This window comes from Triticum aestivum, chromosome 2A, assembly GCF_018294505.1.
Source record: "Triticum aestivum cultivar Chinese Spring chromosome 2A, IWGSC CS RefSeq v2.1, whole genome shotgun sequence".
In the NCBI taxonomy this organism is placed as follows: domain Eukaryota; kingdom Viridiplantae; phylum Streptophyta; class Magnoliopsida; order Poales; family Poaceae; genus Triticum; species Triticum aestivum.
In genome coordinates this window covers 188,599,194-188,671,282 of record NC_057797.1, presented here as the reverse complement: position 1 = coordinate 188,671,282, position 72,089 = coordinate 188,599,194, and positions in this window count along the sequence as shown.

Sequence of the window (72,089 nt, the reverse complement as noted above, 5' to 3'; positions counted from 1 at the left end):
TCAGATCTGAACCTATTATGTTTTCATCAATATATGAGAGTTCTTGATCCTATCTTGCAAGTCTATAGTCACCTACTATGTGTTATGATCCGGTAACCCCGAAGTGACAATAATCGGGACCACTCCCGGTGATGACCGTAGTTTGAGGAGTTCATGTATTCACTATGTGTTAATGCTTTGGTCCGGTACTCTATTAAAAGGAGGCCTTAATATCACTTAGTTTCCATTAGGACCCCGTTGCCATGGGAGGATAGGACAAAAGATGGCATGCAAGTTCTTTTCCATAAGCACATATGACTATATTCGGAATATATGCCTACATTACATTGATGAATTGGAGCTAGTTCTGTGTCACCCTATGTTATGACTGTTACATGATGAACCGCATCCGGCATAATTCTCTATGACCGATCCATTGCCTACAAGCTTCCCATATATTGTTCTTTGCTTATTTACTTTTCCGTTGCTATTGTTACAATCACTACAAAATACCAAAAACATTACTTTTGTTATCATTACCTTTTGCTACCATTACCACTACTATCATATTACTTTTCTACTAAATACTTTGCTGTAGATATTAAGTTTCCAGGTGTGGTTGAATTGACAACTCAGCTGCTAATACTTGAGAATATTATTTGGCTCCCCTTGTGTCGAATCAATAAATTTGGGTTGAATACTCTACCCTCGAAAACTGTTGCGATCCCCTATACTTGTGGGTTATCACTCCTCATGATAATTAATGGAAACATCACATGGAGAATATTGACAACATCCAAAACAAAGCATATTTGGTTATATGTGATCATGGCATGAATTGCGCAAATCATGTAAAGGAAGCATGGAAATATCAGCAAATAAAAAACAAAAGCCAATGACCACCATCTCGTCATCTATGCCATAAGTGTAAATGGGATTTATGTTAGTGGGGCATGCATAGCTACTATGTTGAGATTGAAATGATGCAATATGGGAGATCTCACTCATAGCATATGACAAGTTCAATGGATTGTCAAGCATGATGTGACCAATAAAATTTTCACATGATATGCTATGGAGCATAGCATCACAACTAGGCAACTCGACATGCTCGTCATAATATTCATCATAAATAGGTAAGTCATGACATGAAGAATTCGCACTAGCATGAAGCATGGGAATAGGTGGATCAACATCATGCAAGCAATCATTGGTGAGATAGTCCACTAGTGGGACAAGAGAAGCTCCATCACCTATGTTACCTTTGGAGCATCGCTCATGTGTTGTAGGTGAGGTGTCGAAGACCAATTCATGGTCATGTTCATCTTGATGGAACCATGTGGGGTGCATCTTCTTCCAGCATGGCCATCGTCGTCTCCATGGAGGTGTGGACTCATCGAGGATAGGCATGTCGTCATGTAGGAGACCTAGCACCAAAGAAGAAAACACACTCGGAGTAAAATTTAGGTTGTTAGAAATCATAGTGGCCTCACATGCCGGGTCAACTACCTCACTCACTAAGTGTTGTGGCTCACTCACTCCCGGTATGATGCCCTCACTCATATGGTTGGTGGAATCACTCAAATGGCTCTCAACCTCACATAGGATGTGTGGCATGCTCTCATGTATGGGGCTAGTGGTGGTCACACTCATCCTCTAATAGGAAATGCACTCAATGTCATATATGGTGGTCGGAGAGATGTAGGTGCAAATATCTCCATGCTCAATCATGTCGTGGTCATAGCCGTGGATGAAGGCCGGAGATGGCACATCATCACTCTCCTCCAAGACCAAAGATAAAGTCTCATGTGCGGTCGCGTAGCTTGACTCAGAGTATGAGTCCAATATGGGCACCGTCTTCATGAAGTTGAAGAGGTTCATGCTCGTCGCCGTGGTCGAAGGGGATGGCCCTTGCTCGACCTTCTTGTCACCGTCTTGTTGTTGGAGGCCCATATGATGTGGCACCTCGTAGCTCGTCTCCATGACCGAAGGGAATTTCCCGTGCTCGGCCATCTTCCTTGAGGGGCTTCCGAAGATGGAAGTGTCGCCCTCGCTCGTAGGTGGTCGCCTTGTACTTGATGATGTCAATGTAGGCAAACTCATGGGAAGTAGGCGAAGATGCCTTAGGTCCGAAGGCGAAGATGCCTTGAGAACACTTGGCAAAGATGCCGAAGTGGTTAGTTTAGCCGTAGCTCCGTCTTGGTGGTGCTCGTCTCGCGGTATTCTCTTGTTCTCATGAATTTTGGACTTGGCATGAAGTAGTGCTTGTTGGGACTTGTAGGTAGGCGCATCTCGAGCATCTTCATGTTGATGGTGTCTTTGTCGTACTTGAGCTCAATGGCGTTTGTCGTCGCGCACATGTTGCTTGGAGGTGACTTTCCCTTCATGATGAGGTGGATCACGAACGTGATGGTGGTCGCCATGGAGATGTGGACGTGGACGACTTGCGCTTGCATCATTTTTGCGCTCCGAAGACTTGTGACTTGAACGTCGCCACCTTGAGGATGATGAAGGGGAAGAACGGTTGATCAACAAGGTCCGAATCTCCTCCATCCTTGCATCTTGCCCCTCCTTTTGTGCGGAAAGCTTGTTGTCGATGTAGTCCATTTTCCTTGCTTCGGAGTGACGAATGTCGATGGAGAGGTTCTCGAGGCGCTCTCTCAATCTTGATTGTGCGCCTTGTATTTGTGGTTGTAGATCAAAGATTGACGCTTTGGTGATGTAGTTGTTCACGTTGTCGTTGTTGTGGAAGACTGGAGATGAAATGCCTTGCCTATCCATCACTCCAAGAGAAAAATGTGTGTGGTAGAAAGAGAAGAACGAATACCAAATGTACCTTGACCGTAGTTGAAAGTGGATCAATGATCATTCCAATGTGGACAAGGAAATAGCACAATTGGTACCAATTCTTGTCGGTTTCTCACACCTACACAAATAAGGCTTATGGTGGAGCTCGGTGAGGATAGTGGCACAAAAATTTAATGCAAAATGTTAGCAAGAGTCAATAATGTTGAAAGATATTCACAAATTTGCAAGTGAAACAAGTAGATCAATAGCAATGAATGGCACACGGAAACGCACACATGGATAGATAAATGGGGTCATGCAACCAAGGATGAGCACAAAATGTGGAGTCCACGGAAAATGCTCATGTTGCACAACTCAAGAGAGACGCTAGCACGATTGCTCTATAGGCGGATACGACACTTGTGCACAACCTATAAGATGCAAAATGGATAAACTTTCTATCCCAAGTATGCTATATATGTATGATGTTCCGGTGCTATGATCCAAGATGATCGGATATGACAATCTTATATGCAATGTGGTATGATGCTATGGCACTTGCTTACAAGCTTCTTTGCTCTTTCTCTTTTGCTTAAAAGCTTATTCTTTTTTGTGTATGGCCACTTTTGCACAATGCACAAACCAAGATAGCAATTGTATATATACGAGACCAAACTTGAGGCACAAGAGATGATATGATGATACCAATATGATATGGTATGTATGCAATGGGAGGTGTAGATCACTAATGTGCACAAGTAACGTTGTCGGCAATACTCAAATGGCTAGTCCCGATAGGCAAGTGACGCAAAATAGGCTAGGGGTTAACAATGAAATGGCAAGGGGAATATACAATAGAGGGATACCACGATACCGAGATGATATGGAGGTTACCGTCCGTGTCGATGATGAGTGGCGGTGATCTTGATGGAGATACCAAGATGATGGAGACTCGTCCCTAAGTAGCCGAAACACCTTAGGAAACGGAAAAACCGCGAACTCAAAATCTCAAATGTCAAATGGTGGTAGCAGGAGCTCAATGGGATTGCGGAAATGGAGGGTAAGATGGTGGACTATACACCATGTCGGAGTTGGAAGCGCGATCCCTAAGTAGCCTAAACACCTTAGGAGACACAACTCACAACACAAACAAGGTCGAACAAAATTTGGTTATGTTGGGTGATGGAAGTGTATGGTAGGCAAGGTTATGCGGAAGTGGTGGTGGTGGTTGATGTAGAAGCAACCGTCCCTAAGTAGCCTAGACACCTTAGGAGACTCAAATCACTCCTCAAGCAACCACTAATGCGATGTGGAACAAAATTGGTTAGGTTGCGGAAGTCGGTGGTGGTGTACCGGATGATGTGGTGGAAGTCCTAGGCAAAAAGGCCAAAATTCACAAAATTTTATGGAGTCAAAAGATGTTGGTGGTATTTTCGTGGGAAGGGGGATGTCAAGAGCTTCAAAACGAGCTAAAGAACGTCAAAATCGGAGTTCGGATGAATTAGTTATGGCCGAAACAAAATTTGAGCAAAGTCAGGTTTTTACACGTAGCGGACATTCGGAAATGGACGGATGTCCGGTCGTCGGACGTCTGGCCGGGTCAGAAATCCGCTAATTTCAGCTCGGGTTAGGGGTTCCGGTCGTCCGCTAAGGTCGGACATCTGGTGGTTCTTGGGTGTCCGGACATCCGTTAAAATGACGGTCGTCCGGTGGGTCTGGGTCAACGCGAGATGCGAGTTTCGGGACGGGATTTTGGGCGGAATTTGGGGATTTTGGGGTCAAAATAGAGTGGATTTCATGGATGAAAGATGGGAAAACATGGGGAGATGCTAGATCCACTTGAAACCAAGCAAATCCACGGATCAAATCCAACAAAACTTTGTCAAACCAACAAATCACAAAAAAATTGGGGCTATTTTTGGTACGGATTTTCAAAATTGGGGAAACAAAATTAGGCTAGAAAACAACAAGGGGAGGCTCCGAAATCGTGATCAACGTGGCTCTGATACCAAGATGATGTAGGGTAGGAAACACGAGGAGGTAAACAAGGGGAGAATCACAAGGGGAACACAAGAGAACACTCAAACCAACAAGAATGATCACACATGGGCTAGATCCATGAACACAAAGGGAGATACAAGATACCAAGTCAACAACGGACGATACAAGAGGTAACCGGTCTTCTCCGTGAAGAGTTCTTGAAGTTCTTCTCCGCAAGAAGGTATTGAATCCAAAGGGATCTTCTCCAAAGAGGGGCCGCGGTCTCTCTCGTGGAGTAGATCCGATGTGGATGAGCAATGCTCTATCTCTAAAATGAGCTAAACCAATGCTAACCCTCAAATGGAGGAGGTGGACGAGTATATATAGTCTAGAGCCACGAAGAGGTAAGTGAGAGAGGGATACAAGGCCAAAGGCCAAACCGCGCACAGGCAGGTACCGGCCGTCCGGTGGCTCAGGAGGGACCGGTCGTCCGCTAGTCGCCGGACGTCCGCTCGTTGGGAGGTGTTGTAGCTGGCGTTGACTGTGCTTCAGGCGCCGGTCGTCCGGTGGAGGCCGGACGTCTGCTCGTTTGGCTCGGGTGCGGGATCACCAGTTGTCCGGTCCGGGCCGGTCGTCCGATGGGTCTTCAGGCGTCGGACGTCCCGTCCTAACCGGTCGTCCGGTGGCTGGAGCTTCTTCCGTATCTCTTCTTCTTGTTCCTCGCGCTATGGTGTCCTCGCCTTCTTGTCCATGGGCTTCCTCTTGGTTCCTGGTCATGCATAGCACACATGATTGAGGTAGTAGCCATGTCTCACATGTGGAAAGTGACGACTCAGAGAGGAGCGAGTTCATCTTGTGTCCAAAGGCATATAGTTGAGATCTCGTCTTATGTTCACTTAGGGCTTGGAGAGTAGTCAAAGTGTATATGGGGATGAACGTGGGTTGCTCCGCATCAAAAATGTTAAAACAAAGGTTGGGCCTTGCTGGAGGAGTTTTATTCAAAGCAAACTGTCAAGGGGGTCCCATAACCCCAACCGCGTAAGGAACGCAAAATCAAGGAACATAACACCGGTATGACGGAAACTAGGGCGGCAAGAGTGGAACAAAACACCAGGCAAAAGGCCGAGCCTTCCACCCTTTACCAAGTATATAGATGCATTAATTAAAATAAGAGATATTGTGATATCCCAACATATGCATGTTCCAAACATGGAACTTCAACTTCACCTGCAACTAACAACGCTATAAGAGGGGTTGAGCAAAAGCGGTAACATAGCCAAACAATGGTTTGCTAGGAAGGTGTGTTAGAGGCTTGCCATGGCAATATGGGAGGCATGATATAACAAGTGGTAGGTAGGGCGACATAGTGATAGAACGAACAACTAGCAAAGCAAAGATATAAGTGATATCGAGGGTATGGTCATCTTGCCTGCAATGTTCTCTGAGTTGTCGAAAGCTTGCTCCTCGTTAGCGTACTCAACAGGTTCCTCATTCACGTACTCGTCTCACGGCTCTACCCAAAGCAAGAACACAAGAAACGGAACAACAATCAATCATGGTGCAATGCACAAGCAACATGATGTTATACATGGCATGGAATGCAAGATATGATGTGCAATGCATATGGGTGCTCCAGAAGGGAAATAATGATCAAGGCATCAACTTGTCAAGACAAGTATGCCGATGGAAATATGGGGTGATTTCGGTCGAAATCGATATAAGGATCACTGGAAACGGATGCACGGTTTGCAAATGACTAGCAACACAAGAATGGTGCAAATCTGTGATTAACAGCATGATAGCACTTAGAATGCAACAAGAAACTAAGCTACTGCACTCCAACAAAGCAACAAAGCATATGGCATTGATGCACAAGAGATTCTTGACAAAACATGAACATTGAGCCATGGATAAATCACCTAAGAACAGGTTCAAACAAGCATGGCAAAAGTGCAAAAGATATCAGCTTCACAGACTTAGTGAAAATACTAACATGTCAAAAATAACATCAGGAAGCAATGTTTGGAGGAGCAAACGACATGCTACAAGAACATATCATGGAAAACAAAGGCATGGAATGCTTCTACTAACAACACTTGACAAAACGCCCTTAGTGAACATGAGCCAAAAAGGCAAAGAAAATATGATGGCACCCATGCAAACATAGCAAGTTTTATAAACAGATTTAGACTTGGTGAAATTCAGGACATGGCAGAAACAGATTCGTGATAGAAACTTTGCAAGCTCATGCCACTCACCACAAAGCATTACATGACAACACAAGCATACCAACAGTAATAAGACATGTTCAAGATGCTAGGCATGGCAAGAACAAGTTCATAGGGGACATCCATCACTAGAAACAACCATGGCAATATTGATTATCGTGTTAACAATCTGCGAGGAACATTATTTTGCAAACGTAGAGCATGGTAATGACAATCTAGAGCACTCCATAATTCCAACCAGAGGAATGAATGAATAGAGAATAATAATATGTTCAAAACATCCTTAATGAACTACCTCAAAATGTGCATGGATCTCATGGTAGCAACAAGTTTACATGGCATCAAAATAACAACAGGAAAAGGACTTAGCAAAATCACTAAGTGCCTGAAAACAACAACATTATGAAGCCTACTTTGCATGCTTGTGCTAGTCACCACATAGATCACAAAAATACAATACTTGCACCTCCTAAATATGGCAAGATGGAGCTCAAAACACATGTAGACCTCATTCTCATAGGATGCACACACAAAATGCAACAAAAAATGACAAAACTCCATGTTCTATTAAGAACCAGCAGTTAACACTTTATAGTACTTTTGCAACGATGCTAATGGCATAAATATGGGCAGTAACATGTATGAGAATGCCACTAACGTGAAAAGCTTAACAAGGCGAACATTTTGACATATCATATGTATGAATCGGAGTCACAGTCACCGAGATATAGCATGTCGAAGAGGTGCACAAAATATCAGGGATTCAGGACTTAGTGGAATTCTCACCCTCCCAGATCTAGGGTTTGACCCGGCACACGGATCGAGGTTCATCGGGGAGACGATCGGAGTGGTGAGGGACGGCGGATGGAGTTTCTTGGGGGGGGGGGGCGCCGACGACGGGGGAAGGCCGGATCCGGGGCGGCGCTCGCAATGCCGGCGACGAGGGGGCGGAGGAGGCGGCAACGTGATGCGGATCCGGGGCGGCGCTTGAGGGAGTCCAGGACTAAGGGGTCCTCGGGCATCTGGCCTGTTATCCATGGGTCGGACTGACGGGCTGTGAAGACATGAAGGCCGAAGACTGCACCGTGTCCAGATTGGACTCTACTTGGCGTGGAAGGCAAGATTGGCGACCGAAGATTCCTTCTTATGTAACCGACTCCATGTAAACCCTAGGTCCCCTCGGTGTCTATATAAACCGAAGGGGGTAGTCCGGAAAGGACAACACATATACTCATTACCATACCCACATAGGCTAGACTTCTAGGGTTTAGCCATTACGATCTCATGGTAGATCAACTCTTGTAACACTCATATTCATCAATATCAATCAAGCAGGACGTAGGGTATTACCTCCATAGAAAGGGCCCGAACCTGGGTAAACATCGTGTCCCCGTCTCCTGTTACCATCGATCCTAGACGCACAGTTCGGGACCCCATACCCGAGATCCGCCGGTTTTGACACCGACATTGGTGCTTTCATTGAGAGTTCCACGGTGCCGTCGACAGAAGGCTCGATGCCCCTTCGATCATCAGTAATGATGTTGTCCAGGGAGAAACCTTCCTCCCCGGACAGATCTTCGTATTCGGCGGCTTGGTACTGCGGGCCAACTCGCTTGCCATCTGGAGCAGATCGACAGCTATGCCCCTGGCTATCAGGTCAGATTTGGGAGCTTGAATTACATTGCAGACATCCGTGGAGACTTGATCTTCGACGGATTCGAGACCACGGCAACTGCTCCCTATCGCCCGGATGAACATGGCTTAAACCTGTCATCCGTCCGCATCCAGGAGATAGCTCCCGTAGCAGCTCCGGCCTCAAACCCGGAGCAGTTCAAGTCGTCCGACGACGGGAAGCTCAACCCCATCGCGGGTACTACTGATTCCACGGCGCTGGAGCCACACGCACATTCCACTTCGTATGGTATCTGCATCAACGGAACCCCGGACTCGCCTCCGATGTCGAGCTCCGAACTCTGCGAGCCCGCGTACACCGAACTCGATCGATTATCGATCTTGAAGTTCAGCACCGCAGATGTCTTCCAACACTCGCCCATGGGCGACATACTGAACTCGCTAAAAAACCTATCCCTAGCGGACGACCCGTCTCCGTACTATGTTCGGTTCGATCTTACGACGGACAACAGAGAATTTCATTTCCCACCCGCCGCCCACTTCATAGCCACTATTAAAGATGTAACCAACATACCCGATCCCCGCTCCGAAGACATCGACGGTGTGGACGACGATGAGGAGCAAGGCTAGAGCTTACTACCCGCTAGACATGGGATAAGCACTTCCTGGTATGACGTGTGTATGTTAGATACACCTTACGGCGCTCTCGACGATGAGAAGGAGGATCCAGTCGAGGATAAACCGCCTGGTACACAGCCCGGACACCGACGCTCTAGGCCTCATCGCCCAAGAGAGGACACTACCAGCACCAGAGAAGACGATAATCCAGACAACGAAGACCCTGTTGAGGTAGAATCCGAGCAGGAGGAACAAGAAGGCGGGCAAGACTGCCCTGACGAACAGGCCACATGCGGGGACTCGGAGGACAGCAACTATCCCCCCCCCCTCTCTGAGGAGGAGGAGATCCTTGGCAACGAGGATTTTACCGTGCCAAAGGAACCTCTCGAGCAGGAGCGCTTTAAACGCCGGCTTATAGCCACTACAAGGGGCTTAAGAAAGAAGTAGCTGCAGCTTCAAGCAAGCCAAGACTTACTCAATGATAGATGGACCGAGGTCTTGGCCACCGAAAAATACAGCCTTAGCAGCCCAGACAAAAGCCACCCCAAGAGTAGGTGGCTCCCTCAATACGAGGGCAGGGCGATGGAGCCGATACCACCATCGAACAATGCGGAGGGCCGACCATAGTTCGGCCCAGACAAAGCAGCAGCCCAAGCAAAGCACCATACCAACCCATTCGGCCGTCAAAACAAAACAGCTCGGAGGAACACTCGCGATATCAAACAAGACACGGAGGGTAAAGCAGGGCACACAAGATCGATGTGCAGATCATGAAGATATACCCCGACCGACGATGATGGTCGCCTATTCGGACACTACAGAGATGAACACGCCTGATCTGAGCACCTTAAATGGAGCCCGCCGGAGGTGCTTCATAGTGTGGCCCAACATAGAGGATCCGCACACCCCCTCTGCTTCATGGACGAAGTAATGGAACATGAATTTCCAAACGGGTTTAAAGCCATTAACATCGAATCATACGATGGGACAACAGACCCCGCGGTATGGATCGAGGATTACCTCCTCCATATTCACATGGGGCGCGGAGACGACCTCCACGCCATTAAATACCTACCTCTCAAGCTTAAAGGGTCAGCTCGTTACTGGCTAAATAGTTTGCCAGAAAATTCTATTGGCAACTGGGAAGATTTGGAAGACGCCTTTCGAGACAACTTCCAGGGAACATATGTCCAGCCATTATGCGCCGATGACTTAAGTCACATTGTCCAGGAGCCCGGTGAGTCAGCTAGGGAGCTCTGGACCAGGTTCTTAGTCAAAGAGAACCAAATTGTCGACTGTCTGGACGCAGAATCCCTCGCGGCCTTCAAACATAGCGTCCGGGGTGAATGGCTCGTGCGTCACCTCGGCCAGGAAGGACCCAAATCCATGACATCCCTCACCGCTCTAATGAACCGCTTCTACACGGGAGAAGACAACTGGCTTGCTCGCAAAAGCAATGACGCCAACGGCCCGGGCACTTCCGGAATCCGAGATGGCAACGGCAAGCCACGACGAACCGAACACAACAGTCATAGTAACATATGCGACATAGCGGTGAACGCTGGATTTCACAATCCAAAGCCTGGTCAATGGAACAAGCCACTAAAGGCAAACCAGGATGGACCATCCACCCTTGACAGTATATTGGACCGACCTTGTCAGATTTACGGTCACCCTGATAGGCCAGCTAATCATACCAACCGTAACTGCTGGGTCCTCAAGCAGGCAGGCAAGCTTAACGCTGATCACAAGGGGAGGAGGCCACCGGGTGACAAAGACGACGGATCGGCTCGCCAGCAGAACACCAGGGGCCAGAAAAAGTTCCCCTCCGACGTTCGACCACTCCCGGAACGCAAATAGTAGTTCGGCTTCCGCCACCCACCTACTGTACTGGCGAAATTTGCACCACACGCACATCACTATGCACTCAAGATACCATGGGCATCGGCGGAAGCACAATACGGACAACCCTACAAGCATTCCCGTAACGTTTTTATATGTTTTTTTCATTTTTTCTGTATCATCTTTAAAGAACAGGTGACCAACTGGACAACATCTACAGCGGACTCTATCGGAGTTCGGATCCATACACTCACCTAAGGGGTTACTTCCGTGAAGGACCCCCCTCCTCGAGGATGGGCTACGTAGACGTGCGACAGGAGGTCCAAAATTACTTTTTGTAGACCGCACTCTCAATTCCGAGCCTGTACTATGCCCTCTTTCCTCTGATCCCGACCCCGAGCACGTCAAATAGCTGGGTACGCGGTTTCTTCTTATATATCAATGGCACATCGCTCCGTTCTCAGTAAGTCTCATCCGAGCCGATTTTTCGTACTCTTTCAAACAATAAGTACGGCCTTAACGGGTGCTCTGGAGATACACCTCGGCATACCTTGCCAGGGGCTCGGCATGGGAATGAATGAGCTGCCAGTAAAAGTCCGAACAACTCTATAGCATACTTCAGCGTCGCAAGTATGTTCTTATATGCATCAGCTCCGAATCATTGTCTTGGGTCAATAGTTGGTTGCCTGGCTCCTGTGTTTGCTACCCTACGTTCTGCTCTATCGGCTAGGGTAGTAAAGAGAGAACTACTGCGATTGTGCCATGGCCTAGACCGGATGAGCACCTTAGTAGAGAAAGCCGAAAACTGACTGTCATAATGCGACGAGAGTTGGTCAACCACTTGATGACTTATTGGAATCTTTAGCGATTCTCTGTGTAATACGAGGGATCTTTTTCACATCAGATATGTACTGCACTACACCGCATACACACCAGGGGCTATGTCATAGCCCCACCATAAAACTCCTATGTTTAAGTGAAAGTGTTAATGCCTTATAGTCTGATTGCCTGGTTCGACGCATTATCACCTCCTTCATGGACCAAGACGTTGGATAAAGAGTGACTAAATGCTATTCCGAACACCCCCTTACTTCCTACGAGGGGGCTGAAGCCGACGGCTGGAAAACTTTCAGATTATATTAAAACGACCGCACAGGAGGAATTCAAGCTTTTTGAGCAAAACATAAATAGATTAACTATGAAGTTGTCTTTTACAATCATCATACACCTCACTCGAACATTATGTTCTTCGAGCATTGGCCCTCAATCAAGCGGGCGGCCTCCAGGACGTCTTCAAAATAATACTCTGGTTTCGGACGGTCCTCGCCTTTGGGCGGACCCTTCGTCGCGATATCGATGGCCTTCACCTTCCCCCAGAATGTCTTGACTCGGGCAAGGGCCATTCGTGCACCTTCAATGCACGCCGATCGCTTCACAGCATCAATTCGCGACACTGGATCGACAAGCTTCTGCACCAAACCGAAATAGCTATTCAGCGCAGGCTCGATCGGCCATAGCCGGACTATGACATCCTTCATGGAAGCGCCAGATACCCTATGAAGTTCAGCCCATTGGGACATCTGTTCATTGAGCAGCAGCGGGCGCTTTGACACACCAAACTGTGACCAAAAAAGCTTCTCCGTTGCATATCCAGCTCGTGCTTGGTAATACCGCGCTGCATCGGAAGAACTCTTTGGCAAGTCCAAATACTCATCCGGAGAACTCCACACTTGGTTCAGCTGAGCATAGTCCGGGTCACCGAACTTAGTCTGCAGCAGAAAAGGCTTTCCAGCCAATATTTCTTTCGTCTGCCGAACCTCCTCACGGAGTGCTCTGGACTCTGATCGCGCTTCTCTTGCCTCCTGTCGGGCCTTGTCCAGTTCAGCCGTTAAGGCTTTATTCTCCTTCTCAAGAAATTCGCAGTGGCCAGTAGCATTCTCCAAAGCGAGTGTCATCGTGGATATCTTCTCCTCGCCCAGGCATCGCGCAACTTGTTTGGCCTTCAGTTCAACCGATGCTCCTTTAGCAGCAGCATCACTAAACCGGGCCTGCTCCTTGGCCCGGATTAGCTCTGCCCGAAGAGCCTCCATAGCGGCAGCACCATCTGCATTTCATGCACATTTCATATAAAGCTCTTTCCGCGTCAAGCACACTGATGTAAAGAATGCTCGAAATACATACCTTGCGAGTCGTCAAGACGCCTGTTGATCAACGCAACGTCATCCTCCGCAATATCTAGCTTTCGCTGCAGTTCGGCCACTTCCATATTCTGGGCAGCCACAGGAGGGGAAGCAACCTGTATTTCAAATTATACTAAGGTTAATACCTGAGCATATCTCTTTGAGCCTCCGATCGCTTCCTTCGGAAGACAATCCGAGTCTCAGGGGCTACTGCGTATACAGCAGGTACATTCTGTCAATAAAATTCAATTGACAAAGCCACCTCACAAACCTCAAAACCTCTTAGAAGGCTTGTGAAGGCCTCGTTCAATCCACTCTTCGTGGATAGAACCCTTTCGACCACCGTAACCATCAAGGAATGGTGCTCTTCTAAAATGGATGCTTGTCGTAGCATGTCCATCAGCATTTCCGGCGCTCCTGGGTCTTCGAGCACCACTGCCGGAGTACGACATTCCTGTGAAGGAACCCGCTTGCTTGCCTCCAGAACCGTCTCCGGCTGTAAACCGAACGGTTCGGGGACACCAGTCTCGATCCCGGAACCCCGAGTGATGGAGGCACCGCCTTCGGGTGCCCTTCGAGACGATACCTCGGTATCATCTCCCCTGTTGGGCGATGAGGCCGGAGGAGGCGTGTCACTCTCCATCATCTCCGGAAGAAGATCTCCCGAGGAGGAGGACGGTTGAGAAACACCAGGCGTTAACCTACATGGATGAAACTACGATCACTTCACTAGTGGGAAAAGAACGAGGTACGTTTAAAGTGCCCCAGCTTCACTTACAGCTTGCCTCGAGGTTCGTCCTCGTCATCAAGCTCTACGGCAGCCTCACTCGCCGGGCCCAAGACGCTTGGCGATGGCGTTTTTCCTCTCTTGGAAGGCTTCCCCTCCTGATCTTTGGAAGCAGCCCTCTTCTTGCCATGGAGGACTCCCTCTGCACCCTTGCCCTTGGGCAAAAGGATTTCGGTTTCCCCGAATGCAGCTACTTGGTACGGTGCTGGAATCAGCATTCTCGTCAGCAGGGTGGTCGCAGGATCTTCAGGAAGAGGCGCCGGACACCAGATTAGCACCGCTTTCTTTGTCCAGTCCTGAATAGGGACAGGTTGTTCAATATCTCGTTAAAAGATGCTCGAATGGAAGGTGCTCAAGTACTTACCGAAGTAGCTGGACGATTGCAGTCAAGGCCAACGTCTTCGGTAGTGTCCGGCCATTGCCCTCGTTCCCCAAAATACAATTTCCACATTCCTTTGTGCGTAGCACTGAAGAAGTGCTGTAGGGTCCACCGCCCTTCTGGTTTAAACTCCCACATACGAAGAGGCCGCCGCTGACATGGCAGGATCCGGCGGACCAGCATTACTTGAACGACGTTCACAAGATCGATGCCCTTCTTGGTAAGGCTTCGGATGTGACTTTGCAGAGTCTTCACTTCATCGACGAATCCCCAGTCCAATCCCTTATTGACCCATGACGCGAGCTGAGTTGGAGGGCCAGGTCGGAATGCAGGTGTGGCCGCCCACTTGGGGCCCCGCAGCTCGTTGATATAGAACCACCCCTGCTGCCATAGGTCGAAAGATTTGGCAAAAGATCCTTCGGGCCAAACCGCGCCGGCCAGCTTGCCTATTATGACGCTGCCGCACTCTGCCTGCTCCTCCTCTGCCACCTACGGCCTCACATCAAAGGTCTTGAGCCACAAACTGAAGTGCGGAAGAGTCCATAGTAAGGCCTCACATGTGACGATAAATGTCGAGATGAGGAGAATAGAGTCCGGGGCTAGATCGTGAAAATCTATCCCATAGTAGAACATGAGCCCCCGGATGAAGGGGTTAAGCACGAACCCTAGCCCGTGAAGGAAGTGGGATACAAATAATACCCTCTCGCCAGATCTGGGGTTCGGTATGACTTGCCCTTGTGCCGGAAGCCGATGAAAGATTTCCGGGGTCAGATACCTCGCTATGTGGAGCTTCGCAATATCCTCCTCTGTGACATAAGAAGCCACCCACCGGCCCTGACGGTTGGATCCGGACATGACTGAGGCTGGTGGCGATTGGAACCCGAGGGTTGGAACTTGGGGTGGCCGGGGTTGATGAAGGAGCAAGCGCAAGGGAAGAAGAGGAGATTGGATCTCTATATAAAGGTCCCGAATACTAGGTGTTTCCCCCTGGGTCTCTAAACTTACCTATCGCCAAGGAGTTGTGCCCAGGGGACGGTTGGGTTACCTATGCCTGCATTAATGAAAATCCCATAAATAAAGGGACACGATCTCTGCCTTGACGAGATGTACCAGTAAAACCGCACCCCGAGTCATGGGGCGGCTCGCTAGCCGACGGTTGGAAATAGCAACCGGGAAGGCATGATATGATGTCATGAACAGTTATCAACAAGTTGGGCTCGTGGGGTATTATATTCTCTGCCATTACATACACAGGTCTGATATACTTACTTCGTCCGAAGACTATTCTGGAGTTTGGAAGGAGGGAACCCGCCTTGCAATGCCGAAGACAAATCTAAGCGTCGGACTCCTCGTCATTGAAGCCAGGTTCAAAGGTTACTGAGGGAGTCTAGGACTAAGGGGTCCTTGGGCGTCTGGCCTATTATCCATGGACCGGACTGATGGGCTGTGAAGACATGAAGGCCGAAGACTGCACCGTGTCCGGATTGGACTCTACTTGGTGTGGAAGGCAAGCTTGGCGACCGAAGATTCCTTCTTATGTAACCGACTCCATGTAAACCCTAGATCCCCTCGGTGTCTATATAAACCGAAGGGGGTAGTCCGGAAAGGACAACACATATACTCATTACCATACCCACATAGGCTAGACTTCTAGGGTTTAGCCATTACGATCTCGTGGTAGATCAACTCTTGTAACACTCATATTCATCAATATCAATCAAGCAGGACGTAGGGTATTACCTCCATAGAGAGGGCCCGAACATGGGTAAACATCGTGTCCCCCGTCTCCTGTTACCATCGATCCTAGACGCATAGTTCGGGACCCCTACCCGAGATCCGCCGGTTTTGACACCGACAGCGCTCTCCGGCGACTTGCCGGCGAGGGGCGACGACGGGAGGCGCGGCTTCGTCAGCGGGAGGTGATGTCTACTACACAACCTTCTTCTTGTAGACGTTGTTGGGCCTCCAAGTGCAGAGGTTTGTAGGACAGTAGCAAATTTCCCTCAAGTGGATGACCTAAGGTTTATCAATCCGTAGGAGGCGTAGGATGAAGATGGTCTCTCTCAAGCAACCCTGCAACCAAATAACAAAGAGTCTCTTGTGTCCCCAACACACCCAATACAATGGTAAATTGTATAGGTGCACTAGTTCGGCGAAGAGATGGTGATACAAGTGGTATATGGATAGTAGATAATAGTTTTTGTAATCTGAAAATATAAAAACAGCAAGGTAACGAATGATAAAAGTGAGCGTAAACGGTATTGCAATGCGTTGAAACAAGGACTAGGGTTCATATTTTCGCTAGTGCAAGTTCCCTCAACAATAATAGCATAATTGGATCACATAAATATCCCTCAACATGCAACAAAGAGTCACTCCAAAGTCACTAATAGCGGAGAACAAACGAAGAGATTATGGTAGGGTACGAAACCACCTCAAAGTTATTCTTTCCAATCAATCCGTTGGGCTATTCCTATAAGTGTCACAAACAGCCCTAGAGTTTGTACTAGAATAATACCTTAAGACACAAATAAACCAAAACCCTAATGTCACCTAGATACTCCAATGTCACCTCAAGTATCCATGGGTATGATTATACGATATGCATCACACAATCTCAGATTCATCTATTCAACCAACACACAGAACCTCAAAGAGTGCGCCAAAGTTTCTACCGGAGAATCATGACGAAAACGTGTGCCAACCCCTATGCATAGGTTCATGGGTGGAACCCGCAAGTTGGTCACCAAAACATACATCAAGTGAATCACGTGATATCCCATTGTCACCACAGATACGCACGGCAAGACATACATCAAGTGTTCTCAAATCTTTAAAGACTCAATCCGATAAGATAACTTCAAAGGGGAAACTCAATCCATTACAAGAGAGTAGAGGGGGGAAGAAACATCATAGGATCCAAATATAATAGCAAAGCTCGCGATACATCAAGATCATATCACCTCAAGAACACGAGAGAGAGAGAGAGATCAAACACATAGCTACTGGTACATACCCTCAGCCCCGAGGGAGAACTACTCCCTCCTCGTCATGGAGAGCACCAGGATGATGAAGATGGCCACCGGAGAAGGATTCCCCCTCCGGCAGGGTGCCGGAACGGGTCTAGATTGGTTTTTGGTTGCTACGGAGGCTTCTGGCGGCGAAACTCCCGATCTAACCTCTGTTCTGGAAGTTTTAGGGTACGTGAGTATATATGGGTGCAGGAAGTACATCGGTGGAGCTTCGGGGGCCCCACGAGGCAGGGGCACACCCTGTTGGGGGGCGCCCCCCACCCTCGTGAGCACCTCCCTTGGCTCCTGACGTGGGGTCCAAGTCCATCCGGTAGCTTTCCTTCCAAAAATAACTTCTCCAGTTGATTTCGTTCCGTTTCGACTCTGTTTGATATTCCTTTTCTTCGAAACACTGAAATAGGCAAAAAACAACAATTCTAGGCTGGGCCTCCGGTTAATAGGTTAGTCCCAAAAATATTATAAAAGTGGATAATAAAGCCCAATATTGCCCAAAACAGTAGATAACATAGCATGGAGCAATCAAAAATTATAGATACGTTGGAAACGTATCAAGCATCCCCAAGCTTAACTCCTGCTCGTCCTCGAGTAGGTAAATGATAAAAACAGAATTTTTGATGCGGAGTGCTACTTGGCATAATTTCAATGTAATTCTTCTTAATTGTGGTATGAATATTCAGATCCGAATGATTCAAGACTAAAGTTCATATTGACATAAAAATGATAATACTTCAAGCATACTAACTAAGCAATTATGTCTTCTCAAAATAACATGGCCAAAGAAATTTCATCCCTACAAAATCATATAGTTTATTCATGCTCCATTTTCGTCACACAAGAATGCTCTCATCATGCATAACCCCGATGACAAGCCAAGCAATTGTTTCATACTTTAGTAATCTCAAACCTATAAACTTTCACGCAATACATGAGCACGAGCCATGGACATAGCACTATGGGTGGAATAGAATATGATGATGGGGGTTATGTGGAGAAGACAAAAAAGGAGGAAGTCTCACATCAACGAGGCTAATCAATGGGCTATGGAGATGCCCACCGATTGATGTTAATGCTAGGAGTAGGGATTGCCATGCAACGGATGCACTAGAGCTATAAATGTATGAAAGCTCAACAAAAGAAACTAAGTGGATGTGCATCCAACTTGCTTGCTCACGAAGACCTAGGGCACTTGAGGAGGACCATTGTTGGAATATACAAGCCAAGTTCTATAATGAAAAATTCCCACTAGTATATGAAAGTGAAAAAGAAGAGACTCTCTATCATGAAGATTATGGTGCTACTTTGAAGCACAAGTGTGGCAAAGGATAGTAGCATTGTCCCTTCTCTCTTTCTCTCTCATTTTTTGGGCCTTCTCTTTTTTATGGCCTTTCTCTTTTTTTATTCCTCACTTGGGACAATGCTCTAGAAAATGATGATCCTCACACTTCTATTTATTTACAACTCAATGATTACAACTCGATACTAGAACAAAGTATGACTCTATATGAATGCCTCCGGCGGTGTACCGGGATATGCAATGGACCAAGAGCGACATGTATGAAAGAATTATGAATGGTGGCTTTGCCACAAATACGATGTCAACTACATGATCATGCTAAGTAATATGACAATGATGAATGTGTCATGATAAACGGAATGGTGGAAAGTTGCATGGCAATATATCTCGGTATGGCTATGGAAATGCCATAATAGGTAGGTATGGTGGCTGTTTTGAGGAAGATATAAGGAGGTTTATGTGTGAAAGAGCGTATCATATCACGGGGTTTGGATGCACCGGCGAAGTTTGCGCCAACTCTCAATGTGAGAAAGGGCAATGCACGGTACCGAAGACGCTAGCAAGGATGGAAGGGTGAAAGTGTGTATAATCCATGGACTCAACATTAGTCATAAAGAACTCACATACTTATTGCAAAAATCTACAATTCATCAAATACCTCAGTACTACGCGCATGCTCCTAGGGGGGTAGACTGGTAGGAAAAGACCATCGCTCGTCCCCGACCGCCACTCATAAGGAAGACAATCAAATAATACCTCATGTTTCAAATTTGTTACATAACGTTTACCATACGTGCATGCTACGGGACTTGCAAACTTCAACACAAGTATTTCTCAAATTCACAACTACTCAACTAGCACAACTTTGATATTATTACCTCCATATCTGAAAACAATCATCAAGCATCAAACTTCTCTTAGTATTCAATACTCTATATGAAAGTTTGTACTATTCTTGGATGCCTAGCATATTGGGATTATTTAAGAAAATTACCATGCTATTTAAAGACTCTCAAAATAATATAAGTGAAGCATGAGAGTTCATCTATTTCTATAAAATAAAACCACCACCGTGCTCTAAAAGGATATATGTGAAGCACTAGAGCAATTGACAAACTACTCCGCAAGATATACGTGAAGATCAATGAGTAGTCGAATAATTATGCAACTATGTGAAGACTCTCCCATTTAACAATTTCAGACCTTGACACTTTATTCAAACAGAAAGCAAAACAAAATGAAATAAAATGACGCTCCAAGCAAAACACATATCATGTGGCGAATAAAAATATTTAGTGCCAAACATTTTATAGATTTCTTCTTCTAGCACTTGAGCACAATTATCCTTTCCATCATACTCACGAAAGATATTCAAAAGGTGAAGCATATGAGACAAACTCAATTCCATTTTTTATAGTTTTCTTTTATAAACTAAACTAGTGATAAAGCAAGAAACTCAAAGACTCGATTGCAAGATCTAAAGATATACCTTCAAGCGCAAACCTCCCCGGCAACGGCGCCAGAAAAGAGCTTGATGTCTACTACACAACCTTCTTCTTGTAGATGTTGTTGGGCCTCCAAGTGCAGAGGTTTGTAGGACTGTAGCAAATTTCCCTCAAGTGGATGACCTAAGGTTTATCAATCCATAGGAGGCGTAGGATGGAGATGGTCTCTCTCAAGCAACCCTGCAACCAAATAACAAAGAGTCTCTTGTGTCCCCAACACACCCAATACAATGGTAAATTATATAGGTGCACTAGTTCGGCGAAGAGATGGTGATACAAGTGGTATATGGATAGTAGATAATAGTTTTTGTAATCTGAAAATATAAAAACAGCAAGGTAACGAATGATAAAAGTGAGCGTAAACGGTATTGCAATGCGTTGAAACAAGGCCTAGGGTTCATACTTTCGCTAGTGCAAGTTCCCTCAACAATAATAGCATAATTGGATCACATAACTATCCCTCAACATGCAACAAAGAGTCACTCCAAAGTCACTAATAGCGGAGAACAAATGAAGAGATTATGGTAGGGTACGAAACCACCTCAAAGTTATTCTTTCCAATCAATCCGTTGGGCTATTCCTGTAAGTGTCACAAACAGCCCTAGAGTTCGTACTAGAATAACACCTTAAGACACAAATCAACCAAAACCCTAATGTCACCTAGATACTCCAATGTCACCTCAAGTATCCGTGGGTATGATTATACGATATGCATCACACAATCTCAGATTCAGCTATTCAACCAACACATAGAACCTCAAAGAGTGCCCCAAAGTTTCTACCGGAGAATCACGACGAAAACGCGTGCCAACCCCTATGCTCAGGTTCATGGGCGGAACCCGCAAGTTGGTCACCAAAACATACATCAAGTGAATCACGTGATATCCCATTGTCACCACAGATACGCACGACAAGACATACATCAAGTGTTCTCAAATCTTTAAAGACTCAGTCCGATAAGATAACTTCAAAGGGGAAACTCAATCCATTACAAGAGAGTAGAGGGGGGAAGAAAAATCATAGGATCCAAATATAATAGCAAAGCTCGCGATACATCAAGATCGTATCACCTCAAGAACACGAGAGAGAGAGAGAGAGAGATCAAACACATAGCTACTGGTACATACCCTCAGCCCCGAGGGAGAATTACTCCCTCCTCGTCATGGAGAGCACTGGGATGATGAAGATGGCCACCAGAGAAGGATTCCCCCTCCAAGAGGGTGCCGGAATGGGTCTAGATTGGTTTTTGGTGGCTACGGAGGCTTCTGGCGGCGGAACTCCCGATCTAATCTCTGTTCTGGAAGTTTTAGGTTACGTGAGTATATATGGGTGCAGGAAGTACGTCGGTGGAGCTTCGGGGGCCCCACGAGGCAGGGGGCGCGTCCTAGGGGGGGCACCCTCGTGAGCACCTCCCTTGGCTCCTGACGTGGGGTCCAAGTCCATCCGGTAGCTTTCCTTCCAAAAATAACTTCTCCAGTTGATTTTGTTCCGTTTCGACTCCGTTTGATATTCCTTTTCTTCGAAAAACTGAAATAGGCAAAAAAAACAGTAATTCTGGGCTGGGCCTCCGGTTAATAGGTTAGTCCCAAAAATAATATAGAAGTGGATAATAAATCCCAATATTGCCCGAAACAGTAGATAACATAGCATGGAGCAATCAAAAATTATAGATACGTTGGAGACATATCACGAGGCGCGGAGGAGGCCGGGCGGCGACGGTGAGCGGGCGCTGCGGCGCGGGGCGGCGCTGGGCATGCGTGGGCTCAGCGGGCCTGTCGCGGGCTCGACGGGTCGCGGCGGCTTGCGGGGCGGTGACTTCGACCGGTGGGATCCGGACGTGTCCGGCGGCGGAGAGGGGAAAAACTAGGGTTTCGCCTGCGTTTTGGAAGGGGGATGCCTTTATATAGGTTGGGGGAGCTAGGAGTGTCCAAATGAGGTGCGGTTTTCGCCCACATGATCATGATCCAATGATGGACAACATGGAGGGGGTTTAGATGGGTTATTGGGCTATTTTGGAGGGATGTTGGGCTGCAACACAAAAGAGGCTTTGCGGTTACCCGGTTAACCGTTGGGGTATCAAACGACCCCCAAATGGAACGAAATTTGACAGGCGGTCTGCCGGTGATGTACCAAAGCCACTTGACAAATCTCGACCCATTCCGAGAACATTTTTCTCCCACTCACGAAAAGGGACAAGTGGGGTGCGCCGGGTGCATGTGGGAGTGTCGGATTGCGAAACGGACAACGGGGAAAAAGCTCGGATGCGTGAGACGAACATGAAGGCAAATGCGATGCACATGATGACATGATATGAAATGCATGACATGAACAAAATGCAAATCGAAAACAAAACCCAACCACGAAGGGAATATCATATCATGTAGCTAAAAATGGCAAGAGTCGGACTTACAAATATGGAAAGTTACATCCGGGGTGTTACAACCGTTAAGCTATCGAGTCCGGTTTTGGATCCGATAACCCGCTAATAGCCCGGGCCAATGAGGTTTTTCCACGTGTAAAATTCTCATTGGCTGGAGGGAACCCTTTTTCACTCACCATTGGGACAAATGTCATCCATTCATTGGACAGGAGGCGCCTATGATACGTCAACACATGGCACGACCCAACAGAGGCCCATTCCGGTGAAAAGGCCGGCCCGTTTGACTTGGTCAAAAGGTAATGGGCTGGCCCAAGGAAAGCATGTTCCTATATAGCCCATTTACGACCCACTAACTCACGACCCGTTACGACCTATCGGATTAAGCCTAGTAGCTTCATCTGGGTCGTCCAATATGATTCCAGCCCGTTGTAACTTTTGGCCCATGTATGGCCCATGATGTCTTTCGGCCCATACGAGGCCATTTGTAACTCTTGGCCCATTAACGTCCCGTGGTGAATCTGGCCCGCAATGAACAATGTACCCCTTTATACCCATTAACGGCCCATTATTCCATTGGGTCGTTTCCAACCCGTGTTATCTTTCGGCCTTCTCAGGGCCCATTTATTCTTGGGCTCATTTCCAACATTTGGTTACTTACGGCCCGTTATTGGCCTTATCTGCTTGTGGGCCAAATTTAGCCCGTGGTTTCATTTGGCCCGTTTGCAGCCCGTTAATCAGTTGGGCCATTTTCATAGTGTCATCCAATACGGCCGATTAACGACGGCCCGTTATTGTCGAACCATGGACGGATGATTCCAAATCTAGCCTGTTTGCATCCCATGTTTGGCCTATCGATCATACGGCACGTAGAAGGCCCATTGATGCTATGGCCCGTAGAAGGCCCATTGTTTCTACGGCCCTTAGAAGGCCCGTTGTTTCTATGGCCCGTAGGAGGCCCATGGTAACTACAGCAAATATGTAGCCCATGGTTATTGTGGCGTAGTTTTAGAAAATAGGTTATTGCGGCCACTAGCAAACCGCGGAAAAAGAACTGCACTAACTAAAAGAAAACAAATAAACAAGACAACAAGGAACTAAATAAGCAAGCAACTTACTCTAAGCTAGCACGGCTATTAGACATATTACATCCACTGGGCGTCGAAGTTCGCTACCAGTGCAAATATAGGGAACAAAGCAGCATATCACATACACTGGCCGTCAAAGTTGGCGACCAGTGCAAATAAACGCCGCAGCAAAACAAGTCCAGAACTGAAACCACTTCAGAAGAGCTCAAGAAACAATATCATGGGTACCCATAATGCTGGCAAGATGCTTAGCAAGCTTATTAACTTTCTCTTGTTTGGCACTTAAATCCTCCAGCGCTTGCTGTTGCACAAGAAAGTATGCATTTGAATTCTGCAGGGACTTCCTCAGTCCTTCGGCTTCTTGCCGCAACACAGCTGACTGATGACTTTCAGCTTGTAGCTGAGACTGAAGAAGCTGAAGTGATTCAGACAGCGAGGTCAAAGAGCTTGTGCCAGCGGTACTGGCTAGTAACTTGAACACTAAATCAACGCAGGACTATGGGGTTTTCTCACTGTCTACAAGATCATTTTTATCACCTTTCTTGGTGACCAACAGGGTTGTCTCACTATCTTGAACCTTATCTGCATTACTTTCTCTACCATTGCATAGTGTGGTGCTCTTCTCCAATATTCTATTCGCATACTACAAGAGAAACAAGCAGACACGTCACATGTTTAGCATGTAGTATACCAAACTCATTTTGGTAAAGCGGTTCAGTAGTAAGGTGGACAGGATAAAAACATGAAACAATACTATATCTATGTACTATGGTCACTGTGTTATCCATATCATTCTAGTTTATGTTGCCAAATCAAGATAGAGACACAGTTCCACTCATATATTTTGAAGACACATCAGCATAGACAGAATATAAGTGTGAGAAACTACACAACATTGGCAACACTTGTAATGTGCATCACATGATAATATAACTGTTTATACAACTGAAACTGAAATCAACATAGATCAAGAAGTTAGAACAACAATCAAGTTAAAGAAATAGGTTTAAAACATACCTGTTGCGCCATTGGAGTTTCAATTGGATCCTTCATATTCGAAAGTAGTTGGTATGAGTAAATACAGTGATGCAACAGCAAAGGAGTATGGACCATAGCTACGGAATCTGACCTGAGAACAGTTGCTCTTCTGCTTTAAACATGGAGTTTGGGTTCGCTGTGGTGGTCTTCATGCTTTGGGCACTGCAGTTGCTTTACAAACTGCTCGTGTGGGGGTACTCTATGGTGGACATGGTGCTTTGTGAACTAGAAGTGGGTTATTATCCGCTGGGGTTGGGGTTAGATGCGTTGTAGCTGGTTCTCTGCCCAATGGTGTAAGTGTGCAATCTGGAAGAGTCTCGATTATGTGTGATGTGGCAAGTTTGTGGGCTAGTACAACCATGGTTCTATCTGCATCGATGGGTAGCACTGTCTTTTTTGAAGAACGGGTTTTTGCTCCCTTAGATACTGCCATCACCCCCTCCAATTCAAATGGCTGGTAAACAAGAAAAGAAATTGAACGTACAGACATTGTATGATAGACAGATGTGGTAATTCACATATATGTTGTCTAAGCAAACATGGCAGCATGACACGATTTCACATATATGATGCCTAACTAAACAGGATAGCATGACATAGTTTCAGATATATGATGGATAACTTAACAGGATATAATGGCATAATTCAACATATGATGAGTATCTAAACAGGATGACATGACAAAACTATATGATGTCTTTCTAAAATAGGTTGAGATGAAATAATTCACATGAATGTTGTCTAAGTATACAGGATGGCATGATATAATTGACATAATTGGTTCATATACTAAGCAGCTGGCACTCGCATGTATGATCTCTAAATTAAGCAGATGGAATTCAATATTGTGCATATGATGTCTAAACTAAGCAATGCAAGACACCATATGCATGATATGAGAAATATAAACATTGCAACTTAGAGCATACACCTCAGATGGGATATAGGACTGGTCATCTGTCTCTGAATCCTCCTCTGAGGAGCTCCCTGTAACCATCGAGATATGTGCTTCAACAGGTACCATTGCCTACTCTGAAGACCTTGTTTTCACTCCTGATTTTTCCATAACCGGCTCAAATGGCTGATACACATGAAGAGAAGCTCAATTTACACAGACTGTCAACAAATGGAATACGTAATGAAAAAAGATGGCATGAGATAATTCACATATATGATGTCTGGCTACATAGGGGTGCATAATTCACATATATGATAACTGGTTGAAAAACATGGCATTGCATAATTCACATATCTGATAAAGAAAGCAAACCGGAGGCATTCACACAAAGCATGTATAATCTAAGCAGATGGCATGGAAATGCAAGACACCATATGCATAATAGGAGCAATATAACCTTGCCAAGTTAGAGCATGCCCCTCTGGGGGGATACGACTGATCATCTGTGTAACGCCCCGTGACCGATGTGCCAGGTGTCCTCCAGTTATTCGTTGTTGTTGTGTTGTCATTGCTTGCGTGTCATGCATTCCATATCATGTCATCATGTGCATTTCATTTGCATACATGTTCGTCTCGTGTACCCGAGCATTTTCCCCGTTGTCTGTTTTGTAATCCGGCGCTCCTATGTCACCCGGTGTCCCTTTCTACCTCTTTTTCATGTGCGAGTGTTAAATGTTTTCGGATTGGACCGAGACTTGTCAGGAGGCCTTGGTTTACCCCCGGTAGACCGCCTGTCAAGTTTCGTGTCATTTGGACTTCGTTTGATACTCCAACGGTTAACCGAGGGACCGAAAAGGCCTCATGAGTGTTGCTGCCCAACACCCCTCCAAAGTGGCCCAAAACCCACCAAAACCCTCTCCATCATCTAGAGCGTTCGATCACGATCGCGTGGCCGAAAACCGCATCTCATTTGGACTCTCCTAGCTCCCTCTACCTATATATATGTGACCATCCCCGAAATTTTCGTGGATGAAACCCTAGCGTCTTCCTCCTCGCGCCGCCGGACACGTCCAACCGCGTCGGACATGTCCATGCCGCCACCTCACTCCGGCGAATCGCATCGCGCCACGTCGCCCCGCTGCTGCTCTCCTCCAACCCCCGCGCGCCACGTCGCCGCCCATGGGATCTCCTCTCTCCTCCACCACCGCGGGCCCGCGCGGCCCAGATCCGGCCCGCGGGGCCTGAATCGCCGCCCGCCGCCACCAAGTGCGCCCGTGCCTCCTCCTTCGTCGCGCCTCCTCGCCAGGCGTCCCGTGCGGCCGCTCGTCCTTTGCCGGCGCGCCACGCCGCGCCGCCACGTCGCTGCCTCGCCGGCGCGTTCCGCCGCCCTGCCGCGTTGCGAGGTCCCCGCGTGGTCTCCGCCCTCACTGGCGCACCGCACCTCGCCCAGGTGCTCCGGCGAGTGGCCCGACCTCGCCGGTGTCAACCTCCCTCCACCGGCGCCTCCCCGCAGCTCCGGACTCCTCCTTCTCCGACTCCGGCGCGTCTCGGGCGAGAAGCTCCGATCGGCCTCGAACTACATGCAGATCTGAAAACTTCCCCTCGGTTGACTTTCTACCCTCCTAACCCTAATTATTTTGCCATGTTCATCATGTCGTATCTTCGCATCCGTAGCTCCATTTCGTGCATATAGCTTATCGAAATGTTTGTCTCAGAGAGTACATCATTTCATCTCATTGCATCATTTTCATTTGAGCTCATCTTCATGCCCGAAATGCTGTTGGAAGAGTGCTATTTGAGTTAATTGTCAAATCTGCTGCACCAAATAGCTATTTGTCCTTTTTGCCATGATTATTGTGTGCATGATATGCTCCTGAGCTCTACATGTGTTTTGTTATATGCCATGCCATCTTTCCAGATGTGCTATCCATGTATTTTTGTGATATGCGTGGTGACTAGTACAAGCTTGCAAAGTGGTGCATTCGTTAATGCTGATTTAAGGGACTTAGGATTTCTCTAAGTCCTTGATCTGTTTTTATCAATATGCCATATGTTCATGTTGTTTCCTAGTGACCCTGCCTCTTTTGAGGATGATCAGTAAGGATGATTTGTTAGTATTGTGGTGCTCTATCCATCCATGTCTTTGTTTGCAATTATGGAGCACCCTATCTTGAGTCAATCGAGCTCTATTTTTGCTATTTCGTGAATCCTGGCAGATTGTCTACGTGTTAGCGATTTTGCCGAGTATGTTGTGGTTGATCCGTGCATGCTATGTTGTTGTTCTTGCCATGTCTAGCTTATACAATGTGTATTCTTGATGGGTGTATGCTTAGATTGTCATGCCTTGCTCTGTAGTGAGTGCATCGAGCTCGTAAACATGCCTACTTGATATCTGATTTGCATGCTCCAGTTTTTCACTAAGTCAGTGATCTGATTATGTTTTTGCCATGTTCACATGCTTGCAATTGTATTTTCTGATCCCTTTTGGCTCAAGGTCACTAAGGGACTTTTGTTAAGCTCCTTGAGTAGCTCCATGCCATGTTTTACTTTGCTATGTTAAGTTCCTGTAGCATATAGTTTTCATGCTCTAAAGTGTGCTACATGATCTGAAATTCCAGGCTTGTGTAAATTTCACTGAGTCTGAGATCTGTTTATCAATTGCACTTTTGCCATGCTTGTTTGAACCTGTTAATGGATGAATTGGCCGTAGCTCAGTGTTCATCTTTTGTCAAGCATTATGAGTGGATCCCTGCCATGTATTTTGTTGCCATGATTGAGTGTTGTAGCATATTTAACTTGTTGCATTTAGATGGCTACTTGCTGTTTATCGCAGACCGGTGCCATATTTGTTTTGCTTGCCATTTCCGAACCGTGCATCCGATTCCGACGATCTTTATATCGATTTCAACCGAAATCTCCTCACCATTCCAGTGGCACTCTTGGATTTCCAAGTTGAGGCCAAGTTCATTCATTCCTTTGCAAATCATGCATATGCATCGCATCCCGCATCCCGCATATCATACCATGTTCATGTGTTGGTTGTTTACTATGTTGTGTGCTTCTTTCCAGTGTTTGCTTCTTCGGGTTGGTTCTGATAACGTCGCTTTTGTGAGGACCCGTTCGTCTACATCTGTTTGTCTTCTTCATGGACTCGTTCTTCTTCCATGCGGGATTTCAGGCAAGACGACCATACCCTCGAAATCACTTCTATCTTTGCTTGCTAGTTGCTCGCTCTTTTGCTATGCCTATGCTGCGATACCTACCACTTGCTTATCATGCCTCCCATATTGTTGAACAAGCCTCTAACCCACCTTGTCCTAGCAAACCGTTGTTTGGCTATGTTATCGCTTTGCTCAGCCCCTCTTATAGCGTTGTTAGTTGCAGGTGAAGACTGAAGTTTGTTCCTTGTTGGAACATGGAGATGTTGTTCCTTGTTGGAACATGTTTACTTGTTGGGATATCACAATATCTCTTATTTAATTAATGCATCTATATACTTGGTAAAGGGTGGAAGGCTCGGCCTTATGCCTGGTGTTTTGTTCCACTCTTGCCGCCCTAGTTTTCCGTCATATCGGTGTTATGTTCCCGGATTTTGCATTCCTTACGCGGTTGGGTAATAATGGGAACCCCTTGACCGCCTATAATGTGTGTAGCATGGAAGATATCGCCATCTCTTGGTTGTTATGTTGACAATGAAAGTATACTGCTCAAAATATTATTCACCTCTATTTCAAAACCGAGCTCTGGCACCTCTACAAATCCCTGTTTCCCTCTGCGAAGGGCCTATCTATTTACTTTTATGTTGAGTCATCATCCTCTTTTTAAAAAGCACCAGTTGGAGAGCACAACTGTCATTTGCATTCATTACTATTAGTTTACATTGAGTATGACTTGACTGGATCTCTTTTACCATGAATTACAATGTCTAGTCAGTCCTTGATCTTTAAAGGTGTTCTGCATTTATGTTTTGTGGTCTCACAAAGGGCTAGCGAGATACCATCTTGTTATATCATATTATGATTGTTTTGAGAAAGTGTTGTCATCCGAGATTCATTATTACTGCTCGCTAGTTGATTATGCCATTGATATGAGTAAACAAGAGACCTAAGCGTTATTGTGAATATGGTTAGTTTATAATCTTTGCTGAAAACTTGAATGTTGGCTTTACATATTTACAACAACAAAAGCAAACAGAGTTTGTAAAAGTTTCTCTTTATCACTTTCAGTTTGTCAACTGAATTGCTTGAGGACAAGCAAAGGTTTAAGCTTGGGGGAGTTGATACGTCTCCGTCATATCTACTTTTCCAAACACTTTTGCCCTTGTTTTGGACTCTAACTTGCATGATTTGAATGAAACTAACCCGCGCTGACTCTGTTTTCAGCAGAATTGCCATGGTGTTATTTATGTGCAGACACGAAAGTTCTCGGAATGACCTGAAACTTCATGGAACGTCTATTTGGAAATAATAAAAAATCCTTGCAAAAGATGAAGACCAGGGGGCCCACACCCTAGCCACGAGGGTGGGGGCGCGCCCCTACCTCATGGGCCCCCTGGAGCTCATTCGACCTCAACTCCAACTCTATATATTTGTTTTCGGGGAGAAAAAATCAGAGAGAAGGATTCATCGTGTTTTACGATACGGAGCCGCCGCCAAGCCCTAAAACCTCTCGGGAGGGCTGATCTGGAGTCCATTCGGGGCTCCGGAGAGGGGGATTCATCGCCGTCGTCATCATCAACCATCCTCCATCACCAATTTCATGATGATCACCGCCGTGCGTGAGTAATTCCATCGTAGGCTTGCTAGACGGTGATGGGTTGGATGAGATTTATCATGTAATCGAGTTAGTTTTGTTAGGGTTTGATCCCTAGTATCCATTATGATCTGAGATTGATGTTGCAATGACTTTGCTATGCCTAATGCTTGTCACTAGGGCCCGAGTGCCATCATTTCAGATCTGAACCTATTATGTTTTCATCAATATATGAGAGTTCTTGATCCTATCTTGCAAGTCTATAGTCACCTACTATGTGTTATGATCCGGTAACCCCGAAGTGACAATAATCGGGACCACTCCCGGTGATGACCGTAGTTTGAGGAGTTCATGTATTCACTATGTGTTAATGCTTTGGTCCGGTACTCTATTAAAAGGAGGCCTTAATATCACTTAGTTTCCATTAGGACCCCGTTGCCATGGGAGGGTAGGACAAAAGATGGCATGCAAGTTCTTTTCCATAAGCACATATGACTATATTCGGAATATATGCCTACATTACATTGATGAATTGGAGCTAGTTCTGTGTCACCCTATGTTATGACTGTTACATGATGAACCGCATCCGGCATAATTCTCTATGACCGATCCATTGCCTACAAGCTTCCCATATATTGTTCTTTGCTTATTTACTTTTCCGTTGCTATTGTTACAATCACTACAAAATACCAAAAACATTACTTTTGTTATCATTACCTTTTGCTACCATTACCACTACTATCATATTACTTTTCTACTAAATACTTTGCTGCAGATATTAAGTTTCCAGGTGTGGTTGAATTGACAACTCAGCTGCTAATACTTGAGAATATTATTTGGCTCCCCTTGTGTCGAATCAATAAATTTGGGTTGAATACTCTACCCTCGAAAACTGTTGCGATCCCCTATACTTGTGGGTTATCACTCCTCATGATAATTAATGGAAACATCACATGGAGAATATTGACAACATCCAAAACAAAGCATATTTGGTTATATGTGATCATGGCATGAATTGCGCAAATCATGTAAAGGAAGCATGGAAATATCAGCAAATAAAAAACAAAAGCCAATGACCATCATCTCGTCATCTATGCCATAAGTGTAAATGGGATTTATGTTAGTGGGGGCATGCATAGCTACTATGTTGAGATTGAAATGATGCAATATGGGAGATCTCACTCATAGCATATGACAAGTTCAATGGATTGTCAAGCATGATGTGACCAATAGAATTTTCACATGATATGCTATGGAGCATAGCATCACAACTAGGCAACTCGACATGCTCGTCATAATATTCATCATAAATAGGTAAGTCATGACATGAAGAATTCGCACTAGCATGAAGCATGGGAATAGGTGGATCAACATCATGCAAGCAATCATTGGTGAGATAGTCCACTAGTGGGACAAGAGAAGCTCCATCACCTATGTTACCTTTGGAGCATCGCTCATGTGTTGTAGGTGAGGTGTCGAAGACCAAGTCATGGTCATCTTCATCTTGATGGAACCATGTGGGGTGCATCTTCTTCCATCATGGCCATCATCGTCTCCATTGGAGGTGTGGACTCATCGAGGATAGGCATGTCGTCATGTAGGAGACCTAGCACCAAAGAAGAAAACACACTCAAAGTAAAAGTTAGGTTGTTAGAAATCATAGTGGCCTCACATGCCGGGTCAACTACCTCACTCACTAAGTGTTGTGGCTCACTCACTCCCGGTATGATGCTCTCACTCATATGGTTGGTGGAATCACTCAAATGGCTCTCAACCTCACATAGGATGTGTGGCATGCTCTCATGTATGGGGCTAGTGGTGGTCACACTCATCCTCTAATAGGAAATGCACTCAATGTCATATATGGTGGTCGGAGAGATGTAGGTGCAAATATCTCCATGCTCAATCATGTCGTGGTCATAGCCATGGATGAAGGCCGGAGATGGCACATCATCACTCTCCTCCAAGACCAAAGATAAGGTCTCATGTGCGGTCGCGTAGCTTGACTCGGAGTATGAGTCCAATATGGGCACCGTCTTCATGAAGTTGAAGAGGTTCATGCTCGTCGCCGTGGTCGAAGGGGATGGCCCTTGCTCGACCTTCTTGTCACCGTCTTGTTGTTGAAGGCCCATATGATGTGGCACCTCGTAGCTCGTCTCCATGACCGAAGGGAATTTCCCGTGCTCGGCCATCTTCCTTGAGGGGCTTCCGAAGATGGAAGTGTCGCCCTCGCTCGTAGGTGGTCGCCTTGTACTTGATGATGTCAATGTAGGCAAACTCGTGGGAAGTAGGCGAAGATGCCTTAGGTCCGAAGGCGAAGATGCCTTGAGAACACTTGGCAAAGATGCCGAAGTGGTTAGTTTAGCCGTAGCTCCGTCTTGGTGGTGCTCGTCTCGCGGTATTCTCTTGTGCTCATGAATTTTGGACTTGGCATGAAGTAGTGCTTGTTGGGACTTGTAGGTAGGCGCATCTCGAGCATCTTCATGTTGATGGTGTCTTTGTCGTACTTGAGCTCGATGGCGTTTGTCGTCGCGCACATGTTGCTTGGAGGTGACTTTCCCTTCATGATGAGGTGGATCACGAACGTGATGGTGGTCGCCATGGAGATGTGGACGTGGACGACTTGCGCTTGCATCATTTTTGCGCTCCGAAGACTTGTGACTTGAACGTCGCCACCTTGAGGATGATGAAGGGGAAGAACGGTTGATCAACAAGGTCCGAATCTCCTCCATCCTTGCATCTTGCCCCTCCTTTTGTGCAGAAAGCTTGTTGTCGATGTAGTCCATTTTCCTTGCTTCGGAGTGACGAATGTCGATGTAGAGGTTCTCGAGGCGCTCTCTCAATCTTGATTGTGCGCCTTGTATTTGTGGTTGTAGATCGAAGATTGACGCTTTGGTGATGTAGTTGTTCACGTTGTCGTTGTTGTGGAAGACTGGAGATGAAATGCCTTGCCTATCCATCACTCCAAGAGAAAAATGTGTGTGGTAGAAAGAGAAGAACGAATACCAAATGTACCTTGACCGTAGTTGAAAGTGGATCAATGATCATTCCAATGTGGACAAGGAAATAGCACAATTGGTACCAATTCTTGTCGGTTTCTCACACCTACACAAATAAGGCTTATGGTGGAGCTCGGTGAGGATAGTGGCACAAAAATTTAATGCAAAATGTTAGCAAGAGTCAATAATGTTGAAAGATATTCACAAATTTGCAAGTGAAACAAGTAGATCAATAGCAATGAATGGCACACGGAAACGCACACATGGATAGATAAATGGGGTCATGCAACCAAGGATGAGCACAAAATGTGGAGTCCACGGAAAATGCTCATGTTGCACAACTCAAGAGAGACGCTAGCACGATTGCTCTATAGGCGGATATGACACTTGTGCACAACCTATAAGATGCAAAATGGATAAACTTTCTATCCCAAGTATGCTATATATGTATGATGTTCCGGTGCTATGATCCAAGATGATCGGATATGACAATCTTATATGCAATGTGGTATGATGCTATGGCACTTGCTTACAAGCTTCTTTGCTCTTTCTCTTTTTCTTAAAAGCTTATTCTTTTTTGTGTATGGCCACTTTTGCACAATGCACAAACCAAGATAGCAATTGTATATATACGAGAACAAACTTGAGGCACAAGAGATGATATGATGATACCAATATGATATGGTATGTATGCAATGGGAGGTGTAGATCACTAATGTGCACAAGTAACGTTGCCGGCAATACTCAAATGGCTAGTCCCGATAGGCAAGTGACGCAAAATAGGCTAGGTGTTAACAATGAAATGGCAAGGGGAATATACAATAGAGGGATACCACGATACCGAGATGATATGGAGGTTACCGTCCGTGTCGATGATGAGTGGCGGTGATCTTGATGGAGATACCAAGATGATGGAGACTCGTCCCTAAGTAGCCGAAACACCTTAGGAAACGGAAAAACCGCGAACTCAAAATCTCAAATGTCAAATGGTGGTAGCAGGAGCTCAATGGGATTGCGGAAATGGAGGGTAAGATGGTGGACTATACACCATGTCGGAGTTGGAAGCGCGATCCCTAAGTAGCCTAAACACCTTAGGAGACACAACTCACAACACAAACAAGGTCGAACAAAATTTGGTTATGTTGGGTGATGGAAGTGTATGGTAGGCAAGGTTATACGGAAGTGGTGGTGGTGGTTGATGTAGAAGCAACCGTCCCTAAGTAGCCTAGACACCTTAGGAGACTCAAATCACTCCTCAAGCAACCACTAATGCGATGGGGAACAAAATTGGTTAGGTTGCGGAAGTCGGTGGTGGTGTACCGGATGATGTGGTGGAAGTCCTAGGCAAAAAGGCCAAAATTCACAAAATTTTATGGAGTCAAAAGATGTTGGTGGTATTTTCGTGGGAAGGGGGATGTCAAGAGCTTCAAAACAAGCTAAAGAACGTCAAAATCGGAGTTCGGATGAACTAGTTATGGCCGAAACAAAATTTGAGCAAAGTCAGGTTTTTACACGTAGCGGACATTCGGAAATGGACGGATGTCCGGTCGTCGGACGTCTGGCCGGGTCAGAAATCCTCTAATTTCAGCTCGGGTTAGGGGTTCCGGTCGTCCGCTAAGGTCGGACATCTGGTGCTTCTTGGGTGTCTGGACATCCGTTAAAATGACGGTCGTCCGGTGGGTCTGGGTCAACGCGAGATGCGAGTTTCGGGACGGGATTTTGGGCGGAATTTGGGGATTTTGGGGTCAAAATAGAGTGGATTTCATGGATGAAAGATGGGAAAACTTGGGGAGATGCTAGATCCACTTGAAACCAAGCAAATCCACGGATCAAATCCAACAAAACTTTGTCAAACCAACAAATCACAAAAAAATTGGGGCTATTTTTGGTACGGATTTTCAAAATTGGGGAAACAAAATTAGGCTAGAAAACAACAAGGGGAGGCTCCGAAATCGTGATCAACGTGGCTCTGATACCAAGATGATGTAGGGTAGGAAACATGAGGAGGTAAACGAGGGGAGAATCACAAGGGGAACACAAGAGAACACTCAAACCAACAAGAATGATCACACATGGGCTAGATCCATGAACACAAAGGGAGATACAAGATACCAAGTCAACAACGGACGATACAAGAGGTAACCGGTCTTCTCCGTGAGGAGTTCTTGAAGTTCTTCTCCGCAAGAAGGTATTGAATCCAAAGGGATCTTCTCCAAAGAGGGGCCGCGGTCTCTCTCGTGGAGTAGATCCGATGTGGATGAGCAATGCTCTATCTCTAAAATGAGCTAAACCAATGCTAACCCTCAAATGGAGGAGGTGGACGAGTATATATAGTCTAGAGCCACGAAGAGGTAAGTGGGAGAGGGATACAAGGCCAAAGGCCAGACCGCGCACAGGCAGGTACCGGCCGTCCGGTGGCTCAGGAGGGACCGGACGTCCGCTAGTCGCCGGACGTCCGCTCGTTGGGAGGTGTTGTAGCTGGCGTTGACTGTGCTTCAGGCGTCGGTCGTCCGGTGGAGGCCGGACGTCTGCTTGTTTGGCTCGGGTGCGGGATCACCAGTCGTCCGGTCCGGGCCGGTCGTCCGATGGGTCTTCAGGCGTCGGACGTCCCGTCCTAACCGGTCGTCCGGTGGCTGGAGCTTCTTCAGTAGCTCTTCTTCTTGTTCCTCGCGCTATGGTGTCCTCGCCTTCTTGTCCATGGGCTTCCTCTTGGTTCCTGGTCATGCATAGCACACATGATTGAGGTAGTAGCCATGTCTCACATGTGGAAAGTGACGACTCAGAGAGGAGCGAGTTCATCTTGTGTCCAAAGGCGTATAGTTGAGATCTCGTCTTATGTTCACTTAGGGCTTGGAGAGTAGTCAAAGTGTACATGGGGATGAACGTGGGTTGCTCCGCATCAAAAATGTTAAAACAAAGGTTGGGCCTTGCTGGAGGAGTTTTATTCAAAGCAAACTGTCAAGGGGGTCCCATAACCCCAACCGCATAAGGAACGCAAAATCAAGGAACATAACACCGGTATGACGGAAACTAGGGCGACAAGAGTGGAACAAAACACCAGGCAAAAGGCCGAGCCTTCCACCCTTTACCAAGTATATAGATGCATTAATTAAAATAAGAGATATTGTGATATCCCAACATATGCATGTTCCAAACATGGAACTTCAACTTCACCTGCAACTAACAACGCTATAAGAGGGGTTGAGCAAAAGCGGTAACATAGCCAAATAATGGTTTGCTAGGAAGGTGTGTTAGAGGCTTGACATGGCAATATGGGAGGCATGATATAACAAGTGGTAGGTAGGGCGACATAGTGATAGAACGAACAACTAGCAAAGCAAAGATATAAGTGATATCGAGGGTATGGTCATCTTGCCTGCAATGTTCTCTGAGTTGTCGAAAGCTTGCTCCTCGTTAGCGTACTCAACAGGTTCCTCATTCACGTACTCGTCTCACGGCTCTACCCAAAGCAAGAACACAAGAAACGGAACAACAATCAATCATGGTGCAATGCACAAGCAACATGATGTTATACATGGCATGGAATGCAAGATATGATGTGCAATGCATATGGGTGCTCCAGAAGGGAAATAATGATCAAGGCATCAACTTGTCAAGACAAGTATGCCGATGGAAATATGGGGTGATTTCGGTCGAAATCGATATAAGGATCACTGGAAACGGATGCACGGTTTGCAAATGACTAGCAACACAAGAATGGTGCAAATCTGTGATTAACAGCATGATAGCACTTAGAATGCAACAAGAAACTAAGCTACTGCACTCCAACATAGCAACAAAGCATATGGCATTGATGCACAAGAGATGCTTGACAAAACATGAACACTGAGCCATGGATAAATCACCTAAGAACAGGTTCAAACAAGCATGGCAAAAGTGCAAAAGATATCAGCTTCACAGACTTAGTGAAAATACTAACATGTCAAAAATAACATCAGGAAGCAATGTTTGGAGGAGCAAACGACATGCTACAAGAACATATCATGGAAAACAAAGGCATGGAATGCTTCTACTAACAACACTTGACAAAACGCCCTTAGTGAACATGAGCCAAAAAGGCAAAGAAAATATGATGGCACCCAATGCAAACATAGCAAGTTTTATAAACAGATTTAGACTTGGTGAAATTCAGGACATGGCAGAAACAGATTCCTGATAGAAACTTTGCAAGCTCATGCCACTCACCACAAAGCATTACATGACAACACAAGCATACCAACAGTAATAAGACATGTTCAAGATGCTAGGCATGGCAAGAACAAGTTCATAGGGGACATCCATCACTAGAAACAACCATGGCAATATTGATTATCGTGTTAACAATCTGCGAGGAACATTATTTTGCAAACGTAGAGCATGGTAATGACAATCTAGAGCACTCCATAATTCCAACCAGAGGAATGAATGAATAGAGAATAATAATATGTTCAAAACATCCTTAATGAACTACCTCAAAATGTGCATGGATCTCATGGTAGCAACAAGTTTACATGGCATCAAAATAACAACAGGAAAAGGACTTAGCAAAATCACTAAGTGCCTGAAAACAACAACATTATGAAGCCTACTTTGCATGCTTGTGCTAGTCACCACATAGATCACAAAAATACAATACTTGCACCTCCTAAATATGGCAAGATGGAGCTCAAAACACATGTAGACCTCATTCTCATAGGATGCACACACAAAATGCAACAAAAAATGACAAAACTCCATGTTCTATTAAGAACCAGCAGTTAACACTTTATAGTACTTTTGCAACGATGCTAATGGCATAAATATGGGCAGTAACATGTATGAGAATGCCACTAACGTGAAAAGCTTAACAAGGCGAACATTTTGACATATCATATGTATGAATCGGAGTCACAGTCACCGAGATATAGCATGTCGAAGAGGTGCACAAAATATCAGGGATTCAGGACTTAGTGGAATTCTCACCCTCCCAGATCTAGGGTTTGACCCGCCACTTCCATATTCTGGGCAGCCACAGGAGGGGAAGCAACCTGTATTTCAAATTAAACTAAGGTTAATACCTGAGCATATCTCTTTGAGCCTCCGATCGCTTCCTTCGGAAGACAATCCGAGTCTCAGGGGCTACTGCGTATACAGCAGGTACATTCTGTCAATAAAATTCAATTGACAAAGCCACCTCACAAACCTCAAAACCTCTTAGAAGGCTCGTGAAGGCCTCGTTCAATCCACTCTTCGCGGATAGAACCCTTTCGACCACCGTAACCATCAAGGAATGGTGCTCTTCTAAAATGGATGCTTGTCGTAGCATGTCCATCAGCATTTCCGGCGCTCCTGGGTCTTCGAGCACCACTGCCGGAGTACGACATTCCTGTGAAGGAACCCGCTTGATTGCCTCCAGAACCGTCTCCCGCTGTAAACCGAACGGTTCGGGGACACCGGTCTCGATCCCGGAACCCCGAGTGATGGAGGCACCGCCTTCGGGTGCCCTTCGAGACGATACCTCGGTATCATCTCCCCTGTTGGGCGATGAGGCCGGAGGAGGCGTGTCACTCTCCATCATCTCCGGAAGAAGATCTCCCGAGGAGGAGGACGGTTGAGAAACACCAGGCGTTAACCTACATGGATGGAACTACGATCACTTCACTAGTGGGAAAAGAACGAGGTACGTTTAAAGTGCCCCAGCTTCACTTACAGCTTGCCTCGAGGTTCGTCCTCGTCATCAAGCTCTACGGCAGCCTCACTCGCCGGGCCCAAGCCGCTTGACGATGGCGTTTTTCCTCTCTTGGAAGGCTTCCCCTCCTGATCTTTGGAAGCAGCCCTCTTCTTGCCATGGAGGACTCCCTCTGCACCCTTGCCCTTGGGCAAAAGGATTTCAGTTTCCCCGAATGCAGCTACTTGGTACGGTGCTGGAATCAGCATTCTCGTCAGCAGGGCGGTCGCAGGGTCTTCAGGAAGAGGCGCCGAACACCAGATTAGCACCGCTTTCTTTGTCCAGTCCTGAATAGGGACAGGTTGTTCAATATCTCGTTAAAAGATGCTCGAATGGAAGGTGCTTGAGTACTTACCGAAGTAGCTGGACGATTGCAGTCAAGGCCAACGTCTTCGGTAGTGTCCGGCCATTGCCCTCGTTCCCCAAAATACAATTTCCACATTCCTTTGTGCGTAGCACTGAAGAAGTGCTGTAGGGTCCACCGCCCTTCTGGGTTAAACTCCCACATACGAAGAGGCCGCCGCTGACATGGCAGGATCCGGCGGACCAGCATTACTTGAACGACGTTCACAAGATCGATGCCCTTCTTGGTAAGGCTTCGGATGTGACTTTGCAAAGTCTTCACTTTCATCGACGGATCCCCAGTCCAATCCCTTATTGACCCATGACGCGAGCTGAGTTAGAGGGCCAGGTCGGAACGCAGGTGTGGCCGCCCACTTGGGGCCCCGCAGCTCGTTGATATAAAACCACCCCTGCTGCCATAGGTCGAAAGATTTGGCAAAAGATCCTTCGGGCCAAACCGCGCCGGCCAGCTTGCCTATTATGACGCTGCCGCACTCTGCCTGCTCCTCCTCTGCCACCTACGGCCTCACATCAAAGGTCTTGAGCCACAGACTGAAGTGCGGAAGAGTCCATAGTAAGGCCTCACATGTGACGATAAATGTCGAGATGAGGAGAATAGAGTCCGGGGCTAGATCGTGAAAATCTATCCCATAGTAGAACATGAGCCCCCGGATGAAGGGGTTAAGCACGAACCCTAGCCCGTGAAGGAAGTGGGATACAAATAATACCCTCTCGCCAGATCTGGGGGTCGGTATGACTTGCCCTTGTGCCGGAAGCCGATGAAAGATTTCCGGGGTCAGATACCTCGCTATGTGGAGCTTCGCAATATCCTCCTCTGTGACATAAGAAGCCACCCACCGGCCCTGACGGTTGGATCCGGACATGACTGAGGCTGGTGGCGATTGGAACCCGAGGGTTGGAACTTGGGGTGGCCGGGGTTGATGAAGGAGCAAGCGCAAGGGAAGAAGAGGAGACTGGATCTCTATATAAAGGTCCCGAATACTAGGTGTTTCCCCCTGGGTCTCTAAACTTACCTATCGCCAAGGAGTTGTGCCCAGGGGACGGTTGGGTTACCTATGCCTGCATTAATGAAAATCCCATAAATAAAGGTACACGATCTCTGCCTTGACGAGATGTACCAGTAAAACCGCACCCCGAGTCATGGGGCGGCTCGCTAGCCGACGGTTGGAAATAGCAACCGGGCAGGCATGATATGATGTCATGAACAGTTATCAACAAGTTAGGCTCATGGGGTATTATATTCTCTGCCATTACATACACAGGTCTGATATACTTACTTCGTCCGAAGACTATTCTGGAGTTTGGAAGGAGGGAACCCGCCTTGCAATGCCGAAGACAAATCTAAGCGTCGGACTCCTCGTCATTGAAGCCAGGTTCAAGGGCTACTGAGGGAGTCTAGGACTAAGGGGTCCTTGGGCGTCCGGCCTGTTATCCATGGACCGGACTGATGGGCTGTGAAGACATGAAGGCCGAAGACTGCACCGTGTCCGGATTGGACTCTACTTGGCGTGGAAGGCAAGCTTGGCGACCGAAGATTCCTTCTTATGTAACCGACTCCATGTAAACCCTAGATCCCCTCGGTGTCTATATAAACCGAAGGGGGTAGTCCGGAAAGGACAACACATATACTCATTACCATACCCACATAGGCTAGACTTCTAGGGTTTAGCCATTACGATCTCGTGGTAGATCAACTCTTGTAACACTCATATTCATCAATATCAATCAAGCAGGACGTAGGGTATTACCTCCATAGAGAGGGCCCGAACATGGGTAAACATCGTGTCCCCCGTCTCCTGTTACCATCGATCCTAGACGCATAGTTCGGGACCCCTACCCGAGATCCGCCGGTTTTGACACCGACAGCGCTCTCCGGCGACTTGCCGGCGAGGGGCGGCGACGGGAGGCGCGGCTTCGTCGGTGGGAGGTGATGTCTACTACACAACCTTCTTCTTGTAGACGTTGTTGGGCCTCCAAGTGCAGAGGTTTGTAGGACAGTAGCAAATTTCCCACAAGTGGATGACCTAAGGTTTATCAATCCGTAGGAGGCGTAGGATGAAGATGGTCTCTCTCAAGCAACCCTGCAACCAAATAACAAAGAGTCTCTTGTGTCCCCAACACACCCAATACAATGGTAAATTGTATAGGTGCACTAGTTCGGCGAAGAGATGGTGATACAAGTGGTATATGGATAGTAGATAATAGTTTTTGTAATCTGAAAATATAAAAACAGCAAGGTAACGAATGATAAAAGTGAGCGTAAACGGTATTGCAATGCGTTGAAACAAGGACTAGGGTTCATATTTTCGCTAGTGCAAGTTCCCTCAACAATAATAGCATAATTGGATCACATAACTATCCCTCAACATGCAACAAAGAGTCACTCCAAAGTCACTAATAGCGGAGAACAAACGAAGAGATTATGGTAGGGTACGAAACCACCTCAAAGTTATTCTTTCCAATCAATCCGTTGGGCTATTCCTATAAGTGTCACAAACAGCCCTAGAGTTTGTACTAGAATAATACCTTAAGACACAAATAAACCAAAACCCTAATGTCACCTAGATACTCCAATGTCACCTCAAGTATCCATGGGTATGATTATACGATATGCATCACACAATCTCAGATTCATCTATTCAACCAACACACAGAACCTCAAAGAGTGCGCCAAAGTTTCTACCGGAGAATCACGACGAAAACGTGTGCCAACCCCTATGCATAGGTTCATGGGTGGAACCCGCAAGTTGGTCACCAAAACATACATCAAGTGAATCACGTGATATCCCATTGTCACCACAGATACGCACGGCAAGACATACATCAAGTGTTCTCAAATCTTTTAAGACTCAATCCGATAAGATAACTTCAAAGGGGAAACTCAATCCATTACAAGAGAGTTGAGGGGGGAAGAAACATCATAGGATCCAAATATAATAGCAAAGCTCGCGATACATAATGATCATATCACCTCAAGAACACGAGAGAGAGAGAGAGATCAAACACATAGCTACTGGTACATACCCTCAGCCCCGAGGGAGAACTACTCCCTCCTCGTCATGGAGAGCACCGGGATGATGAAGATGGCCACCGGAGAAGGATTCCCCCTCCGGCAGGGTGCCGGAACGGGTCTAGATTGGTTTTTGGTTGCTACGGAGGCTTCTGGCGGCGAAACTCCCGATCTAACCTCTGTTCTGGAAGTTTTAGGGTACGTGAGTATATATGGGTGCAGGAAGTACGTCGGTGGAGCTTCGGGGGCCCCACGAGGCAGGGGCACACCCTGTTGGGGGGCGCCCCCCACCCTCGTGAGCACCTCCCTTGGCTCCTGACGTGGGGTCCAAGTCCATCCGGTAGCTTTCCTTCCAAAAATAACTTCTCCAGTTGATTTCGTTCCATTTCGACTCTGTTTGATATTCCTTTTCTTCGAAACACTGAAATAGGCAAAAAACAACAATTCTAGGCTGGGCCTCCGGTTAATAGGTTAGTCCCAAAAATATTATAAAAGTGGATAATAAAGCCCAATATTGCCCAAAACAGTAGATAACATAGCATGGAGCAATCAAAAATTATAGATACGTTGGAAACGTATCAAGCATCCCCAAGCTTAACTCCTGCTCGTCCTCGAGTAGGTAAATGATAAAAACAGAATTTTTGATGCGGAGTGCTACTTGGCATAATTTCAATGTAATTCTTCTTAATTGTGGTATGAATATTCAGATCCGAATGATTCAAGACTAAAGTTCATATTGACATAAAAATGATAATACTTCAAGCATACTAACTAAGCAATTATGTCTTCTCAAAATAACATGGCCAAAGAAATTTCATCCCTACAAAATCATATAGTTTATTCATGCTCCATTTTCGTCACACAAGAATGCTCTCATCATGCATAACCCCGATGACAAGCCAAGCAATTGTTTCATACTTTAGTAATCTCAAACCTATAAACTTTCACGCAATACATGAGCACGAGCCATGGACATAGCACTATGGGTGGAATAGAATATGATGATGGGGGTTATGTGGAGAAGACAAAAAAGGAGGAAGTCTCACATCAACGAGGCTAATCAATGGGCTATGGAGATGCCCACCGATTGATGTTAATGCTAGGAGTAGGGATTGCCATGCAACGGATGCACTAGAGCTATAAATGTATGAAAGCTCAACAAAAGAAACTAAGTGGATGTGCATCCAACTTGCTTGCTCACGAAGACCTAGGGCACTTGAGGAGGACCATTGTTGGAATATACAAGCCAAGTTCTATAATGAAAAATTCCCACTAGTATATGAAAGTGAAAAAGAAGAGACTCTCTATCATGAAGATTATGGTGCTACTTTGAAGCACAAGTGTGGCAAAGGATAGTAGCATTGTCCCTTCTCTCTTTCTCTCTCATTTTTTGGGCCTTCTCTTTTTTATGGCCTTTCTCTTTTTTTATTCCTCACTTGGGACAATGCTCTAGAAAATGATGATCCTCACACTTCTATTTATTTACAACTCAATGATTACAACTCGATACTAGAACAAAGTATGACTCTATATGAATGCCTCCGGCGGTGTACCGGGATATGCAATGGACCAAGAGCGACATGTATGAAAGAATTATGAATGGTGGCTTTGCCACAAATACGATGTCAACTACATGATCATGCTAAGTAATATGACAATGATGAATGTGTCATGATAAACGGAATGGTGGAAAGTTGCATGGCAATATATCTCGGTATGGCTATGGAAATGCCATAATACGTAGGTATGGTGGCTGTTTTGAGGAAGATATAAGGAGGTTTATGTGTGAAAGAGCGTATCATATCACGGGGTTTGGATGCACCGGCGAAGTTTGCGCCAACTCTCAATGTGAGAAAGGGCAATGCACGGTACTGAAGACGCTAGCAAGGATGGAAGGGTGAAAGTGTGTATAATCCATGGACTCAACATTAGTCATAAAGAACTCACATACTTATTGCAAAAATCTACAATTCATCAAATACCTCAGTACTACGCGCATGCTCCTAGGGGGGTAGACTGGTAGGAAAAGACCATCGCTCGTCCCCGACCGCCACTCATAAGGAAGACAATCAAATAATACCTCATGTTTCAAATTTGTTACATAACGTTTACCATACGTGCATGCTACGGGACTTGCAAACTTCAACACAAGTATTTCTCAAATTCACAACTACTCAACTAGCACGACTTTGATATTATTACCTCCATATCTGAAAACAATCATCAAGCATCAAACTTCTCTTAGTATTCAATACTCTATATGAAAGTTTGTACTATTCTTGGATGCCTAGCATATTGGGATTATTTAAGAAAATTACCATGCTATTTAAAGACTCTCAAAATAATATAAGTGAAGCATGAGAGTTCATCTATTTCTATAAAATAAAACCACCACCGTGCTCTAAAAGGATATAAGTGAAGCACTAGAGCAATTGACAAACTACTCCGCAAGATATACATGAAGATCAATGAGTAGTCGAATAATTATGCAACTATTTGAAGACTCTCCCATTTAACAATTTCAGACCTTGATACTTTATTCAAACAGAAAGCAAAACAAAATGAAATAAAATGACGCTCCAAGCAAAACACATATCATGTGGCGAATAAAAATATTTAGTGCCAAACATTTTATAGATTTCTTCTTCTAGCACTTGAGCACAATTATCCTTTCCATCATACTCACGAAAGATATTCAAAAGGTGAAGCATATGAGACAAACTCAATTCCATTTTTTATAGTTTTCTTTTATAAACTAAACTAGTGATAAAGCAAGAAACTCAAAGACTCGATTGCAAGATCTAAAGATATACCTTCAAGCGCTAACCTCCCCGGCAACGGCGCCAGAAAAGAGCTTGATGTCTACTACACAACCTTCTTCTTGTAGATGTTGTTGGGCCTCCAAGTGCAGAGGTTTGTAGGACTGTAGCAAATTTCCCTCAAGTGGATGACCTAAGGTTTATCAATCCGTAGGAGGCGTAGGATGAAGATGGTCTCTCTCAAGCAACCCTGCAACCAAATAACAAAGAGTCTTTTGTGTCCCCAACACACCCAATACAATGGTAAATTGTATAGGTGCACTAGTTCGGCGAAGAGATGGTGATACAAGTGGTATATGGATAGTAGATAATAGTTTTTGTAATCTGAAAATATAAAAACAGCAAGGTAACGAATGATAAAAGTGAGCGTAAACGGTATTGCAATGCGTTGAAACAAGGCCTAGGGTTCATACTTTCGCTAGTGCAAGTTCCCTCAACAATAATAGCATAATTGGATCACATAACTATCCCTCAACATGCAACAAAGAGTCACTCCAAAGTCACTAATAGCGGAGAACAAATGAAGAGATTATGGTAGGGTACGAAACCACCTCAAAGTTATTCTTTCCAATCAATCCGTTGGGCTATTCCTGTAAGTGTCACAAACAGCCCTAGAGTTCGTACTAGAATAACACCTTAAGACACAAATCAACCAAAACCCTAATGTCACCTAGATACTCCAATGTCAGCTCAAGTATCCGTGGGTATGATTATACGATATGCATCACACAATCTCAGATTCAGCTATTCAACCAACACATAGAACCTCAAAGAGTGCCCCAAAGTTTCTACCAGAGAATCACGACGAAAACGCGTGCCAACCCCTATGCTTAGTTTCATGGGAGGAACCCGCAAGTTGGTCACCAATACATACATCAAGTGAATCACGTGATATCCCATTGTCACCACAGATACGCACGACAAGACATACATCAAGTGTTCTCAAATCTTTAAAGACTCAGTCCGATAAGATAACTTCAAAGGGGAAACTCAATCCATTACAAGAGAGTAGAGGGGGGAAGAAAAATCATAGGATCCAAATATAATATCAAAGCTCACGATACATCAAGATCGTATCACCTCAAGAACACGAGAGAGAGAGAGAGAGAGAGAGAGAGAGAGATAAAACACATAGCTACTGGTACATACCCTCAGCCCCGAGGGAGAACTACTCCCTCCTCGTCATGGAGAGCACTGGGATGATGAAGATGGCCACCAGAGAAGGATTCCCCCTCCAAGAGGGTGCCGGAATGGGTCTAGATTGGTTTTTGGTGGCTACGGAGGCTTCTGGCAGCGGAACTCCCGATCTAATCTCTGTTCTGGAAGTTTTAGGGTACGTGAGTATATATGGGTGCAGGAAGTACGTCGGTGGAGCTTTGGGGGCCCCACGAGGCAGGGGGCGCGTCCTAGGGGGGGCACCCTCGTGAGCACCTCCCTTGGCTCCTGACGTGGGGTCCAAGTCCATCCAGTAGCTTTCCTTCCAAAAATAACTTCTCCAGTTGATTTTCTTCCGTTTCGACTCCGTTTGATATTCCTTTTCTTCGAAAAACTGAAATAGGCAAAAAAAAACAGCAATTCTGGGCTGGGCCTCCGGTTAATAGGTTACTCCCAAAAATAATATAAAAGTGGATAATAAATCCCAATATTGCCCAAAACAGTAGATAACATAGCATGGAGCAATCAAAAATTATAGATACGTTGGAGACATATCACGAGGCGCGGAGGAGGCCGGGCGGCGACGATGAGCGGGCGCTGCGGCGCGGGGCGGCGCTGGGCACGCGTGGGCTCAGCGGGCCTGTCGCGGGCTCGACGGGTCGCGGCGGCTGGCGGGGCGGTGACTTCGACCGGTGGGATCCGGACGTGTCCGGCGGCGGAGAGGGGAAAAACTAGGGTTTCGCCTGCGTTTTGGAAGGGGGATGCCTTTATATAGGTTGGGGGAGCTAGGAGTGTCCAAATGAGGTGCGGTTTTCGCCCACATGATCGTGATCCAATGATGGACAACATGGAGGGGGTTTAGATGGGTTATTGGGCTATTTTGGAGGGATGTTGGGCTGCAACACAAAAGAGGCTTTGCGGTTACCCGGTTAACCGTTGGGGTATCAAACGACCCCCAAATGGAACGAAATTTGACAGGCGGTCTACCGGTGATGTACCAAAGCCACTTGACAAATCTCGACCCATTCCGAGAACATTTTTCTACCACTCACGAAAAGGGACAAGTGGGGTGCGCCGGGTGCATGTGGGAGTGTCGGATTGCGAAACGGACAACGGGGAAAAAGCTCGGATGCATGAGACGAACATGAATGCAAATGCGATGCACATGATGACATGATATGAAATGCATGACATGAACAAAATGCATATCGAAAACAAAACCCAACCACGAAGGGAATATCATATCACGTAGCTGAAAATGGCAAGAGTCGGACTTACAAATATGGAAAGTTACATCCGGGGTGTTACAACCGTTAAGCTATCGGGTCCGGTTTTGGATCCGATAACCCGCTAATAGCCCGGGCCAATGAGGTTTTTCCACGTGTAAAATTCTCATTGGCTGGAGGGAACCCTTTTTCGCTCACCATTGGGACAAATGTCATCCATTCATTGGACAGGAGGCGCCTATGATACGTCAACACATGGCACGACCCAACAGAGGCCCATTCCGGTGAAAAGGCCGGCCCGTTTGACTTGGTAAAAAGGTAATGGGCCGGCCCAAGGAAAGCATGTTCCTATATAGCCCATTTACGGCCCACTAACTCACGACCCGTTACGACCTATCGGATTAAGCCTAGTAGCTTCATCTGGGTCGTCCAATATGATTCCAGCCCGTTGTAACTTTTGGCCCATGTATGGCCCATGATGTCTTTCAGCCCATACGAGGCCATTTGTAACTCTTGGCCCATTAACGTCCCGTGGTGAATCTGGCCCGCAATGAACAATGTACCCCTTTATACCCATTAACGGCCCATTATTCCATTGGGCCGTTTCCAACCCGTGTTATCTTTCGGCCTTCTCAGGGCCCATTTATTCTTGGGCTCATTTCCAGCATTTGGTACTTACGGCCCGTTATTGGCCTTATCTGCTTGTGGGCCAAATTTAGCCAGTGGTTTCATTTGGCCCGTTTGCAGCCCGTTAATCCGTTGGGCCATTTTCATAGTGTCATCCAATACGGCCGATTAACGACGGCCCGTTATTGTCGAACCATGAACGGACGATTCCAAATCTAGCCTGTTTGCATCCCATGTTTGGCATATCGATCATACGGCACGTAGAAGGCCCATTGATGCTATGGCCCGTAGAAGGCCCATTGTTTCTACGGCCCTTAGAAGGCCCGTTGTTTCTATGGCCCGTAGGAGGCCCATGGTAACTACAGCAAATATGTAGCCCATGGTTATTGTGGCGTAGTTTTAGAAAATAGGTTATTGCGGCCACTAGCAAACCGCGGAAAAAGAACTGCACTAACTAAAAGAAAACAAATAAACAAGACAACAAGGAACTAAATAAGCAAGCAACTTACTCTAAGCTAGCACGGCTATTAGACATATTACATCCACTGGGCGTCGAAGTTCGCTACCAGTGCAAATATAGGGAACAAAGCAGCATATCACATACACTGGCCGTCAAAGTTGGCGACCAGTGCAAATAAACGCCGCAGCAAAACAAGTCCAGAACTGAAACCACTTCAGAAGAGCTCAAGAAACAATATCATGGGTACCCATAATGCTGGCAAGATGCTTAGCAAGCTTATTAACTTTCTCTTGTTTGGCACTTAAATCCTCCAGCGCTTGCTGTTGCACAAGAAAGTATGCATTTGAATTCTGCAGGGACTTCCTCAGTCCTTCGGCTTCTTGCCGCAGCACAGCTGACTGATGACTTTCAGCTTGTAGCTGAGACTGAAGAAGCTGAAGTGATTCAGACAGCGAGGTCGAAGAGCTTGTGCCAGCGGTACTGGCTAGTAACTTGAACACTAAATCAATGCAGGACTATGGGGTTTTCTCACTGTCTACAAGATCATTTTTATCACCTTTCTTGGTGACCAACAGGGTTGTCTCACTATCTTGAACCTTATCTGCATTACTCTCTCTACCATTGCATAGTATGGTGCTCTTCTCCAATATTCTATTCGCATACTACAAGAGAAACAAGCAGACACGTCACATGTTTAACATGTAGTATACCAAACTCATTTTGGTAAAGCGGTTCAGTAGTAAGGTGGACAGGATAAAAACATGAAACAATACTATATCTATGTACTATGGTCACTGTGTTGTCCATATCATTCTAGTTTATGTTGCCAAATCAAGATAGAGACACAGTTCCACTCATATATTTTGAAGACACATCAGCATAGACAGAATATAAGTGTGAGAAACTACACAACATTGGCAACACTTGTAATGTGCATCACATGATAATATAACTGTTTATACAACTGAAACTGAAATCAACATAGATCAAGAAGTTAGAACAACAATCAAGTTAAAGAAATAGGTTTAAAACATACCTGTTGCGCCATTGGAGTTTCAATTGGATCCTTCATATTCGAAAGTAGTTGGTATGAGTAAATACAGTGATGCAACAGCAAAGGAGTATGGACCATAGCTACGGAATCTGACCTGAGAACAGTTGCTCTTCTGCTTTAAACATGGAGTTTGGGTTCGCTGTGGTGGTCTTCATGCTTTGGGCACTGCAGTTGCTTTACAAACTGCTCGTGTGGGGGTACTCTATGGTGGACATGGTGCTTTGTGAACTAGAAGTGGGTTATTATCTGCTGGGGTTGGGGTTAGATGCGTTGTAGCTGGTTCTCTGCCCAATGGTGTAAGTGTGCAATCTGGAAGAGTCTCGATTATGTGTGATGTGGCAAGTTTGTGGGCTAGTACAACCATGGTTCTATCTGCATCGATGGGTAGCACTGTCTTTTTTGAAGAACGGGTTTTTGCTCCCTTAGATACTGCCATCACCCCCTCCAATTCAAATGGCTGGTAAACAAGAAAAGAAATTGAACGTACAGACATTGTATGATAGACATATGTGGTAATTCACATATATGTTGTCTAAGCAAACATGACAGCATGACACGGTTTCACATATATGATGCCTAACTAAACAGGATAGCATGACATAGTTTCAGATATATGATGGATAACTTAACAGGATATAATGGCATAATTCAACATATGATGAGTATCTAAACAGGATGACATGACAAAACTATATGATGTCTTTCTAAAATAGGTTGAGATGAAATAATTCACATGAATGTTGTCTAAGTATACAGGATGGCATGATATAATTGACATAATTGGTTCATATACTAAGCAGCTGGCACTCGCATGTATGATCTCTAAATTAAGCAGATGGAATTCAATATTGTGCATATGATGTCTAAACTAAGCAATGCAAGACACCATATGCATGATATGAGAAATATAAACATTGCAACTTAGAGCATACACCTCAGATGGGATATAGGACTGGTCATCTGTCTCTGAATCCTCCTCTGAGGAGCTCCCTATAACCATCGAGATATGTGCTTCAACAGGTACCATTGCCTACTCTGAAGACCTTGTTTTCACTCCTGATTTTTCCATAACCGGCTCAAATGGCTGATACACATGAAGAGAAGCTCAATTTACACAGACTGTCAACAAATGGAATACGTAATGAAAAAAGATGGCATGAGATAATTCACATATATGATGTCTGGCTACATAGGGGTGCATAATTCACATATATGATAACTGGTTGAAAAACATGGCATTGCATAATTCACATATCTGATAAAGAAAGCAAACCGGAGGCATTCACACAAAGCATGTATAATCTAAGCAGATGGCATGGAAATGCAAGACACCATATGCATAATAGGAGCAATATAACCTTGCCAAGTTAGAGCATGCCCCTCTGGGGGGATACGACTGGTCATCTGTGTAACGCCCCGTGACCGATGTGCCAGGTGTCCTCCAGTTATTCGTTGTTGTTGTGTTGTCATTGCTTGCGTGTCATGCATTCCATATCATGTCATCATGTGCATTTCATTTGCATACATGTTCGTCTCGTGTACCCGAGCATTTTCCCCGTTGTCTGTTTTGTAATCCGGCGCTCCTATGTCACCCGGTGTCCCTTTCTACCTCTTTTTCATGTGCGGGTGTTAAATGTTTTCGGATTGGACCGAGACTTGTCAGGAGGCCTTGGTTTACCCCCGGTAGACCGCCTGTCAAGTTTCGTGTCATTTGGACTTCGTTTGATACTCCAACGGTTAACCGAGGGACCGAAAAGGCCTCATGAGTGTTGCTGCCCAACACCCATCCAAAGTGGCCCAAAACCCACCAAAACCCTCTCCATCATCTAGAGCGTTCGATCACGATCGCGTGGCCGAAAACCGCATCTCATTTGGACTCTCCTAGCTCCCTCTACCTATATATATGTGACCATCCCCGAAACTTTCGTGGATGAAACCCTAGCGTCTTCCTCCTCGCGCCGCCGGACACGTCCAACCGCGTCGGACATGTCCACGCCGCCACCTCACTCCGGCGAATCGCATCGCGCCACGTCGCCCCGCTGCTGCTCTCCTCCAACCCCCGCGCGCCACGTCGCCGCCCATGGGATCTCCTCTCTCCTCCACCACCGCGGGCCCGCGCGGCCCAGATCCGGCCCGCGGGGCCCGAATCGCCGCCCGCCGCCACCAAGTGCGCCCGTGCCTCCTCCTTCGTCGCGCCTCCTCGCCAGGCGTCCCGTGCCGCCGCTCGTCCTTCGCCGGCGCGCCACGCCGCGCCGCCACGTCGCTGCCTCGCCGGCGTGTTCCGCCGCCCTGCCGCGCTGCGAGGTCCCCGCGTGGTCTCCGCCCTCACTGGCGCACCGCACCTTGCCCAGGTGCTCCGGCGAGCGGCCCGACCTCGCCGGTGTCAACCTCCCTCCACCGGCGCCTCCCGCAGCTCCGAACTCCTCCTTCTCCGACTCCGGTGCGTCTCGGGCGAGAAGCTCCGATCGGCCTCGAACTACATGCAGATCTGAAAACTTCCCCTCGGTTGACTTTCTACCCTCCTAACCCTAATTATTTTGCCATGTTCATCATGTCGTATCTTCGCATCCGTAGCTCCGTTTCACGCATATAGCTTATCGAAATGTTTGTCTCAGAGAGTACATCATTTCATCTCATTGCATCATTTTCATTTGAGCTCATCTTCATGCCCGAAATGCTGTTGGAAGAGTGCTATTTGAGTTAATTGTCAAATCTGCTGCACCAAATAGCTATTTGTCCTTTTTGCCATGATTATTGTGTGCATGATATGCTCCTGAGCTCTACATGTGTTTTGTTATATGCCATGCCATCTTTCCAGATGTGCTATCCATGTATTTTTGTGATATGCGTGGTGACTAGTACAAGCTTGCAAAGTGGTGCATTCGTTAATGCTGATTTAAGGGACTTAGGATTTCTCTAAGTCCTTGATCTGTTTTTATCAATATGCCATATGTTCATGTTGTTTCCTAGTGACCCGTGCCTCTTTTGAGGATGATCAGTAAGGATGATTTGTTAGTATTGTGGTGCTCTATCCATCCATGTCTTTGTTTGCAATTATGGAGCACCCTATCTTGAGTCAATCGAGCTCTATTTTTGCTATTTCGTGAATCCTGGCAGATTGTCTACGTGTTAGCGATTTTGCCGAGTATGTTGTGGTTGATCCGTGCATGCTATGTTGTTGTTCTTACCATGTCTAGCTTATACAATGTGTATTCTTGATGGGTGTATGCTTAGATTGTCATGCCTTGCTCTGTAGTGAGTGCATCGAGCTCGTAAACATGCCTACTTGATATCTGATTTGCATGCTCCAGTTTTTCACTAAGTCTGTGATCTGATTATGTTTTTGCCATGTTCACATGCTTGCAATTGTATTTTCTGATCCCTTTTGGCTCAAGGTCACTAAGGGACTTTTGTTAATCTCCTTGAGTAGCTCCATGCCATGTTTTACTTTGCTATGTTAAGTTCCTGTAGCATATAGTATTCATGCTCCAAAGTGTGCTACCTGATCTAAAATTCCAGGCTTGTGTTAATTTCACTAAGTCTGAGATCTGTTTATCAATTGCACTTTTGCCATGCTTGTTTGAACCTGTTAATGGATGAATTGGCCATAGATCAGTGTTCATCTTTTGTCAAGCATTATGAGTGGATCCCTGCCATGTATTTTGTTGCCATGATTGAGTGTTGTAGCATATTTAACTTGTTGCATTTAGATGGCTACTTGCTGTTTATCGCAGACCGGTGCCATATTTGTTTTGCTTGCCATTTCCAAACCGTGCATCCGATTCCGACGATCTTTATATCGATTTCAACCGCAATCCTCTCACCATTCCAGTGGCACTCTTGGATTTCCAAGTTGAGGCCAGGTTCATTCATTCCTTTGCAAATCATGCATATGCATCGCATCCCGCATCCCGCATATCATACCATGTTCATGTGTTGGTTGTTTACTATGTTGTGTGCTTCTTTCCGGTGTTTGCTTCTTCGGGTTGGTTCCGATAACGTCGCTTTTGTGAGGACCCGTTCGTCTACATCTGTTTGTCTTCTTCATGGACTCGTTCTTCTTCCATGCGGGATTTCAGGCAAGACGACCATGCCCTCGAAATCACTTCTATCTTTGCTTGCTAGTTGCTCGCTCTTTTGCTATGCCTATGCTGCGATACCTACCACTTGCTTATCATGCCTCCCATATTGTTGAACAAGCCTCTAACCCACCTTGTCCTAGCAAACCGTTGTTTGGCTATGTTATCGCTTTGCTCAGCCCCTCTTATAGTGTTGTTAGTTGCAGGTGAAGACTGAAGTTTGTTCCTTGTTGGAACATGGAGATGTTGTTCCTTGTTGGAACATGTTTACTTGTTGGGATATCACAATATCTCTTATTTAATTAATGCATCTATATACTTGGTAAAGGGTGGAAGGCTCGGCCTTATGCCTGGTGTTTTGTTCCACTCTTGCCGCCCTAGTTTTCCGTCATATCGGTGTTATGTTCCCGGATTTTGCATTCCTTACGCGGTTGGGTAATAATGGGAACCCCTTGACAATTCGCCTTGAATAAAACTCCTCCAGCAATGCCCAACATTTGGTTTACCATTCGCCACCTAGCCTTTTTATTTCCCTTGGGTTCTGCAAACTCAAGGGTCATCATTATTTTAACCCCCCCGGGCCAGTGCTCCTCTGAGTGTTGGTCCAAACTAGAGTCCTGTGCAGCACCCCCTCGGGGAAACTCGAGGTTTGGTTTTAGTTGTATGGAGAGATCATCTGAGTGTGCCCTGAGACCGAGATATGTGTAGCTCCTATCGGGATTTGACGGCACATTCGGGCGGTGTTGCTGGATTTGTTTTACCATTGTCGAAATGTCTTGTAACCGGGATTCCGAGTCTGATCGGGTCTTCCCGCTAGAAGGAATATCCTTCATTGACCGTGAGAGCTTGTTATGGGCTAAGTTGGGACACCCTTGCAGGGTTTTGAACTTTCGAAAGCCGTGCCCGCGGTTATGGGCAGATGGGAATTTGTTAACGTCCGGTTGTAGAAAACCTGAAGTTGACCTTAATTAAAATGCATCAACCGTGTGTGTAACCATGATGGTCTCTTTCCGGCGGAGTCCGGGAAGTGAACACGGTGTTGGAGTTATGCTTGACGTAAGTAGTTTTGGATCACTTCTTGATCATACTTTCTTGAAACGTGCTTTGCCTTCTCTTCTCGCTCTCATTTGCGTATGTTAGCCACCATTTATGCTAGTCGCTTGTTGCAGCTCCACCTCATACCTTTACCTTACCCATAAGCTTAAATAGTCTTGATTGCGAGGGTGTAAGATTGCTGAGTCCCTGTGACTCACAGATACTTCCAAAACCAGCTTGCAGGTGCCGTCGAACCGAGCAGGTGATGCAACCAAGCTCAAGGAGGAGCTCGATGAAGATCTTGTCCTTTGTATTGTTTCATTATAGTTGATCAGTAGTGGAGCCCAGGCGGGACGATCGGGGATCTGTGTAGCATTTGGGGTAGTCTTCTTTTATTTTGGTTCCGTAGTCGGACCTTGCATGTATTTGGTTGATGTAATGCTTTATTCATGTAATTGTGTGAAGTGGCGATTGTAAGCCAACTATGTATCTTTCCCCTTATTGTATTACATGGGTTGTTTGCGAAGATTACCTCACTTGCGACATTGCTTTCAATGCGGTTATGCCTCTAAGTCGTGCTTCGACGCGTGGGAGATATAGCCGCATCGAGGGTGTTACAAGTTGGTATCAGAGCCTTCCCCGGCCTTAGGAGCCCCACTATTTGATCATATCGGCGGACGAGTTGAGTCTAGAAAAAATGTTTTGAGTCATTTAGGATTATATATATCGGAGAGTTTAGGAATTCTTTTTACTCCCCAGTCCCTTCATCGCTCTGGTAAGGCATCCTGACGTAGAGTTTTGTCTCTTCTCTCCTCAAATTTCACTAAAAAAATTTAGGATCACGCTGGTATCTTGGAATCTTCCGATGGATTTGTGACGAGAACATTGTTCTTGGTGCCTCCTGTCATTTAGGGGTTGTGATAGTGTCCCGGGGAGTTGAGCTCCGAGGTGTTGTCGTCACAATTTTATCGTTGCAGTTCTGGAATACCTGAGTTTAGTACGCCGACATCGAAAATCTCTTTTATGCAGTTGTTGGTGAGATAACCTCGACGCCACCCAGTACTGGGGCGGGAGTTCGGGAGTATTGCCATAACTCGTATAACGGATGCTTTTCGAAGGTTGAGGTAGACGATTTTCGAAGGTTTCTTGGTTATGTGTTGAAGGATGGATACAGCTGGATGTAGGATTTGTTAGTTTGGGTGAGATATTATGCTTCCCCTGTATCCCCAACACCTGATTGCATAACCGGAAAGTTTTGGGAGTTTAAAAGTGGGAATTCAAGTAGCTCTTAGGATATCTTTCCGACAGATGTATGATATGAAATTGGGGTTCGACGTCTAGTGGTCTGCCTATCCACGGTTGGTTTTACAGTGGTCTCATTGTGTCTTAAAGAGTCCTTGGCTATGCCGACTCGGGGACGCTTCGTATGTCATGTGCACTGCCTTGTACATGATGGTGCTATACGATCGAGCCCGTGTAGGCCCCACCACGGAAACTTCGGACGAAATCTCTTATTTTGCAAGCCAATCCTTTGTTTTTGTTTTTGAGTTGTGGTATTCAAGTTGCTTCGAAGTCAACTATTGATTCCATACCTTCCCCGAATGGTGTTCTCATACTCCAATGCGAATACTAATCCTTCATAATCATCGAGATTGTCTTGTCAATCCTTTTCAACCGGCGTGTTTCTCTCCTAGTGGATCCGATCTTTTCTACATCCGCAAGATCAATTACCAGTTCTTTCTACAGTGTTCATTTCTTCCGTCCTAAGCCGTCTTTGTTTTCCCACCCACCCACCCACCCTTTTCATTCAAGGATTCGGATTTCTGAATCAATTATCATGTGATTGATGAGAAGTCTCTCCATTATTTTCCGTCAATAGTCTTACCAGGTGGTTCTCTTGAAAATGTTCTACTAGTTCGTCACTTCTCATTCTTTTTCCTCTCCAGTGGATTCTAGTCAAACTTTGTTGATCATATCCTTTCCTTGTTTCAATACCTTCTCATACTGGTGCACCTCATAATAATTCACTTCTCGCTATTCGTTTGTTCTGGAGTGCTCAAGATATCTCAGAAGATTCGTGTTTCCACTCTGCTTTCGTTCAAGATCTTTCGAGGATGTCACCTCATTCAAGCCATTTAATTCAACCGGTGCAACCTCTCTTTTAAATCATTTCAATGGTGTTTCTTTTGAGTGGGCCCTAACCCACAGGTCTTTTTCCAGGATCTTACCTGACTCTTCTTATTTTCCGGAGTTATAACAAAATTCTTTCCTAAAGTTTGACGTAAGAATGATTTATCATCAGTCAAATGTCTTTCTCCAAGATCTTTCAAATTCTTTTCATCGTTGGATCAACCTTTCTATTCTTCATTCCGGAGTGCCTCTGCAATTATTGTTGGTGTTTCTCATCGTCATTCTTAGATTTTGAAGACCAAAGAAGATTTTTCTCTCTATCTTGCTCCATTCTCTTCAAGATTCGTGGTTCTAGCGTTATGCCATCCTCTCATAATTGTTTTCGTTTGTGATAATTCTTTTCACCCATCCAGAGCAATTCAAGATTCTTTTCAATTTGATTCTCCGGAGGCTATCAATTCAAAATTATTCATTCTCAGCTTTCAGCTCTCTTTCTCTAAATCTTACCGGTGCATCATTCAAATATTCTCTATTAAGTTTGTGATCTATTCGTCCACTTGTACCTAAACTCTCTCATATATCTTTGTTCATTTGCCAATTCTTACCGGTGATTCATCCCTTTACTTCATTTGTTGTTCAATTCTTACGGTGGTTCGTTCAAGAGTTTTCTTCCTTCATGTATCATATCTATGCATTCGTGCTTTTCAAATTCTACCGGTGGATCGTTGAAGACTTTCTCAAGTTTGCGCTATATCTATCTTAATCTTTCTACGAGGATAAGTAGTATGCCAAATCCGTTGCTTGTCAGCAATTAAATTGTTGAAGGATACGCATAACATAATTCTTATTCTTGTTCCACCCAAGTGGTTAATTCCTTATTCCGGAGGTCCATCAAAATCCTGAATTCAATTGTTTCATCTTCTCCTTTTCCCGGAGTTCCAATATTTTTCAGTTACATCTCCATGGAGATTCATTTAAATCATTGCAAGGCTTCAACCTTACTCTTCTCATCTTTCTTTACGTTTGATCATTCTTTCGTTTACCGGAGTCTTCATGAAGGTTCTACATGATGGTTCATAAAGGATTTAATTCCTTCTCCAAGTTTTTCATCGACATTCTTTTCTAAGAAGCTCAAGCTTTCTTCATATTGTAATCTGGAGTGCAATTCTTTCTACCGTATCATTGGAGGTGGTATTATGTCATTCTTGATAATTTGAGTTCATGTTTCATGATTCACATGTTATTAAGAATGAGGTATTTTAAATCCATCAATCTCGTAATTGGAGTTACCTTGGGTTATATTTCACCTAAAGCTTTCCCTAAAGATTGTTTCTATCTATGGTGCTTATCAATGATCCAAGTTCTTCATTTATCCTCCCGGTGAGATAGCTTCTCGTCTCCTTGTTCTTATCAATCCAATTCTTTTCCCGCGAGTGGCAGGTGGTCACCTCACAATTTGAGATGTACTCCATAAAACCATATCAAGCTTATTCTTTTCGTTGTTGGTTTTCCAACAACTCCGTTCAACCCTTCTCCTAAAGATGCCTTTTCAAACTCTTTTGTGGCAGAAGTTGGCATTTCTTCTACATTCTTTTATCTCAATGATCTATCTTCTATTTCTCTCTTCCGGAGGCATTGCGATGTTGCTCTTTTCAACCCATCATTTTGTCAAGATCACGCTTCTTTCTTTTGCTTATCCATTTAACTGGAGGCTCTGTCCTTTTTGCTCAAGTTCTTTTCGCCTTATCAAGTCTTGCATCCCTTCTCAACCGGAGTGCTGCCCAAAGTTGTTCTTCCTTGTTCCTCTTTGCTAACGGAGTGTCTTCAACTTCATTTATCTCCGTTGTATTCTTTTCTCGGAATGGCTTAACCTCTTCAAGGTTCGTGGTTTCACTCGTTTGTCAAAGGAGCAACTTAGCTTTACCTATCCCTTTCTCTTCCTTTGTCCCTCCGGTTCCATTCTAGATCTCGGGACGAGATCCTCTCATAGTGGTGGAGTGTTGTAACGCCCCGTGACCGATGTGCCAGGTGTCCTCCAGTTATTCGCTGTTGTTGTGTTGTCATTGCTTGCGCGTCATGCATTCCATATCATGTCATCATGTGCATTTCATTTGCATACATGTTCGTCTCGTGCATCCGAGCATTTTCCTCGTTGTCCGTTTTGCAATCCGGCACTCCTATGTCACCCCGTGTCCCTTTCTACCTCTTTTTCATGTGCGGGTGTTAAACGTTTTCGGATTGGACCGAGACTTGTCAGGCGGCCTTGGTTTACCCCCGGTAGACCGCCTGTCAAGTTTCGTGTCATTTGGACTTCGTTTGATACTCCAACGGTTAACCGAGGGACCGAAAAGGCCTCGTGAGTGTTGAAGCCCAACACCCCTCCAAAGTGGCCCAAAACCCACCAAAACCCTCTCCATCATCTAGAGCATTCGATCACGATCGCGTGGCCGAAAACCGCACCTCATTTGGACTCCCCTAGCTCCCTCTACCTATATATATGTGGCCATCCCCGAAATTTTCGCGGATGAAACCCTAGTGTCTTCCTCCTCGTGCCGCCGGACACGTCCAACCGCGCCGGACATATCCACGCCGCCACCTCACTCCGGCGAATCGCATCGCGCCACGTTGCCCCGCTGCCGCTCTCCTCCAACCCCCGCGCGCCACGTCGCCGTCCACGGGATCTCCTCTCTCCTCCGCCACCGCGGGCCCGCGCGGCCCAGATCCAGCGTGCGGGGCCCGAATTGCCGCTCGCCGCCGCCAAGTGCGCCCGCGCCTCCTCCTTCGCCGCGCCTCCTCGCCAGGAGTCTGGTGTCGCCGCTCGTCCTTCGCCGACGCGCCACGCCGCGCCACCACGTCACTGCCTCGCCGGCGTGCTCCGCCGCCCCGCCGTGCTGCGAGGTCCCCGCGCCGCCGCCCGCGTGGTCTCCGCCCTCACCGGTGCACCGCACCTCGCCTGGGTCTCCGGCGAGCGGCCCGACCTCGCCGGCGTCAACCTCCCTCCACCGGCGCCTCCCCGCAGCTCCGGACTCCTCCTTCTCCGACTCCGGCGCGTCTCTGGCGAGAAGCTCCGATCGGCCTCGAACTACATGCAGATCTGAAAACTTCCCCTTGGTTGACTTTCTACCCTCCTAACCCTAATTATTTTGCCATGTTCATCATGCCGTATCTTCGCATCAGTAGCTCCATTTTGCGCGTATAGCTTATCGAAATGTTCGCCTCAGAGAGTACATCATTTCATCTCATTGCATCATTTTCATTTGAGCGTATCTTTATGCCCGAAATGCTGTTGGAAGAGTGCTATTTGAGTTAATTGTCAAATCTGCTGCACCAAATAGCTATTTGTCATTTTTGCCATGATTATTGTGTGCATGATATGCTCCTGAGCTCTACATGTGTTTTGTTATATGACATGCCATCTTTCCAGATGTGCTATCCATGTATTTTTGTGATATGCGTGGTGACTAGTACAAGTTGGCAAAGTGGTGCATTCGTTAATGCTGATTTCAGGGACTTAGGATTTCTCTAAGTCCTTGATCTGTTTTTATCAATATGCCATATGTTCATGTTGTTTCCTAGTGATCCGTGCCTCTTTTGAGGATGATCAGTAAGGACGATTTGTTAATATTGTGGTTCTCTATCCATCCATGTATTTGTTTGCAATTATGGAGCACCCTAGCTTGAGTCAATCGAGCTCTATTTTTGCTATTTCGTGAATCCTGGCAGATTGTCTACGTGTTAGCGATTTTGCCGAGGATGTTGTGATTGATCTGTGCATGCTATGTTGTTGTTCTTGCCATTTCTAGCTTATACAATGTGTATTCTTGATGGGTGTATGCTTAGATTGTCATGCCTTGCTCTGTAGTGAGTGCATCGAGCTCGTAAACATGCCTACTTGATATCTGATTTGCATGCTCCAGTTTTTCACTAAGTCTGTGATCTGATTATGTTTTTGCCATGTTCACATGCTTGCAATTGTATTTTCTGATCCCTTTTGGCTCAAGGTCACTAAGGGACTTTTGTTAATCTCCTTGAGTAGCTCCATGCCATGTTTTACTTTGCTATGTTAAGTTCCTGTAGCATATAGTATTCATGCTCCAAAGTGTGCTACCTGATCTAAAATTCCAGGCTTGTGTTAATTTCACTAAGTCTGAGATCTGTTTATCAATTGCACTTTTGCCATGCTTGTTTGAACCTGTTAATGGATGAATTGGCCATAGATCAGTGTTCATCTTTTGTCAAGCATTATGAGTGGATCCCTGCCATGTATTTTGTTGCCATGATTGAGTGTTGTAGCATATTTAACTTGTTGCATTTAGATGGCTACTTGCTGTTTATCGCAGACCGGTGCCATATATGTTTTGCTTGCCATTTCCAAACCGTGCATCCGATTCCGACGATCTTTATATCGATTTCAACCGCAATCCTCTCATCATTCCAGTGGCACTCTTGGATTTCCAAGTTGAGGCCAGGTTCATTCATTCCTTTGCAAATCATGCATATGCATCGCATCCCGCATCCCGCATATCATACCATGTTCATGTGTTGGTTGTTTACTATGTTGTGTGCTTCTTTCCGGTGTTTGCTTCTTCAGGTTGGTTCCGATAATGTCGCGTTTGTGAGGACCCGTTCGTCTACATCTGTTTGTCTTCTTCATGGACTCGTTCTTCTTCCTTGCGGGATTTCAGGCAAGATGACCATACCCTCGAAATCACTTCTATCTTTGCTTGCTAGTCGCTCGCTCTTTTGCTATGCCTATGCTGCGATACCTACCACTTGCTTATCATGCCTCCCATATTGTTGAACCAAGCCTCTAACCCACCTTGTCCTAGCAAACCGTTGTTTGGCTATGTTACCGCTTTGCTCAGCCCCTCTTATAGTGTTGTTAGTTGCAGGTGAAGACTGAAGTTTGTTCCTTGTTGGAACATGGAGATGTTGTTCCTTGTTGGAACATGTTTACTTGTTGGGATATCACAATATCTCTTATTTAATTAATGCATCTATATACTTGGTAAAGGGTGGAAGGCTCGGCCTTATGCCTGGTGTTTTGTTCCACTCTTGCCGCCCTAGTTTTCCGTCATATCGGTGTTATGTTCCCGGATTTTGCATTCCTTACGCGGTTGGGTAATAATGGGAACCCCTTGATAGTTCGCCTTGAATAAAACTCCTCCATCAATGCCCAACATTTGGTTTACCATTCGCCACGTAGCCTTTTTCTTTCCCTTGGGTTCTGCAGACTCAAGGGTCATCATTATTTTAACCCCCCCCCCCGGGCCAGTGCTCCTCTGAGTGTTGGTCCAAACTAGAGTCCTGTGTAGCGCCCCCTCGGGGAAACTCGAGGTTTGGTTTTAGTTGTATGGAGAGCTCATCTGAGTGTGCCCTGAGAACGAGATATGTGTAGCTCCTATCGGGATTTGTCGGCACATTCGGGCGGTGTTGCTGGATTTGTTTTACCATTGTCGAAATGTCTTGTAACCGGATTCCGAGTCTGATCGGGTCTTCCCGCTAGAAGGAATATCCTTCATTGACCGTGAGAGCTTGTTATGGGCTAAGTTGGGACACCCCTACAGGGTTTTGAACTTTTGAAAGCCGTGCCCGCGGTTATGGGCAGATGGGAATTTGTTAACGTCCGGTTGTAGAAAACCTGAAGTTGACCTTAATTAAAATGCATCAACCGTGTGTGTAACCGTGATGGTCTCTTTCCGGCAGAGTCCGGGAAGTGAACACGGTGTTGGAGTTATGCTTGACGTAAGTAGTTTTGGATCACTTCTTGATCATACTTTCTCGAAACGTGCTTTGCCTTCTCTTCTCGCTCTCATTTGCGTATGTTATCCACCATTTATGCTAGTCGCTTGCTGCAGCTCCACCTCATACCTTTACCTTACCCATAAGCTTAAATAGTCTTGATTGCGAGGGTGTAAGATTGTTGAGTCCCTGTGACTCATAGATACTTCCAAAACCAGCTTGCAGGTGCCGTCGAACCAAGCAGGTGACGCAACCAAGCTCAAGGAGGAGCTCGATGAAGATCTTGTCCTTTCTATTGTTTCGTTCTAGTTGATAAGTAGTGGAGCCCAGGCGGGATGATCGGGGATCTGTGTAGCATTTGGGGTAGTCTTCTTTTATTTTGGTTCCGTAGTCGGACCTTGTATGTATTTGGTTGATGTAATGCTTTATTCATGTAATTGTGTGAAGTGGCGATTGTAAGCCAACTATGTATCTTTCCCCTTATTGTATTACATGGGTTGTTTGCGAAGATTACCTCACTTGCGACATTGCTTTCAATGTGGTTATGCCTCTAAGTCGTGCTTCGACACGTGGGAGATATAGCCGCATCGAGGGCGTTACAATCTGTCTCTGAATCCTCCTCTGAGGAGCTCCCTGTAACTATCGAGATATATGCTTCAGCAGGTACCATTGCCTGCTCTGAAGACCTTGTTTCACTCCTGATTTTTCCATAACCGGTTCAAATGGCTGATAAGCATGAAGAGTAGTTCAATATACACAGATTGTCGACAAATGGAATATGTAATGAAAAAAAAGATGGCATGAGATAATTCACATATATGATGCCTCGATACATGGCGGTGCATAATTCACATATATGATAACTAGCTGAAAAACATGGCATTGAATAATTCCCATATACTCCCTCTGTTCTTTAATATTTGTCTTTTTAGAGATTTCAAATGGACTACTACATACGGGCGTATATAGACATAATTTAGAGTGTAGATTTACTCATTTTGCTCCATATGTAGTCACTTGTTGAAATCTCTAAAAAGACAAATATTTAGGAACGGTGGGAGTATGATATAGAAACCAAACATGTGGCATTCACACAAAGCAAATCTAAACTAAGATGATGACATACATATGCATGATATGACCAACATCAGCATCCCAGGTTAGAGCAAACACATCAGGTGGTAAATAGGAGTGGTTGGCTCCCTCTGAATCCCCATCTGAACAGTTATCTTCCTCTGGAATACAATATGGAATGGAGGGGGGGGCCACTGCACCCACCATGGAGCGGCATCTACATGACATTGTATTCCCACGCAACGATCTTCTCTTTTTATCTACATGTTCAGTATGATTGTGTACAATAACTGACATGCATAATAAAAAATTAGTTAGATTTTGTAAGGCCTAAGGGGTGCATGCAGAAATCAAGACTGATGGTAGCAAACGAGTGGATAGATCCAAAACTAATGATAGCTGGTAGATTATAGCTTTAGTTTAAAAAGATAGACAATGGATCATCTATTGTTTGTTGCCCACCCAACATGAACCACATAGAAGACCCCAGATGAACAGGATAGTAGACAGATACTATTCGTTGTTGCCTTGATATGAGACCCACCGGCATTATAAAACTCAAGTTTGAACGATAAAGTAGCAGGTAATAATAACCGATGTATAAGGTAAGCAAAGATGAAAGACTGTGACCTCTCTTATGGAACTGTGTAGTCCTCAGGTTCATCTGCTCAGTCGATGATGGTAATGCAATTGGCATGGCTTCCGGCAACGGGGAAGATGATCTGAGACGGCGAAAGAAAGTTTGCAGGGTGAATCTCTGCTAAAGTGAATGCTTTTGTCGATGGTGCACCTCAGGTAGGGTGGATGACGGCACGGCGGGAGCAGGACATAACACACCGAGTTTTCTTTCACGCTATCTGAAAATGAAGTAAATCTGTAAGGGCTCCTTAGAATTGGAGGATTCTATAAAAGCGGGGACAGGAAAAACACGGGAATAGGATAGGAATACACGTGCAAAACAGAGCATTTGGAAACATAGGATTTTTGTGAACCTCGGTGTTTGGTTCACATGAATTGGAAGAACACAGGAATGGAGAAACATGGTCAAATTAAAGTCAAACCACGTGAAAATGAAAAAATAAGAATCTTATTATGCCAGTAATGCAATTAGTCATGTTCTTCATGCATATTAATTTGAAAAGGGCGTCCAACTAGATATTAAAATTCCTACCATATTTCTTTGAAAGAGACACCAAAGGAAAAAAATCCTCTAGTTTTGCTTTGCTCCACTCCTAACCAAATGCACGAATAGTAGTACCATAGTAGTTCCATAGCAAAGGATCCCTGAGGGATCGACATGAATGTAGAGTAACAAAGTGATGCAACGAGTGTACAACCTCTTTGGCATACCCTTGTCGACCTCAGCATCATTAGGTTGGTCGTGGAGGGTGGTGATGCTGGTGTGACTGTCGGGGGCGGGAAGAAGATCGGAGGCCTCTGGAAACGGCGCCGAGGGTACTGCTCTGCTGTGATGGACGGATCTGTTGTTGGAGCAGCTCCGGTGAGGTGTACGGCGGCGAGGCTAAAGAAGGACAAGACAGACAACGTTAATCTGAAGTGGGACTCTAATACCATCTGCAATAGATGATGTAAAATACATCACCAAAAAGTGCTAGATGTAAAATGCATCAGCCGCGCTACGGCCGCTCCAACAGATGCTGTAAATACTGTTTACTCTGAACTTAGCTGAAGAAACTGAACTTTACAGTCGAAACTGAATTTTACTGTCGAAACTGATTGAACTAGTAGAAGAGCATTGCAATAGATGTTTAGGGCGTTCGAGCACTAGTAGCGGAGAAGCAGTGATCTAAATTAGCAGATGCTCGAGCAAGGAACGCACTAGCAGAGAGCAAGTCGTGCAGCAGAACCATGAGCGAGTGCTAAAGCAGCAACTCCTACAGCTGCCGGAGGTCGTGCAGCAGCAGCAGCGCGAGCGACGGCAAGAGCAGAGCAGCAGCACGAACGAGGGCAAGAGCGGAGCAGCAGCGCGACCGACAGCAATAGCAGAGCAGAGCAGCAGCACGAAGTGGCCGCCGAGGAAGCAAGGACATGGGGGAGAGACGGCGTGGATGAAGTGGCTGGCGAGGGTGCCGTCGATATAGACCCGCCATGGCTGCTCGGTATCGAGCACCAGCAGCCCCATGAGATCAATAAAAGATAAAATGCAGTGGTGAGTGCAGAACCTCCTTGGTGGCGTCGAGTTGGCCTCGGCTTCATCGAAGGAATTGGTGAGGGTGATGCGGTTCCGGTGGGGCAGGTCAAGACGACGTTGTGGGGATGGAGCTGGCGCGGTAGACGAGGTGAACATCAGGGCAGCTCCTTGGAGGTGGAGGACGGGGCGGCTGATCCGGCGGGACGATGAGATCCATGGTTGGTCCTCATCCGGTGCGGTGGATGAGGGACGGCGAGCTGTTGCAGTGGACAACATCGTCGGGGAAGAGTCTCTGGCTGGGCGGCTGTCAGGAGGCCGACTGAGGAGTGTGGGGTTTCATGAGTTTTGGCGGCCTCGGTGTACGAATGGGGGCGAAGGGGAAGGTAGGGGGAGCCATGGCTTAGGGACGTGCTTGTCTGAAATGTAGGGTAAGTTACTAGCATGCCCCCACCAGTTTTGACACCGCGACGTCGAGCCGGCATTTCTGGCTGAGGGGTAGAAGGGGGATTTCGCGTGTTTGGGCTGCGGGGCCGATTTAGGATGAGGAGGGAGTTTCTATGCGCATCCAAATTTCGGGATAACAAGGCGCGACGCGGGTTGAAGAGGCGGGAGTTTCAAAGCAGATAAGACAAAAGACACTCGAGCTTAAAATTTCAGGATAACAAGGCATGGATTCCTTGTTCGGCAGAACAAACTTAACATGTACAAAAAAACAATTCATACAAGACACAAGAGAGTCATGTCCCCTTTTACTATATTGCTATAAATGTCATTGAAAAAATTACAAGAAAAATGTAAAAAAATCAGGAGAACAAGATTACCCTGTATAGTACCAAATCGATTCGCACTTCCCTCAACAACAACAAAAAACAAATCAATTCCCACCAAAAGAAAGAGTCATGTCCCTTTTTATATGATTACAAATGCCAGGATCTCGAATTTCAATATTTGAATCCACGTTATGTTGAATTCGAATATATCATTAGGTGACCTTGCGGTTTATAATGGATGTAGTCCTACATTTTGATCTTCCATCATATATGAACATATTACTCCACCCTATAAACATATATATTGTCGTCTACCATATGGACTAAATTTGAATCATTTTTCCTTATTTGAATACGATTGTTGTCAAGTTATACAATCATTTAAATATTATCTTGATAACAAAAAACATGCATATATCATTAATCATATTTCACTATAAACTACATGTAACTACGATCTCAATTTCAAATATTTGTATCCATTTTATGATGAATTCAAATCAGAGTACATTGGTCTGGGTGGCGAGATGTTCGGGATAATCTAAACCCTGTTTTCATATGTATATAATTCTTGGCTGAATTGGGACAAGTTTTGGTATAAGCTTCTTGCAAAGCCGGAGATTCTCTCAACAAGCCTCGTGGTTCCGAGAGGGAACGTGTCACCTTTGTGTGTGAAACAATATACGCTGCCTCTCCCCATATTTTCTTTACATAGGCAACATAGAACTATATGAGTGCCCTGATAAATTTTGGAATTATTCTGGGTTCATTTGGCCTTTTTATACATTAATTGAGTTTCTGGACATTTAATGTGCATAATCCAAATTTGAACTGCAAGAACATGTTCCGGTGCACCAAAGTTGGTTGAAAAATCACATGTGTGTCCTTGGGGGGATTTCTAGGTCCCATGCAAGAAATGGGAATGAAATTCAAACATCTGGGCGTCATGACTCGGCCGAGAACATCCAGAAACTTGGTTTTTAAATTCATGTAAATCCAAAACTCGCCTGGAAATCATGAAACTTGGCATGGTGTCATGTCATGGCACTAACATGCTGTGGTAAAAAATTGGGTCGATTTAGAACAAGATTTGGTATAAGCTTCTTGCAAACCGGAGCTTCTCTCAAGAAGGCTCGTGGTTCTGAGAGGGAACATGTCACCTTTGAGTGTGAAACGATATACGCTGCCCCCTGAGTTTCTTTACAGAGGCAACATAGAACTACATGAGTGCCCTATTAAATTTTGGAATTATTCTGGGTTCATTTGGCCTTTTTATACATTAATTGAGTTTCTGGTCATTTAATGCAATAATTCAAATTTGAACTACAAGCACATGCTCCCATGCACCAAAGATGGTTGAAAATTCACATGTGTGTCCTCGAGTGAATTTCTAGGTCCCATGCAAGAAATGGGAATGAAACTCAAACATCTAGGGATCATGGCTCGGCCGAGAACACTGAGAAACTTGGTTTTAAAATTCTTGTAAATCCAAAACACGCCTGAAAATCATGAAACTTGGCATGGTGGCATGTCATGGTACTACCAAGCCGTGGTAAAAAAATTGCCGAATAGGAACAAATTTTGGTATGAGCTTCTTGCAAACTGGAGCTTCTCTCAAGAAGGCTCATGGTTCTGAGAGGGAACGTGTCACCTTTGAGTGTGAAACAATATACGCCGCCCCGCTTGAGTTTCTTTACAGAGACAACATAGAACTACATGAGTGCCCTGTTAAATTTTGGAATTATTCCGGGTTCGTTTGGCCTTTTTTATACATTAAATGTTTTTCTGGTCATTTAATGTGCATAATTCAAATTTGAACTACAAGCACATGCTCCCGTGCACCAAAGTTGGTTGAAAAATCACATGTGTGTCCTCGGGTGAATTTCTAGGTCCCATGCAAGAAATGGGAATGAAATTCAAACATCCGGGCATCGTGGCTCAGCCGAGAACATTGAGAAACTTGATTTTAAAATTCTTGTAAATCCAAAACACGCCTAAAAATCATGAAACTTGGCATAGTGTCATGTCATGGTACTACCATGTTGTGGTAAAAAAATTGGCCGAATAGGAACAGTTTTGGTATAAGCTTCTTGCAAACCGGAGCTTCTCTCAAGAAGGCTCGTGGTTCTGAGAGAGAACATCTCACCTTTGAGTGTGAAACAATATACGCTACCCCCTTGAGTTTCTTTATAGAGGCAACATAGAACTACATGAGTGCCCTATTAAATTTTGGAATTATTCCAGGTTTGTTTGGCCTTTTTTATACATTAATTGAGTTTCTGAACATTTAATGTGCATAATTCAAATTTGAACTACAAGCACATTCTCCCATGCACCAAAGTTGGTTGAAAATCACATGTGTGTCCTCAGGTGAATTTCTAGGTCCCATGCAAGAAATGGGAATGAAATTCAAACATCTGGGCATCGTAGCTCGGCCGAGAACATTGAGAAGCTTGGTTTTGAAATTCTTGTAAATCCAAAACATGCCTGAAAATCATGAAACTTGGCATGATGTCATGTCATGGTACTACCATGTTGTGGTAAAAAATTGGCAGAATAGGAACAAGTTTTGGTATAAATTTCTTGCAAACCGGAGCTTCTCTCAAGAAGGCTCGTGGTTATGAGAGGGAACATGTCACCTTTGTGTGCATAATTCAAATTTGAAATACAAGCACATGGTCCAGTGCACCAAAGCTGGTTGAAAAATCACATGTGTGTCCTCGGGTATATTTCTAGGTCCCACGCAAGAAACGGGAATGAAATTCAAACATATGGGCATCGTGGCTCGGGTGGAAACATTGAGAAAGTTGGTTTTTTAATTCCTATAAATCCGAAACACGCTTGAAAATCATGAAACTTGGCTTGCTGTCATGACATGGCACGAACATGTTGTGGTAATTTTGCTGTCTGATTTGCGAAGGCGCACACATTAACAATCAACAAAGTCATTTTGGAACAAGTGTTGTCACGTTACAATCGGAAACACAAGTATTATTGAAACCGTGGGCATTCTATTTACCATTTATGTGTCGCCATGCGTCCCCTTTTTTTATTAGCTAGGAGGCGCCGTGCAGGGTAGCTATTTGAGTACGGGAGGCATGCGGTCAGACCCATGCGCGTGTTTATCGGGAGGAGAGTCCTTTGACCTCCATCTGCCGTCCACCTCTCTCCCAAGGTCTCCATTAATGGTGCCCGAGCCTCTGTTTAATGGTGTGGCAATGTCTCACTCGACTGAGATTTAAGAGAGAGAGAGAGAGAGAAATCTGAAAAGAAAATTTTGCATGAATCTCGATGTAAGATCCGACGGACCTATATAGCATCTACTGCGACTTATAGCAAGACTGATGAATATATATATATATATAAGGCTGACGAGAGTGGATAATAATTGTCTTACATAATTAGGAAGATAATTAAAAAAGCCACATGCGGCTATGCCCAAAATACACAAGGGCAAAAGAAGAAGGAATACGCATACAACGATCTGTCTCGCTGATCTCTACTTTCTTTATGCGCTATAGGTCACGGAGACTAGTTCTCGCGGCGAGCGGCGATGATCTCTTTCATCAGTTTCATGTCCTTAATACACTGCTTCGCAGCATCCCCAGATTCCTCCACCAGCCTGTTGCGCACGATGTAGAGCATGGCATTCTCGTCCATAAGTTTCTTGACGATGACGGCCGTCCTCTGCAAAAAGGCAGCGGTCTCCTCTGCCTGCTTCGCCCTTCCGGTGATCTTCGCCCTCACCAGGTCGCGCTCGGTGCTACCTCTTGAGCACTGCGTTGGTTTTCCCTTGAAGAGGAAAGGGTGATGTAGCAAAGTAGCGTAAGTATTTCCCTCAGTTTTTGAGAGCCAAGGTATCAATCCAATAGGAGGCCACGCACGAGTCCCTCGCACCTACACAAACAAATAAAATCCTCGCAACCAACGCAATAAAGGGGTTGTCAATCCCTTCATGGTCACTTACGAGAAGTCAGATCTAATAGATATGATAAGATAATATTTTTGGTATTTTTATGATAAAAGAAGCAAAGTAAATAAAGCAAAATAAACGAAAAAGGAAATAGCTTGGAGATTAATATGATGGAAAATAGACCCGGGGGGCATAGGTTTCACTAGTGGCTTCTCTCGAGAGCATAAGTATTACGGTGGGTAAACAAATTACTGTTGAGCAACTGACAGAATTGAGCATAGTTATGAGAATATCTAGGTATGATCATGTATATAGGCATCACGTTCGAGACAAGTAGACCGACTCCTGCCTGCAGCTACTACTATTACTCCATACATCGACCGCTATCCAGCATGCATCTAGAGTATTAAGTTCAAAAGAACAGAGTAATGCTTTAAGCAAGATGACATGATGTAGAGGGATAAACACATGCAACATGATATAAACCCCATCTTGTTATCCTCGGTGGCAACAATACAATATGAGCCTTGCTGCCCTTACTGTCACTGGGAAAGGACACCGCAAGATTGAACCCAAAGCTAAGCACTTCTCCCATTGCAAGAAAGATCAATCTAGTAGGCCAAACCAAACTAATAATTCGAAGAGACTTGCAAAGATAACCAATCATACATAAAAGAATTCAGAGAAGATTCAAATAATGTTCATAGATAAACTTTATCATAAACCCACAATTCATCGGCCTCAACAAACACACCGCAAAAGAAGATTACATCGAATATATCTCCACAAGAGAGGGGGAGAACTTTGTATTGAGATCCAAAAAGAGAGAAGAAGCCATCTAGCTAATAACTATGGACACGAAGGTCTGAAGTAAACTACTCACACTTCATCGGAGAGGCTATGGTGTTGATGTAGAAGCTCTCCATGATCGATGCCCCCTCCAGCAGAGCTCCGAAAAAGGCTCCAAGATGGGATCTCATGGATACTGAAAGTTACAGCGGTGGAATTAGGGTTTTGGTTCAGTATCTGGTAGTTTGGGGGTATGTAGGTATATATAGGAGGAAGAAGTACGTCGGTTGAGCAACATGGGCCCCACGAGAGTGGAGGGCGCGCCCCCTACCTCGTGCCTTCCTGGTTGCTTTCTTGACATAGGGTCCAAGTCCTCTGGATCACATTCGTTCCGAAAATCACGTTCCTGAAGGTTGCATTTTGTTTGGACTCCATTTGATATTCTTTTTCTGCGAAACTCTAAAATAGGCAAAAAACTGCAATTCTGGGCTGGGCCTCCGGTTAATAGGTTAGTCCCAAAAATAATATAAAAGTGTGTAATAAAGCCCAATAATGTCCAAAACAGGATATAATATAGCATGGAACAATA